Source organism: Mauremys reevesii, linkage group 3 (assembly GCF_016161935.1).
Source record: "Mauremys reevesii isolate NIE-2019 linkage group 3, ASM1616193v1, whole genome shotgun sequence".
NCBI classification, from domain to species: domain Eukaryota; kingdom Metazoa; phylum Chordata; order Testudines; family Geoemydidae; genus Mauremys; species Mauremys reevesii.
Window position 1 is genome coordinate 52,438,788 of NC_052625.1, and position 67,653 is coordinate 52,506,440.

The window sequence follows — 67,653 nt, forward strand, 5'->3', positions numbered from 1 at the left end:
GTGACATTGTGGAAATCCTGGGGTCTCATTTCTCCCCAAAACCACTGGTAATTGCTGAAAGATATAGGTTCCACAAAAGAGACCAAAAGGAAGATGAAACAGTTGTACAATTTGTAGCCATTTTACAAAAGCTAGCAGAACACTGTGAATTTAAAGAGATGTTAAATGATGCCCTGCGTGACAGGTTAGTGTGTGGCCTCTGCAGTGAAGCTATACGGAAGCGCCTACTGACAGAGGCTCAGCTTACATTACAGAAGGCTGTTGATATTGCTGTCTCCATGGAACTGGCTACAAGGGAGGCACAATACATTGGTGCATCCCCTAGGGTGCAAAAAGTGTCACAAGAACTGACCCACAAAACGGTGCAGAGTCAAGAATGTTACCGCTGTGGTAAGCTGGGTCACCAGGCATCAGAATGCTGGTGTAAGGACCTGGTGTGTCGACACTGTGGCAAAAAGGGACACATTGAGTATGCCTGTAAACAAAAGAAAAAGAGGCCTGTGGTCTGGCCGACAAAAAGAGGAACCTTGCATACCCTAGAGCAGACCCAGGATGATCAAGGTGACACCTCCTCACAAGAGGAAGTGCCACTGCATGTTTTGTCTTTGGCAGCAGGCTCACATGAATACTGGGTAACCCCCTTATTGGAGGGCAAACCTATACGCATGGAACTAGACACCGGTGCAGCTGTCTCGCTGGTTCCGGAGACTGTGTATAAGGAAAAGCTACAGCATCTTCCGCTTAAGGCAACAAAAACTGTTCTGAAGATGTATACAGGTGAAGCTGTGCCCATGTTGGGCACTATTGATGTTAAGGTGGAGCTCAATGGACAGGCGGCTAAATTGCCACTGTTTGTGGTGAGAGGTGACTACCCAGCCTTAATGGGTAGGTCTTGGCTTGGGAAGATTCAGCTGAACTGGGCAGAAGTGCACCGGATGACTAAAGAAGAAACCAGTCTAACCCCTATACTAAGGAAACATGCTGCTGTTTTTGGAGATGATTTGGGAAGTATGAAGGGAATCACTGTGACATTGAACATTAAACCTGGCAGTCCACCAAAATATCTGAAAGCCCGAACTGTGCCATATGCCATCAGGCCAAAAGTTGAAGCAGACCTGGAGCGCCTGGTCACCAATGGAGTCCTAATACCAGTTACCCATAGCTCATGGGCCACTCCTATCATTCCAATAGTGAAGAAAGATGGCTCTCTCCGGATTTGCGGTGATTTTAAAGTCACTGTCAACCCAGTGTTGTGTGCAGAGCAATACCCGCTTCCCCGCATCGATGACCTCTTCGCAGGCCTGGCTGGGGGACAAAAGTTCAGTAAGATTGATCTGAGTCAAGCATATTTACAGATGCACGTCGATGAAAAGTCCCAAGAGGTGTTGACTATTGTGACTCATAAGGGGCTTTATCCATACTGTCGCCTACCCTTCGGAATCACATCGGCTCCCGTCCTGTTCCAGAGGGCTATGGACCAGATCTTGTGTGGCTTGTCAGGAGTTCAGTGCTATCTGGATGATATCCTGGTCACTGGAAGAAATGAAGAGGATCACTTAAAGAATTTAGAGGCTACCCTACAAAGACTGGAAGAGTATGGCCTACGAGTTCGCAAAGACAAGTGTGAATTCTTCAAGCCCTCTGTTGAATATTTGGGACACATCATCGATTCTGCAGGTCTTCATAAGGCCCCTGCAAAAGTTAAAGCTATTGTGGAGGCTCCCCCACCTCGAAATGTAAGCCAGCTACGCTCATTTCTAGGACTACTGAACTATTATGGAAAGTTCATCTCACAGTTAGCCACACTGCTAAAACCACTTCATGAGCTCCTTGGGCAGAACAAGGCCTGGAAGTGGACTGAAGCCTGTGATGTTGCATTTAACAAAGCTAAGGATGCATTGTTAAATTCTGAAGTTCTAACGCACTTTGATCCATCCTTACCCCTGCAATTGGCCTGCGATGCTTCCCCTTATGGAGTGGGAGCAGTCGTGTCACACATTATGCCTTCGGGAGAAGAAAGACCTATTGCTTTTGCTTCACGCACTCTAAGCAAAGCAGAAACTAACTACGCCCAAATCGAACGTGAGGCATTAGGAATTGTTTTTGGAATTAGGAAGTTTCATCAGTACCTGTTTGGGCGAAAGTTTACTCTTCTTACAGACCATCGACCTCTGACATCAATTTTTGGACCCTACACAGGCATTCCCCCATTAGCTGCTAGTCGTATGCAACGTTGGGCATTGATACTTTCTGCACACACATATGAAATCAGATATCGGAAATCCACTCTGCACGGCAATGCAGATGGCCTCTCAAGGTTGCCTTTACCAGTCAAACATCAAGATAGTGCCCAAAAGGAAATCTTCTACTTTGAACAGGTAGAGAATACACCCATCACTGCTGCTCAGATAAAGAAGGCACCCCGCGTTGACCCAGTATTATCCCAAGTTATGGACCTGGTGATGCATGGAAAATCTCGACAAACCTCTCCGGTCTCACCCGACCTTGTTCCCTACATGTCTAGGCGGACGGAGTTATCGGTCCAATCTGGTTGTTTGTTGTGGGGGAGGCGTGTCATTATTCCACCACCCCTGAGATCACAGATGTTAGAACAGCTACATTCCGGTCACTGTGGAATAGTGCGCATGAAGGAAATTGCACGAAGCTATTTTTGGTGGCCTAGATTGGACAGTGCTATTGAAGAGAAGGCAAAAGCTTGTATGTCATGTCAGGGTGTAAGAAATGCACCCCAGTGGGCACCCCTACACCCATGGGACTGGCCTGAAAACCCGTGGCAACGTATTCACGTTGACTTTGCTGGCCCCCTTGAAGGAAGCATGTTCTTGGTGGCAGTAGATGCCCATTCTAAATGGCCAGAAGTCTCTATAATGCAGTCCACTACTGCAGAGAGTACTATCCAAAAACTACGAGGACTCTTTAGTCGTTTTGGTCTGCCAGAACAACTTGTGAGCGACAACGGACCGCAGTTCGTCTCTCAGGAGTTTCAAAATTTTATGCAGGCAAATGGGATACACCACATCACGTCAGCACCATATCATCCGTCCACCAACGGATTAGCTGAAAGATTTGTGCAGACAATGAAAAACGCTTTGAAATCAGCAAAGGGACAACACTCCATTCAAAAGCGTCTGGATACCTTCTTACTTTCCTATAGAAACACACCTCATGCTACGACCCAGGCTTCCCCAGCTTTCTAATGATGGGACGACAGCTGCGCACTTGCTTTGATCTGCTGAAACCTTCTGAACCCAGACAAACTGTGCAACATCAGCAGCAATATCAAGTCATCAGATGGGCACCCAGAGCAAAAGACCGAACCTTTAGCCCAGGGCAGCCAGTTTTGGCTCGGAATTATACTTCCAGAGCTAAATGGGTCCCGGCCACAGTCATCACTCAAACAGGACCTGTTTCCTATACAGTCCGGACTGCAGAGAATCTTACCTGGCGGCGACATGTGGATCAGCTGTTGCCAGGTCATGCCAGTCTTCAGGACCCATCTGCAGTTGAGGGGTCTGACTTCACCCCTCCTGGTGAGACACCGAATCATGAGTCACCTGTTCCTGACTGTTCTCCTCCATTACTGCCGGCAGCTGAGATACCCCTTTGCCCAGCACGAACTGATACCACCTCCTCACCTATTCGTGCTGCGGACCCTGAGCCCCTAGTACTTTCGGGTGCAACAACACCAGAAGTTCGCCGTAATCCACCTAGAGACAGAAGGCCTCCTCATCGGCTGGATCTTTAGTTAGGGCGAACCCACGGTTATGGGGCAAAATAATCCCCAGGGTTTAGCCGGGAATGGAGGCAGTCTACCCTCCTTCTCTAGTTTAGTGTGTGTTTTATTTAGGGGATGTTCTTATTAGGGGGGGAGGAATATGTTGTGTATTTGGTTGTCATGGGTTTTGTTACTATGGCAACTGAGTTAGACTATTAAGGGATAGCTCAGCCGGTTTCAACCGGCTGAGTGAGCTCTCTGTCTCTGTAAATAAAATGGAGGTTTTGGTTAGCTGTCTGCTCTCTGGCCTCAAGTGATTGCTTCCTACACCGGCTGCCCCAAGGATACAACACTTCACATGACACCTTGTTTATAAAAAGTCTCATCAGTGATACTTCCCCACAGTAGGCAGAATAATTATCTACCTCAGAAGTATGAAGAGCTGAGTCAACCCTTCTGGAATCTGAGCCTGTAATTTAAAGTCCAAGAATTGCAAACCTGGGGCCATGTTACTCCCCCAAGATACATCCACTAGAAGGGATAGCATGCCCTCTGTCCCCAGTCTTCTGGAGGGCTCACTAGGGACACATGCATGTGGAAGGTATGGAAAGAACGGGGCCAGAGGACATGCATCATCATCTCTCTCCCTTAAGTAAACATCTCTTTAAGGAATTCAGGGTAGTCCCATTGGCTATGGAAGTCTTGGCAGGAGCTGGAGACAGCAGCAAAGAGACCAGGAACTGGTGTGAAGGCAGACGGCTACCTCATGGCTGGCCCCATGCCACCAGGGGATCTTGAGATCCACATATAGATCTTGTGGAGTCTTCATGTTATAGGGAACGGCCCACTGCTTCTCCCGCTAGGTGGGGAGAGGGCAAACAGAAGAGTTTGAAGGAAACTTCATGAAAAAGAGCCTCTGCCCTCAGCCCCCTTCATGGCAGTTTCCATCGGAGAGTAATTAGGCCCTTGATGTTTAAGGCACTCACCCATTTCCTTCCTCTCCTTATCTGAGACAATACATTGAAAGTGTTGCAATTATATCCTCCTGAGGTTAGGGAATAAACTGTGAAATTCAGAACTTGGAACAAAACTGTGGGAAAAGACTAAAAAGAAAGTTCTCTGTGGGTCTCTCTCTAAACTCAGTTAAATGGAAAATGAACATTCTTTATTCTGCTAGCAATACACTTTCTGTATTTGTTACCTGCACTACATGTTGCCATCACAGATAAGAGCCTGGGGGTGGGGAAAAAGAAGAAAAATGGAAAACTGAGAAGTAGAATGACAAAGTCACTTCATTTACATATATCTGCCTCTGAAGTTCCATCAGCCCATGGGAAAGTGAATGTGCTGTGCACACGAAAAAACCCAGAGGGCTCGTTCCCGAGACCTGTTGTGGAACTTTTGAGCGAATCCTGTGATACCAAGAGGGAATATAGCTTAAACAGCCAGTTGGGGATTCTTACGAGTGTAGAGGGAATAGAGCCAAAATAGCCAGCTCGCTTCTGCAGAAGGAGTGCGTAGGGCAAAGGTTCTCAACTTTTTTCTTTCTGAGGCCACTCCAACATACTATAAAAACTCCATGGCCCACTTGTGCCACAATTGTTCTTCTGCATATAAAAGCCAGGGCCAGCGTTAGTGGGTAGCAAGCAGGGCAACTGCCCAGGACCCTACACCACAGGGGGCCCTGGGAAGCTAAGTTTTCCAGGCTTCAGCTTCAGCCCTGTGTGGCAGGGCTTGGGGCCATGGGCTTCAGCACCAGGTGGTGGGGCTTCAGCTTTTTGCTCTGGGCCCCCAAAAGTCTATTGCCAGCCCTGCTTGGCCGACCCCCTTAAACCTTCTCGTGGCCCCCAGGGGCTCCTGGACCCCTGGTTGAGAACCACTGATGTAGGGGAAGGAGAATTGTGATTGGAGTGCACTGTATTCTAGCAGTCCTTGACTTGCAGATTGCAATGGATCAAAAAGTCAGCCAAGGTGTAGTTTGGAGCAACCCAGAGGCTCTGCTAAATTATGCCATAGGTCACACCTGTCCCTGGCTGAGCCCAGGATTGTGAAATTATAATTGGTTCCCACACAGGCGCTGAACCCAACAGACAACTGGATCTGTACACAATGCAAGACATTCAATGTACAAGTTCTCAGTATATTACTAGTACTTTGAATTTAGACAGCACCCTTCAACCAAAGAGCCACAAAGTACTTTACAAATACTGAGTGCAAAAGCCTGCTCCCCAGTACCACACCTGTGTAGCAGAGGAAGTCAGAAAATTTCTTCAGTCACAAAAAATCATCGTCATCATCTGTGGCCTGAATGACTAACTCACAACCTTGATAAAATCCCAAGAGTTCTAGAGTAGAACAGAGCAAAATTTCTCATTTGGAGGTTATTGATGAAAAATGGCTTTTTTGTCAAAACAGACATTTTGACAGGATATATCAACTTTCTAAGATACTTTTCACGTTTTTGTCAAAAATCCAAAAACCAAACACTTTTTTTTGGCGTTCAGCAACTGAAAGCCAAAAATAAAAAAATAGGGTGAACATTTGGTTTTCAGATTAAAGTATTTGGTTTTCTGGTTTTGGGTGTTCAGTTTTTTGACAAAATCCAAAAAACAGCTGACAAAAAAAATAAAAAACAAAACCAAAAATATTTGCCATTTTTACATCATGTAAATTTGTAGGAACAAAAGACATTTCCCACCTACCTCTGTTCTGAGGTCATTGCAGGATCCTTCCACCTCCACTCCAGGAGGCAGGTGAAGTGGGAGGTCTACAAAGAAGACCAATCAATGCTGCCTTCCCTCTCTGAGACTGCCAGTAGCTGCTGAATAGGGACATGAAGCTAAGTTCCATACTGAGTAGGGCAAATGCACATCCTGCTCAGATCCTGCTGGAAGCGAATGAGTTCTGTTGCATCAGGAGCTTTCTGATGCCACACATTAGGTGGCAGGATTTGAGACCAATAAGAGACCAATTTCTGCAACATTGCAGTTAACAGGCTCTAAGCCTCACAATATCCCAGTAAAATGCTATAGGTAATTGTAATTATTACAGCCATTTCACTGAAGATTGGAATAGATTTTGACCCTCGCTCCAATTGTTGTCCTCTGCTAGTAAAGGAGTGAGAGCAGCCCACAGGGAATTTCCCCACTGCAGGAGGAGCAAAGATCCACCATATGTGACTCTACTGCTCCCATCCTCCCCCTTGCAGTCCTCTGCAGTAGGGGTATTCACGGGTGGGAGCAAGGGGCAACGGCCAGAGCACTCTGTGCTCCAGCAGCATAGGCAGCTGTGCAAGGCTGATGTCAATTTGAGAAACCCCATGGGGCTGCTCTAATTTACATTGTTGGCTACGCTGGCCCCAGAGCAGCCCAGAATCTGTGAGGAACAGAGGAAAGAGATGGCTTAAAGCTTGTCCTAGCTTTACAAGAGGGTCCCATCATTAACTTCCATGCTATTACACTTGATTTACACTGGTGTAACTATGAGCATACTCCAGCCCATTAAGCATCATTAACGGATCTAAGCTTGAACTGTTCATCCAAATTTTTCAGTGCAATCACTGAGACAGGAGCTTTTCCCATAGTGGCTGAAAAAATGCAACTTTACTCTTATTCTTTAAAAAGATTAGCACTGAGCATCAACTCCTGATAGCATAAGCACCCAGTGCAATAGCTTGCATAAACAAAATTGCTGTTTACTAAAAATGCGTGTCATCAACTAACAGAGTTGGGTGTGGGGAGTAGGGAGCAAAGGGAGAAAAGCAATTGCCCAACTTTTGTATACCAAAAGATTGTACGGAGATGACTGAGGGAATCTGTACACAAATGATTGACAAGGGAGTTTAATTTCACTACCACTTCCATGGTAATAGTGGTGTATTTTTTTCATATAGGGAGGGAAAGAAAGTCACTAAGAAAGGACAGTCACTAGAGCACCTGGAAAGTTTTAAGTGGAGATGATCTCCAAAATCTATTGGAATCCAAATCAAATGAGAGAGTATTTTTTCTCTTCAAACCTCCTGTCTCCCTTGGACGTGGTGCTACTTGTAAATGACTGTGGGAATACAAAGGCAAAACAGCTGTCACTATTTTTTTTCTTTGCCAGGAGGCACAATTGTTTAGTGGTTAGAGCATTGAAATGGATGTTAATATATGAAGGTATTATTGTTGTATTGTGGTAGCACCTTGACCTTCAACTGAGATCATGCTTCCATTGTGCCATGCACTGTTCATATACATAGGGTATATCTACACTGCAGTTAAACACCCGCAGCTGACCCGTGTCAGCTGACTTGGGCTTGCAGGGCTTGGTCTATGGGGCTATTTAATTGTAGTGTAGACATTCGGGTTTGGGCTGGAGCCCAGGCTCTGGGTTCCCCGGGAACATCCCAGAGCCCTGACTCTAGCCTGATCCAGAACATCTACACTGCAATTAAAGTGTCCCTGAAAGTCTGTCTGAAATGACTGTAGACTGTAATTGTAACTGTTCCCTAGCTCCCTGTCCTTAACTTTAGCATCAGACAACCTCCCTGTGGTCAGTGTAGAGCATTACATGGGAAGATTGATGAACTTGGTGATGCCTATAGTGGACCATGAGCCAGCATCCTTTGGTCTGGCCAGCACTCTGACACACTGTGTGGAGATGGGCCTGTAATAATCTTTTCATTGAAGGTGGATTTTAGAATCCATTCAGCAACAAGCATACTTATTCTATGAACAAAATGACCTGCTGGCATTTGAGCCTATATTTTTTGGAATATTATTTATGGACATCTGCTTGGAAAAGAAAGTCGGACTGCATAAACTAGCAGACCTTGAGCGGGGAGTTATCTGGCATATAACACATACATGTGACAGGCAGATACAAAAGCTAGAGAGAAAGGAAAGATGATCCAGCCTGGGCTTCAGGAGACCTTGGTCTGATTCCTACCTGTGTCACAGAATTCACAGAAGTCACAGATGTGTGACTTCATCTCTCCATGCTTCAGTTCCCCCATCTGTGAAATGTGGATAATGCCCTGCCTCAGAGAGGAGTTATGAGGCTGAAGCATTAGAGACTGTAAAAAGCTCAGATATTACAGTAATGGAGGCCTAATAGACAGATAGAACTACTGTCCCAAAAGCAGACAGAAACCCCTGTGTCTCCTAATAACTACTGTACAAACAAAATAATACCCTGGTTTGGTTTGGTTTGGGTTTTTTGCCAGGCAGAAATGTTACAAATATGGCAAGGAAGTTGTTATATTTTTAGCCTAATTAATCAAAACTAATGAGCCCCTAGTACCTTATGTTTCTCTCAATCAGAGTATTATCATCAGTGACACAACACTAGCCCTTTTCTATCAAAGAGCAGCCCAGGGACCTCAGATGTAACTCCAGAGCGATTGCCTTGGAGTGTCTCCGTACCATAAAGTAAAGCTTGCCTAAATTTGCAGAACAGATGGCTTAACTGTGAGACAATCCATCAGATGGCTCTGAAGAGTTTAATACAATTAAGGATATGCAATCTGGAAATGCCCCAGGCTCAGACAATTTGTCCAGTGATTTCTGTAAAGCTTTCAAAAACAAATCTGCGCAGCCCCCTTTTTGCATAAGCTTAGTGATTTCTTGCCAACAGCAAGAGATTCAACCATTAAGGGAAGCAAACAAAGCCCCTTAACTCCTTCACTACTCTGTGGTGTGCAGGGAATGGAGACGAGAGAACAGTAACTGTTTTAATAAATATTAATGAAATATGAACAATTATTATTAATAAATACTTTGCAGTTATAGTACCTTTTATCTAAGGAACTCAAACATTAATTCTCGCAACACCCCAGAAAGGGCTACAATTACACCCAATTTGCAGAGGGGGAAACTGAGGCACAAAGTGGTTAACTAACTTTTTCCAGGTCACACAGTGGGTTAGCAGCAGACCTGAGAACAGAACCCAGTAGTCCTGCCTTCCTAGCTCTTGCTCTAACCACTAAACACCCTCCCTTTCTTTCCCAACTGCCATCAATCAGCTCGTCCACTCAGTTGAGCTGGCAGCTCCAGAGTGACCGGGGCGGCTCCAGGCATCAGTGCAGCGAGCGCGTACCTGGGGTGGCAAGCCGGGGGGGCAGCCTGCCGGTCCCTGTGAGGGCGGCAGTCAGGCAGCTTTCTGCTGCATTTCTGCGGGAGGTCTGCCGGTCCCGTGGTTTTGGCAGCAATTCAGCGGCGAGTACGCTGAAGGCGCGGGACCGGCAGATCACCCGCAGAACCACCGCCAAATCCGTGTGACCGGGGTGGACCTCCCGCAGAAACGCCGCCGAAGGCTGCCTGCCTGTCGTACTTGGGGCGGCAAAAAACATAGAGCCGCCCCTGCTCATACACAAACTCTGCTCACAGGACCTTTCATTCACGCACCTCTGCAGGGCCTCTCTCAACATGTTACATGCACCAGTCCCATGGAAACACCTGTTTGAGGCAGCTGGTTCAACAAAATTCCTGTCTGTGATCAACAGCCTATATTCACAGAAGAAAGATGTATCTATTAGGCGGGATAACTGGGTCATTCTGAGTCAGTGTCCCCTGGTACACTTCCATAACATTTTCTTACTGTTATTCCACAGAACTACTGATAAAAGTCAGTGGGTGATGAAGATAGATAGTAAAAAGCAAACAGAATGTATTCAGGCATTCTACCACAGACTTACTTACAAAGACGTACAGCATCCTGCCAAATGCAGAGCTTCACACTGCATGTGCCCCAGAGGATTAGTGGCACCATATATTAGCAGCTACCTTGCCCTGGCTGGAATGTCAGAGAAAGACTGGAGGGATTATACAAGGAGAAGACATATATGCCCCCACTGAATAGTATGGGGGTCGACAAATCACTTCATCCTCTAAATCTCTGAGGTGTGACATTTTGGCTGACAGAGATATCTCCCTTATTTTCCTTTTGATGGCAATTTTGGACGAATTACAGTATGTGCAGTTTTATGTATTCTGACTCCGACAGCTTTGGATGATGCCTTTCCCTGCACAACAGTGACATTTTCAACTTCAGTGCATTATTCAAATCTTATCATTTCATTGAACAATTGCAAATCACAACTCTGAAAAGGTCTCGCTTCTTTTGCTCTTTTTTTTATTTTTAAACCTGCCCTGGAGGCAAAAATGAAAATCTGGGGGAGTAGTTGATGGAGGTTTTACTGATGTAATCGGTTACAGCTCTTCCTGTAGTTTTGCTTGCATCATTTAGACTGAGACTTAAAAGAATTATTTTTAGTAAATGGCATCCCACATGTTAAATGATTTTTTTTTGTCTGCAACAACCATCACAGAGAGAAATGGAAAGGATATCAGATACAAGCAGCCCAGTTCCTATACATGGGAACCTTAACAGGATGTCCAAATCCTGAATTACATGCCAAATTGTCACTCAAAAACGGAGGTCCAGATCCTCAGTTGGTGTAAATTAGAGTAGCTCAGCTGAAGTCAGGATCTGGTCCATAAGGAGCAAATATGGTCTGGCAACTAGATCAGGGGCCTGGCAGTAAGAAATTCTAGGTTCTCTTCCCTAGTTTACCACTGACTTGCTGTGTGACCTTGGATAAGTCACTCAACCTCTCTGTGGCAATTCTTCCATTTGTAAAAGAAGGATAGTAATTATTTTACAGCCCTTAATATACAGGCTGGTTCTGAGATTTAATTTATTATAGTTGTAAAGAGTTTTGAGATTCTTGGGCAAAAGTGCACAGTATACTATTTTTATTTAATTAAATAGAACTAGATAAATTCATGGAGGATAGGTCTATTAATGGCTATTAGCTAGAATGGGCAGGGATGGTGTCCCTAGCCTCTGTTTGCCAGAAGCTGGGAATGGGCGACAGGGGATGGATCACTTGATGGTTACCTGTTCTGTTCATTCCCTCTGGGGCACCTGGCATTGGCCCCTGTCAGAAGACAGGATACTGGGCTAGATGGACCTTTAGTCTGACCCAGTATGGCCATTTTTATGTTGCAGGTTTACATACCTATTTACTACTTTATGTGTCCAAATTTAGGATTTGCATGTCCGGAATTGGGATTTGTATATCTATTAAAGTTCCTGGGGCAGACGCTGAATTGGTAAATTGTCATAACATAATTGAAAGGATTTATTTGTCTTAGCATCACTGAAAGCATTAAGTTACACCAGCTGAACATCTGACCCTAGTTTGAACATTTGGCCCACGTTACCTCAGGAAGAGTTTTTTCCAGCTTCCAAAGCAATATAGATTCCCTGGCTACCTCTAATCTCGCTGCCATCACAAGGAGGAGAGGGGCAATGGTTTAGGGACCCAGCCATGGTACATGGGTGGGACCATGGGGGAGCCATGTTAGTGTGCATAGGCCCCTAAATTGCCTTAATCTGGCCCTGAAAAATCACAGAGGCTCTATGGCCCCAAATTTCATAGAACACATTCCAGTAGAGGGCTTCAAAACAGGAGCAGTAAGAGCAAGGTGATCTACCATAGTTCATTTCTGACAAGCACATCAAAGGACATCGTCTGGGGCACTTTCAGAAATATCCATAGTAAGGATGCAATTTTGTAACCTGTACTTGTGTCAGTGAGTAGTCCATTGAAGTTGTTGCAACTGCTTGCATGAATGAGGGCTCACCAGCATGAGTAAAGCTTGTACATATACAGCTAAAAAGGATTACAGCAGCTCATGTAACATTTTGACCTAAAGTCACCATTGAGGATAAATGCAGAAGTTCCCCAGCAAGACAGCAGTATGGCAGTTCTGCAAATCAATCTTATCTGAATAAAATCAAGGTCACAAGGTGTGACGACTGATAGACCTAACTGCAGGAGGAATACTGCTACTTTCCCAAAGAGCATTTAAATAAAATAAGAGTTTTAAGTCTCCTTTTGTTGCTGTGCAAGAGATAAATGTTAAAAAGGGAGTTGGGAGAATGAGAATGGAGAAGGCTTTTAAAGGAATAACTCAAAAATTGGAGGAAAGTGAATAAAGGTTTTTTTGGTTCTGCCAATTCATCAAAATAAGACTGTGACCAAGGCCAAAGACACTGAGATTTTCATCTACACAATCTTCACATTTATTGGGTTGGCAAGTTTTCAGGTATTTATTGTGGCAAAAATACATTTTTGCAAGGAAGAATAGCTTGGCTATTGAGGAAAAAATAAACCCTCTTCCCCCAAAAACCCATACAAATGCAGAGGACTCCATCCACTTGACCAGCCAACTGATGTTAGTTTAATGAACCCAAGAGAAAACATCAAGTAGAGTGTGTTTCTCTGGGGATGCTTTACGTGAAACTTCATTGATCAACTCTTGCAGAAACTGTGAGTTTTCTTAAATGCTCTTGTAAGCAAGTAATTAACAAATTCTTAATAGATTTGATTTAATTTATGTATTTTAGTTGTGGCATCTGTATTAGCTATATCAGACTGAAGCAAACACGCTTGCCTCTGGTACACTATTCAACAAAGGGTGGATAATCAACTATGGTATATTCTCTTTTTCTCTCTCCACAATTTTCTTTCCTCTCTCTCCACCCCAATGACTCTATATGACAGGGCATTAGTAGAAAATGACCAGCATTCGTAGAAAATGTGCATAAATCAGCAGGGTACAAGAGGAATCACTTCAGAGTGTTGAGTTCAGCTCTTAAGAACAAGCAAGCATAAGTAAAATGAGTATGGGAGAAATAGCGGGGGGGCCTCTTACAATCCCGTAAAGGTTTGTGTCACATGAGCATTGTTGTAAATTAAAGGGTTTAGAGCAGACTACAATCTGCTTGTTCTTCTCACAAAGCCACCCCATGTGATTTGGGACAACTGATCATCAATCCAATAAACTAAAAAAATTATTCTTTAACATTTTTCACTGCTCACTGTTTTGTTTTGTTTTTGTTTTTTAAAGAAAAGCTCAGATGAAAATCACACTGGAAAGTCTAATGAAGAAAGCAGAGAAATCTGAGACTTTCAGCAGACATTAAGAAAATAAAATATAGCCTCTTCCTACAGACAAAAGGAGAAAAGATCAGGAAGGATCTTTGAAAGTCTGTAATGGATTGATTTATCTTCCAATGAACATTGTTATGCATTGAATTACCTACCTTCTGTATTAAATGCTCTGCCTATTATTATCTGTTTCCAAGAGTGCCTACAATGTGCTAGACCTTACACAAATATAAAAGAAAGAAGCAACCCTGCCCCCAAAGAGCTTACAATCTAAGGCCCCAAATCTGCAAATGTTGACACGTGAATAACTTTATGCTTGACAGTAGTTTGAGATGACTCATGTGCATAGTAATGCCATTGTTTGCAGGGCTGGGGCCCATATTGGTGTTTCTGCAGCACTCTTTCTATCCTGTAAAGAATTTTAAAAGCATTTATATTTATTCAGGGAAGAATTCAAGGAAGTTTGAGTCACGTGTCCTACAAAAGACAATAGTTTGTTGATTATTTAAAAGCATTTGGGGCTCCTTAAAATTGGGTGTTTTATCAAATACATATTTATTTAGCATATGTACAAAACTAAATTTAGTTTACTTAAGAGTGTTACAACTATTTTGCTTAACTGCCTGGACGAGAAGCCTTCTGACCTGTGTATTTTAGTAACCACATGTGATGGGGGGAGGGATAACTCAGTAGCTTGTGCAGTAGTCTGCTAAATCTAGAGTTGTGAGTTCAATCCTTGAGGGGGCCATTTAGGTGCTGGTGCAAAATAAGTACTTGGTCCTGCTAGTAAAGGCAAGGGGCTGGACTCAATGACCTTCCAGTTCTATGAGATTAGGTATATCTCCATATATAATATTAGATGGATGGATAATATTGACTTCAGTTTCCAATCTTGCTTAAGAAGGACTACTTGAAAAGCTCATTAACATCATTTACAGAAAAGCCAACACAGTCAGATTATCATCCTCATCTAAAGAAGCAGCCAGTTCAGATAATATAAGTAATCTTCTGTGTAAAATGGATTCATTGGGATTGCACTAGTGCAAATGAGAGCAGAGTTTGGCCTTTTACATATTAAACACACATTTCTCTCGCACCATGTCCCTGGAACATCAGTAATACAGAATTGTCCCACTGGGTCAGGGAGGTATGGTTAGGAAGTTAAAAAAAAGAGTGCCTCACATGCATACCAGGTATAGAATATACCTGGATTGGTCAGAGTAACTTAGTTATAGAACTAAGATGTACAAGCATATAATAAATACACCACTGTTATACCCCTCTTTGCAAATATATTTAAGATATGCTCCCTATCCCGAAGAGCTTACAGTCTGAACAAGACAAGACAAACATAAGATAAGACATAGGATAACATGGAATAAAATTATATGAAACTTATATTTTAATTGTATTGTATATAATTAGTGTATGTCCTATACATTGGACTTATATGAGCTAGTATATGATCTCACATGAACTAATATGAGTGGTCCAGATCATATATTACACTCCATACTTGTATGGAACATATAAACATATAAGATATATGGAATGTAAATGACATGTCCTTTCCACATGGGGCCACTATTCAGGAGAAGGAGAGAGGGTGTGAGGATTACTAATGATGAGAAAAAGAAGAAGGGATAGCTTGAAGAGGTAGGTCTGGAAAGATGGAAGAGATGAAAAAGATGAAATCTGTCAGATGAGTACAGAAAGATTGTTCCAGCCATAGGGGCGACATAGGAGATATCATGAAGATTAATGTGAGGAAAGGCATGAAGGACCTGATTCAGCAGAGCACATAAGTACATGCTTGATCCCCACTGAATTCAATGGAACTTAAGCATGTGCTTAAAGGTAAACGTCTGCTTTGCTGAACTGAGACCTAAAAGTTCAGGCCATTCTAGTCTGGTAAATGGGTCTCCACAATAAAATCTGACTTGTACATTTATTTAAACACCACATTTATTTGACAAGTGTTCTGATGCATTCTGACCCTGATTCAACTCCCAGTGAAATTTATGGGAGCCTTTCTATTGACTCCAGTGGCAGTCAGATCAGGTCTACTTCATACTGTGGAAGTCATGACTTTATATATTCATTGCCTCTGACACAATCCTGAATGAAGATTCTGAATGAGTCACTTCTAAATTTGTTTATATAATTTACATTGAAATTAGCATTTATCAGTACAGTAAGTGAAGTGTTAATTCATCCGTTACTCAAACATTAAGATATTCTTGTGTTTATTCATCAGATATCTCTCTGACATGTCCTATGGCAGATCAAGTCTTCCTTTAAATAGATTTCTTTTCATTTTAGGAGGGGAATTTATATGCATGTATAAACTTTAAAAAAGATCTGTCATGTATGAAGAGCAACTGCTAATATTTATGCCCTACAGAGTCTCACACAGAGTCTAATTACACTAGTTTAATGTTCTGATTTATGGATTAGACTCAAGAACAATTTATCCCCACATGCAAATGTAAGGCAGCCTCATCATTCTCTTTTGACATTCTCTGTGGTGCTTTTAAAGCTTTTGGCACATTTGATCCCAGCATTAGCTCAACAATTCTGCTTCAGGGTATTTGTTAAAGCTATCAAAGTTCAGACTTAAAACCAGTGTTTGAACTATGATATCACCTGTCTGATCTCCCTACCTTGATTATGCATCTGAGATCAAGATATTATATCTTCACTAGTAATGGGTGAGCCAATTTGAATGAAATAAGCACCAACCTGAAACTTTCCACAAAATGTAATCCAAATCTTCCCTGAGAGTCAAAAAGATTTGGCTAGCTCTTTTCCCATTATTCTTTCAGTTCTGAATGACTGGTTCCATTTAGGACTGCCAGGAGAAGTGGAAAATACTATGAGCAAGCCTATTCTTGGAGTATTTTCAGCCCAATCAGAAATAAGAGGAATTGTATACTAGATGTGGGCCCCGGAGACAAAGCCCAAACTTCCTCAAAGAGTGGGGTGTTCAGATGTGTGGTGTTGGTTTAGACTTTTACAGACAAAGGGCCAGATTTTGAAAACAGTGCAGTATCCAGTGTTTTGGAAATCTATCCATAAATGTCTCAATAGCAGCTTATGATTGCTGAGCATTTTTGAAAATGTGGCCCTTACTAAAGTCCTTAAATGAGAGCTGAGCTCTTTTGAAAATCTGCCCCCCAAAAGTGGCACTTGAAAACTGGCCCTCAACTCTTTCAAAAATCTGGCCATAAAGACCAGCCACTCAAACATCTCCAATGTCACTGCAGAGCCATTGGCCGTTATCTTTGAAAACTCATGGCGATCTGGGGAGGTTCCAGATGACAGAAAAAAGGCTAATGTAGTGCCCATCTTTAAAAAGGGAAGAAGGAGGATCCAGGGAACTACAGGCCAGTCAGCTTCACCTCAATCCCTGGAAAAATCATGGAGCAGGTCCTCAAGGAATCAATTTTGAAGTACTTTGAGGAGAGGGGAGTGATCAGGAACAGTCAGCATGGATTCACCAAGGGCAAGTCATTCCTGACTAACCTAATTGCCTTCTATGATGAGATAACTGCTCTGTGGATGAGGGTAAAGCAGTGGACGTGTTATTCCTTGACTTTAGCAAAGCTTTAGATATGGTCTACCACAGTATTCTTGCCAGCAAGTTAAAGAAGTATGGGCTGGATGAATGGACTATAAGGTGGATAGAAAGCTGGCTAGATAGTTGGGCTCAATGGGTAGTGATCAATGGCTCCATGTCTAGTTGGCAGCCAGTATCAAGCGGAGTGCCCCAAGGGTCGGTCCTGGGGCCAATTTTGTTCAATATCTTCATTAATGATCTGGAGGATGGTGTGGATTGCACCCTCAGCAAGTTTGCAGATGACACTAAACTGGGAGGAGTGGTAGATACGCTGGAGAGTAGGGATAGGATACAGAGGGACCTAGACAAATTAGAGGATTGGGCCAAAAGAAACCTGATGAGGTTCAACAAGGACAAGAGCAGAGTCCTGCACTTAGGACGGAAGAATCCCATTCACTGTTACAGACAAGGACCGAATGGCTAGGAAGCAGTTCTGCAGAAAAGGACCTAGGGGTTACAGTGGACGAAAAGCTGGATATGAGTCAACAGTGTGCCCTTGTTGCCAAGAAGACTAACAGCATTTTGGGCTGTATAAGTAGGAACATTGCCAGCAGATCAAGGGAAGTGATTATTCCCCTCTATTCAGTACTGGTGAGGCCTCATCTGGAGTACTGTGTCCAGTTTTGGGCCCCACACTACAAGAAGGATGTGGAAAAATTGGAAAGAGATCAGTGGAGGGCAACAAAAGTGATTAGGGGGCTGGAGCACATGACTTATGAGGAGAGGCTGAGGGAACTGGGATTGTTTAGTCTGCAGAAGAGAAGAATGAGTGGGGATTTGATAGCTGCTTTCAACTACCTGAAACGGGGTTCCAAAGAGGATGGATCTAGGCTATTCTCAGTGTAGCAGATAACAGAACAAGGAGTAATGGTCTCAAGTTGCAGTGGGGGAGGTTTAGGTTAGATATTAGGAAAAAACTTTTTCACTAATAGGGTGGTGAAGCACTGGAATGGGTTACCTAGGAAGGTGGTGGAATCTCCTTCCTTAGAGGTTTTTAAGGTCAGGCTTAACAAAGCCCTGGCTGGGGTGATTTAGTTGGGGACTGGTCCTGCTTTGAGCAGGGGGTTGGACCAGATGACCTCCTGAGGTCCCTTCCAACCCTGATATTCTACAATTCTATGATTCTATGAAAGTTCAGGGAAGTTTGAAACTAGCGTGTGTTGGTTTTCTTTGTTTGTTTGTTTTTTCTGTCTACTGTTAACATAAAGCTCAGATCAGGATCTCAATTTCGCGCTATTCAGGGGCGTTCATATCTTGGGCTCTGATTCTGATCCAGCTCAACTAGAAACCAGAGCTATGGGAAGGAAACTCAACAGGTCCCAACAACAACTTAACTAGTCAGCATTGCACCTATGTATTATTTTCTATTCCCAATCACCTGGTTAAACATATAATTAAATATTATTTTTTGTTATAAAGTGTGTGTAGCACTCCTGCCATATTGGCAGCTCCCAGCATGCTCCACAGATAAAGAACAGAATAGATGCAGAGGCTGGTAAAATGAAACTGCCTGCCTAACCTGTATTTGAGACTGAGACCAGGAGTGGGAGCTGGTGGACTGTCATGGGAGCTGAGGACTAGACTGCGACCTAAGAAACACCAAACTCCATGTGTTTAAACAGAGAACTAGAAAGTGACCCCACAGGACAGGGAGAGGAGCCAGCCCTTCCTTCCAAGCAATCACCCAGCAGGAAGAGCTGAGAGCCAGCATGTAGACACAGGGAAGAGGAGAGGAGCTTTCAGATTCCATTGTTCAGAAGAGGACTATCTGCCAGCCTCACTCTCTATTGCCAACCCTTAGCCTTCAAAAGTCATCTGTCAGGCCTCAAAAATCATGAGATAGACTTAAAAATCATGAGATTTTAAAAAAACAATACATTTTAGGTAGTTTCATTTTGCTTTCTGGTTGCTGACCTGTCAGGGTTCACTTGGGTCACGCTTCTCCATTTATCTCTGCAACGATGGGGACGATTTACTTACTTTTTTAAAAGATGAAAACTGAGATTCTCACTTGACTCCTGGAGCTGGGACTTTTAGAAAAACAGCAAATATTATGAAGCTCCAAATAAAGATCACAAGAGTTGGCAATGCTGCTCGATGGTTAGGCCTCCCTTGCATCAGAAGCCCAGGGAAGGCCAGTTTGTTCCATTCCACAGGGTGGTCTGTGTGCCTCCCTGTAAAATGATATCACAGCAGTGAGTACTGATTATACCCTGTACTTAGCTCTCTCTGGAGTCACTCCCTAACTAGCAAAGACTTGGTCCCAGGGGCTCAGTTAAGTGGGGTGAATGCTCTCAGAGTTGAAAGGGTATGTCAGTACCTCTCTGCATCCAAGCAACAGGTAGGCCTGCAGTGTTTGAGATTATTTATCATTGCAAATGTACCTTTCCTTGGTGTATCCTATACCAACCACAAGGAAGAGTGTGCACACTGATCATCTAAAACCTGCAGATTACCTGTGAGTTTTCACCCACTTTACTTTTATATTGTTTGGGGATTCTGATTCAGTTTACTTGTTAGAGGGAATGTGATTGTCTGAAAGAGGGCATATGGATATTGTTGTAGGGCTAATGTATTCACTGGTACATCTCTTCTGCATGACTTCCCCTCCCTTTTCATTGACATAGTGGACGGCATATGGATATTGTTGTAGGGCTAATGTATTCACTGGTACATCTCTTCTGCATGACTTCCCCTCCCTTTTCATTGACATAGTGGACAAAGCACTGCATAGAGGCTCAGGAGACCTGGATACTATTTCCAGCTCTGCCCATAGCCTGCTGGGCGACCTTGAGCAAATCTCTGCACCTGAGTTGTCCCCCCCTATAAAATTGGGATAATGGCAGTGGCCTCTTTTATAAACCACTCGGAGATCTTGTAATGAAAAGCTTTAGAGCAGAGTATATACACATAGATACAGCTGTTCTTGGTAGTAAAGTCCACTGACTCCTCCCTCCTAAAAGACTTGGGGCATGATTTAGGACCAATGTATATGATTTTTCATACAAATAGTATGTGCAATATGGCTGAGTTAACATTGCTTCCGCAACCATAATTTTGGCATCTTATTTTTTATTAACTGAGAAATAGTATGGGATAAGTGTCAATAAAACTGTATCATGCTCATAGACTTTAAGGTCAGAAGGGACCATTATGATCATCTAGTCTGACCTCCTGCACAACGCAGGCCACAGAACCTCACTCACCCACTCCTGTATTAAACCTGTGTCTGATCCATTGAAATCCTCAAATCATGGTTTAAAGACTTCAAGGTGAAAAGAATCTTCCAGCAAGTGACCCGTGCCCCATGCTGCAGAGAAAGGCCAAAAAAAAACCCAGGGCCTCTACCAGTCTGCCCTGGAGGAAAATTCCTTCCTGACCCCAGATATGGCGATCAGCTAAACCCTGAACATGTGGGCAAGACTCACGAGCCAGACACCCAGACAAAGAATTCTCTGTAGTAACTCAGATCCCGCCCCATCTAACATCCCATCACAAGCCACTGGGCATATTTACCGCTAATAGTCAAAGACCAATCTCATTATACCATCCCCTCCATAAGCTTATCAAGCTTAGTCTTGAAGCCAGATAGGTCTTTTGCCCCCACTACTCCCCTTGGAAGGCTGTTCCAGAACTTCACTCCTCTGATGGTTAGAAATCTTGGTCTAATTTCAAGTCTAAACTTCCTGATGGCCAGTTTATATCCATTTTTTCTTGTGTTCACATTGGTACTTAGCTTAAATAATTCCTCTCCCTCCCTGGTATTTATTCCTCTGATATATTTGTAGAGAGCAATCATATCTCCCCTCAGCCTTCTTTCGGTTAAGCTAAACAAGCCAAGCTCTTTGAGTCTCCTTTCATAAGACAGGTTTTCCATTCCTCAGATCATCCTAGTTGCCCTTCTCTGTACCTGTTCCAGTTTGAATTCATCCGTCTTAAACATGGGAGACCAGAACTGCACACAGTATTCCAGATGAGGTCTCACCAGTGCCTTGTATAACGGTACTAACACCTCCTTATCTCTACTGGAAATACCTCACCTGATGCATCCCAAGACCGCATTAGCTTTTTTCACGGCCATATCACATTGGTGGCTCACAGTCATCCTGTGATCAACCAATACTCTGAGGTCCTTCTCCTCCTCTGTTACTTCCAACTGATGCGTCCACAGCTTATAACAATAATTCTTGTTATTAATCCCTAAATGCATGACCTTGCACTTTTCACTATTAAATTTCATCCTATTACTATTACTCCAGTTTACAAGGTCATCCAGATCTTCCTGTATGATATCCCGGTCCTTCTCTATATTGGCAATACCTTCCAGCTTTGTGTCATCCACAAACTTTATTAGCACATTCCCACTTTTTGTGCCAAGGTCAGTAATAAAAAGATTAAATAAGATTGGTCCCAAAAACAGTCCCTGAGGAACTCCACTAGTAACCTCCCTCCAGCCTGACAGTTCACCTTTCAGTACAACTCATTGTAGTCTCCCCTTTAACCAGTTTCTTATCCACCTTTCAGTTTTCGTATTGATCCCCATCTTTTCCAATTTAGCTAATAATTCCCCATGTGGGACCGTATCGAATGCCTTACTGAAATCGAGGTAAATTAGATCCACTGTGTTTCCTTTGTCTAAAAAATCTATTACCTTCTCAAAGAAGGAGATCAGATTGGCTTGGCACGATCTACCTTTTGTAAAACCATGTTGTAATTTGTCCCAATTATAGTTGACCTCAATGTCCTTAACTACTTTCTCCTTCAAACATTTTTCCAAGACCTTGCATACTACAGATGTCAAACTAACAGGCCTGTAGATCACTTTTTCCCCTTTCTTAAAGATAGGAACTATGTTAGCAATTCTCCAGTCATACGGTACAACCCCTGAGTATATATGTGCAGATAAGAGCAGAGTTAAGGGTCCGTGTCAAAACTTAACTTTTTCTGAGATTTAAATGCTTATCTGTGCAAACCTAACATGGGGGTATTTTTCTCCCCCCAAAACTCAGTGTGACTGAAAACTCTTGAACCAACATTTGTGCCTTTGTTTGTGGATCCTCATCCTCTGGTGACCAGGATATTCACAGGTCATAACTGGGCATGACAGAGAGAAGGTAGCCTAGCAAAGTTAGGGACCCGTGTCTCATTGAAACTCAGTGGGAGCTGGGTGCCAATGTTCTTTAGTCTCTTTTCAAATTTTCAGCCTAAATGGTTTACAGTAGAACAAAGATCCTGGATTCTATTTAGAGGTTTTGTCAGAAATCAGGTCACAGTTCTGAAAACAGCAGCAGAAAAAAACCAAACCTGCCCCATGATCAGAAATGCAGAGGCTGGAAAGGTTCATGTCATGATGTTGGTGTAAGACTTTTATTTGATTACAGCCCACTTGAAATCCTCTGAGCCAGTTTTTACAATATAGTACTGAACATTCATAGAGCATGCAACAAATAAACTCATTTTGCCATGCTGCTGTGAGATAAGTAGGGAAGTGTTGGACAGGTGGGAAACTGGGGCAGAGGGATTAAGTACCACACAACAAGTCAGGATTAGAACCGAGGCCCTCGTCATTCCCAAGTGTTGTGCCCATTCCTGCAGGCCCTGCTGCCTCTTCACAAAGATTTTGCAAAACCTGCCTTGAAAGTTGAGCCTATCCATTTTTAATGTTATAAACCAATTGAACTGCAAAAGCTGAAATCCTTTCCTTGTAAGACCAAGTAACACTGTGGCAGCTGCTCTCTCGGCCTCACGTTCAGAGTTTTGCTGTCTTCAGGCCAGACTGCCAAATTTAGTCTGATCTACACTCCAGACTTAGGACAACGCAAGGCAGCTTATGTCAACCTGACTATGGAAGTGTCTACACTTACATTTCACTCCTGTTGATGTAACTGCCCCGCTACACCAATTTAATAACTCCACCTCCATGAGCGGCATAGAGTCAAAGTTGATGCCGTGTCAGTGTAGACACTGTGTTGCTTTCGTTGACTGTTACTGGCTTTCCGGAGTCATCTCACAATGCCCCATTCTGACAGTACAATTGATACAAGCGCTCCTGGTGAGGACGTGCATTGCCGACACAAAGAACAAAGTGTAGACACTCACAAGTGATGTAATTACTGTGGCAGCTGTATGCCGACGTAAGTTAGCTCAACTTAATTTTATAGTGTAGACATGGCCTCATACACAGCCCAGACTGAGGGGGAGTGTGGAGCCACATCAGCCTACAGGGAGCTCTGGATGGGAGTGTACTAGTTCCAGAGACCATGAACTGCAACCTTTAGGATGCTGCAGCTTTTGTATAGAGAGGAACGTGGACATTATATCACCCTCCCCCATGCCCACTTTTTGAGGTGGTTTGCACTTGTAGAGACACCAGCCATGAGCAATCCTCATGTTCTCCCTACCAGTGTCCTACAAAGACCAGCCACAATCTAGCTGCCTCTGTGCTTTGCAGACTATTGTGTCCTTCAGCTAGGAATTAGGCCCTCTCAATGTATAAAACAGAGAGGAGAATTTTTTTGCTGTAATATAAAGAGACACAGAATGTTTTCCACCCAAGGCATGAAGGAAGAAATGTTCCAGCCTTTTTAAAGCTGTGTAGCTGACATAAAAACATCTTTTCCTTGCAGCCAACTCAGCCTGGTTCCTGCAGCATCCTCATTATCATCAGGCCACACTCTATTACAATTAAAGACTCTTATGAATGACAAAACCTAATCCAACCTGTGTCAAAGTGGAATCTCTGAAGTGAGTAAAATTAAATTAGCCCTTTCGAATCTTAGGGAAAATTGAGTTATGTAACCACACCAAGAGACTCTCTAAGCAACTTGGATCCTCCAAATTAACCATAGTACATAAGATTTAGGTTAGCCCCCCAATAAAAAATACTACAATATTCCACAATAATGGTCCAGAATAAGGCAGCAATACTGTTGTAAATGATAGCCTTTTGTAGCATTACGCTAACATACTGCTGCATTTCTCTAGAGAACAGTTTTGATGCTCAGATACAATAATGACAGGCCCATTAGAAATACCTATTTAGATTAAATATATAGCTGGCCCATTCACAGACAGAGACCTATGAGATAGTAATGAATATAGCTGGTTTCCTTTTAGATGAGACTTTTATTGGTAATTATTTCCCCAAACTTCTGCTTCACTCCCACTTCTATTACTTAAACCTAAAGATTGTGGACTTTTGTCCTTCTATATCCTAAATTTTAAGTCCGTCAAAGGCGGCAGAATGAAATCCCAAAACAGCAAATCTATAGTGCAGGCTTTTTCATACTCCTCTTACCAATGTGTTGTAACCCAATTGTAGAGAGTCCCTCTTTTCTGGAGGAAGAGAGGAGTTTAGTCTTCATAACTCATTAAATTCCTGGTCTCACTCCAGAGACAGCCAACAAGGTTGCCTATTGTGGTGGTACTACTTTTGTGTGTGAGATGAGGACATTTGTCCATTAGGAACTGGATTGAGACCACCAAAGTCATTTCACAAAGGCCTCCAGACCAACCTTCAGATGCTTACAACTTTCACCCATTGCCAACCTGGGCTAGATTGGACCCAGGTCTGCAAACCTGGACCCACTGAAGTAAACAGCAAGACTACCATTGACTTCAGTGGGGCCAGGATTGTTTCCCAGCACGCTATAGGTGAAAGACTTCATAACCAGTCCACCATGCCAGATGGCGCATGATAATGAAAAACAATTGTAATTTGTTTTTGTTGACACTTATCTGGCTGTATCTTACACCTTGTTTTGTCCTTCTGTGTATAATGGCCAAATGGATCATGTCTGTAACTGAAAGAACAATACTTTAAAAAAAAAAAGGTGCACATCTGAAAACGGCACCTCACTTCACCAACTCCCTCTGAAGTCAATGGCAGCGTGGCCTGAGGAAATTGAGTAAGGACCTCACGATTTGGCCAGATGAGAATATAAACCCTCATACCTCAGGCAGAAATTAGAACAAAAGCCATAACTTCAGTAGGTGTGGAGGACACTCAGCACCTGGCCTACCAGCCTCAAGGGCCTGATCCAAGCCCCACTGAAGTCAATGGAAAGAGTTCCACTGATTTCGATGGATTTTGAAACAGGGTCTGTGTTTGTATAGGACCAAGTACCCCATTAGTCCTCACTCAACCACTGATAATTAATAAGTGAAACTCACTGACATTTTGGTTGTGAATTATTAGGTTACTACAGAGTTTTAGGGGTTGGGAAGGGTGCTCATTTGTTTTTTAGTCAACAATACTAGATCCTTCAAACAAAAAAACAGTGGGACTGTGAAAAGATAGCTGTTGTGCATAGTCCTTTCACATATAGGCTGCAAAGGAAAAGCAAGTGGGCCTGTTTTGCGGATCTGTATTTATGCTGAGCTCATCACTAGTGCATAAGGTTGTCCTGCGGCACAATGATGTGTACATGAAGAGGACAAAGCTAGACGAGGCACGACAACCTGTTATGAGGCATGCCACATTTGTAAAGGGAGGCGTCACTGGTATTTATTTCAGATTACTGCCATCCAAAGCAGGTAGTTGGATTTGTGTGACCAGGGGGTGATCTTACAAAACAACAAAATTTGACAAGTAGCAGGATAATTAGTCTTGCAAAGACGTTTGGAAAGCTTTTAACATGTAATAGATATTTCAGGGATAGTTTAAAGCCTAGTTACTTGAAGAGACATTTCAGCGGTTTACTTCTCATGCTAGCATTTGAATTCAGAGCAATGCAGAAAGATCATATGGAATGTGAATTCTAAGAGCCAGACTCTGATCTCAGTTAGACTGTGGTAAATTCAGAGTAACTCCAGATTGAATCACAAGTTTTGCCCTTAGTGGGGAGAAGGACATTTGGGGAATGCAGTGGTTAACCAGGATGAATTAACACATTTAAACAGCCTTTGTCCACACTAAGGGCTTGTCTACACTGGCATTTTACGGCGCTGCAACTTTCTCGCTCAGGGGTGTGAAAAAACACCCCTGAGCGCTGCAAGTTTCAGCACTGTAAAGTGCCAGTGTAGACCATGGTAGCTATTCCCCTGGTGGAGGTGGGGTTTTTTAGTTCGCTGGGAGTGCTCTCTCCCAGTGCTATGCCGCGACTACACAAGCCATGTTAAAGTGCTGCCAGTGCTGCCATGGCAGCGCTTTAACCTTGCCAGTGAAGACATGCCCTAATTGTGTTTGACTATGTATTAGTTAACACATTTTCTAGCTCGATGCTTTGTCTGAAGATTTGATCCTCAAATCTTGCCGTCCGCTGTGACTCTCTCCAGGAAGAGGAAGCAGACTCATGATGCAGCACATAGAAAAGAATAACACCCTTCTGCTCACAGTTTCATGTCCCTCTCCAAATGCCACCACAAAACCTTCATTATATTTCTTTATCTTGCAACAGACTCTCTTGTAAAAGGGTTTTGTGAACTGACCCTCTACATGAAGAATTATACCATATATATTAAATGTGTATTGTGCTGGCAGAGTTACATAAGGGACCTTTGAACTGGGCCTGTCTCTAGCCAGGTGCTATTAATCCCTCACTTTTATCAGCACTATCTCACTGAACACCTGAAAAGAAATAATGCTGAAGGGGGGTTAGTACATAAAACATGTTTAATCCTCCAGTAAGTCAACAGAGATTTTATATAGTATCTAGAGTTTGGTCTTTTCTTGCCTGGCTAATAGATTTTAAAAACTAAATTGTTATCCTGATTTTTTTTAAATGTATGAAATTCACCCTCTTTAGCCTTTTGAATCTGCTAATGCTGCTTCTCCCCTCTCCTCCACCCCCCTTACTTTACCTTTCTTTAATACAGTATTTAGGTTCCACCTAGTGGCTTCCAGTAACATCTATATCACACCAAGGGCATGTAAACCCATGCTAAAGGGCAACTGTATGCATAGATGTTAGAGGCACTTCAGCCTGACTCTGTTAGCACCCAGGCAGATTGGCATGTGCCAAAAATGGAATAGGAAAGGGGTGCCTGGGATGGTCTGAAAATATCACAAACATCTGTGTCCAATAGATGATTGCTTTTGTTATACATATACACACAGTTTAGACAGAAGATAGCCCAGTTTCTTTTTATCTCCTAAAAAGCATTCTCTGGGCCTATTCGTGATGTATCCTGGTGCTATGGCTTTACAAATAATGTAGATGCTAGGGCAGGTGTCGGCAACCTTTCAGAAGTGTTGTGCTGAGTCTTCATTTATTCATTCTAATTTAAGATTTTGTGTGCCAGGAATACATGTTAACGTTTTTAGAAGGTCTCTGTCTATAAGTCTATAATATATAACTATATTGTTGTATTGTTGTATGTAAAGTAAATAAGGTTTTTAAAATGTTTAAGAAGCTTCATATAAAATTAAATTAAAATGCAGAGCCCCCCGGACCAGTGGCCAGGACCCGGGCAGTGTGAGGGTATGTCTACACTACGGGATTATTCCGATTTTACATAAACTGGTTTTTTAAAACAGATTGTATAAACTTGAGTGCACGCGGCCACACTAAAGCACATTATTTCGGCGGTGTGCGTCCATGTACCGAGGCTAGCGTTGATTTCTGGAGCGTTGCACTGTGGGTAACTATCCCGTAGCTATCCCATAGTTCCCGCAGTCTCCCCCACCCATTGGAATTCTGGGTTGAGATCCCAATGCAAAAACAGTGTCGCGGGTGATTCTGGGTAAATGTCGTCACTCAATCCTTCCTCCGTGAAAGCAACGGCAGACAATCATTTTGCGCCCTTTTTCCCTGGATTGCCCTGGCAGACGCCTAGCATGGCAACCATGCAGCTCATTTAGCCTTTTGACACTGTCACCGTGTGTGTACTGGATGCTGCTGACAGATGCGGTACTGCAGTGCTACACAGCAGCATTCATTTGCCTAGAATATGGGGCAAGTGTACTAGAGAATCAGAGAGCACAGCCACTCCGGGTCAGAGCCCCAGAGATCCCGCAGAAATGATGATGCCATTCTAGGGGGTGCCCCTGCAACAACCCCACCCGTTGCTTCCCTCCTTCCCCAACCCTCCTGGGCTACCGTGGCATTTGTCCCCCGCATTTGTGTGATGAAGTAATAAAGAATGCAGGAATAAGAAACACTGACTTTTTAGTGAGATAAAATGAGGGGGAGGCAGCCTCCCGCTGCTATGATAATCCAGGCAGTACAGAATCTTCATTAGACATGAAAGGGGGGGGGGCTGATGGAGCTCAGCCCCCAGTTGCTATGATGAGGATGGTTTTCAATCCTTTTGCACCATCTGCCGGGAATGACCAGGAGTCATTCCCATTGTTGCCCAGGCGCCCCTGGCCAACCTCACCGAGGCCAGCCAGGAGCACTCACGGGATGATGAGGACAGTTTTCCACCATTTTGCACCGTCTGCCATCAGGAAAGGAAGAGGAGGGGATGCTGCTGTTCAGCGCCGCAGCACCGCGTCTACCAGCAGCATGTAGTAGACATACGGTGACATTGAAAAAAGGCGAGAAACAATTTTTTTTCCCTTTTCTTTCACGGGGGGGCTGACGACATATACCCTGAACAACCCAGGACAATGTTTTTGACCCTTCAGGCATTGGGAGCTCAGCCAAGAATGCAAATGCTTTTCGGAGACTGTGGGGACTGTGGGATAGCTGGAGTCCTCAGTGCTCCCTCCCTCCATGAGTGTCCATTTGATTCTTTGGCTTTCCATTATGCTTGTCACGCAGCACTGTGCTGAGTCCCTGCTGTGGACTCTGTATCATAGCCTGGAGATTTTTTCAAATGCTTTGGCATTTCGTCTTCTGTAACAGAGCTCTGATAGAACAGATTTGTCTCCCCATACAGCGATCAGATCCACTATCTCCCGTACAGTCCATGCTGGAGCTCTTTTTGGATTTGGGACTGCATCGCCACCCGTGCTGATCAGACCTCCACGCTGGGCAAACAGGAAATGAAATTCTAAAGTTCGCGGGGCTTTTCCTGTCTACCTGGCCAGTGCATCCGAGTTCAGATTGCTTTCCAGAGTGGTCACAATGGTGCACTGTGGGATACCGCCCGGCGGCCAATACCGTCGAATTGCAGCCACACTAACCCTAATCCGACATGGCAATACCGATTTCAGCGCTACTCCCCTCATCGGGGAGGAGTACAGAAATCGATTTTAAGAGCCCTTTGTATCGATATAAAGGGCTTCGTTGTGTGGACCGGTGCAGGGTTAATTCGGTTTAACGCTGCTAAATTCGGTTTAAATGCATAGTGTAGACCAGGCCTGAGTGCCACTGAAAATCAGCTCGCGTGCCGCCTTCAGCACACATGCCATAGGTTGCCTACCCCTGTGCTAGGGGCTTGTCTGTGAGGAGAAGTTTTACCAGTCATATTGATATAGTCCCTGGGTCTACATTGAGGGTATAAGAGTAACTTTCTGCTGTTTATCTTAGCCCTTTTCACAAGCTATATAACTGAACAGTGCCTTTATTAAGACCATGATTTTTAATAGCTTATTACTGAAATCTGTAACCCACTAGCTCCCTTTTCTTGCCGTATGACTGCCGACATGTTAACAGGCCACTTCACCTTGAATGGTGCCTTAGAATATGTGCTAACCACTTATGGGGAATAATCTGTTCCACCTTGTATTTAGCTGTAACAGGTACCTTCCCCAGACCTGAAGAAGTGCCCTGTGCAGCTCAAAAGCTTGAACCAACAGATGTTGATCCAATAAGAAATATTACCTCAGCCACCCTAATATCCTGGGACCAATACTGCTAGAACAACACTGCAAACTCTGGGTAGCCCATTTTGGTGATGCCTTTTAAATATTGTTTTTTGCTATATTTCTATTTCCAGTCTTATTTCTGTAGGGATGGCGCTGTCTCACAGAAATGGTCACTGAGTTAGTGTTTGGTGGATTTGCTCATCTACTGAAAATAATGCATTAGCACACTTTTTACCTATGTCAGCTGCAGGAAAATCCTAATTAGAAGTGTCCATTATACTGTCTGGTGTGTACTGTATATACCACACTTGATGATCATGTGCTCTGATTACATACTTGGAAGAGGCTGAGCCTGAGATAAACATATTGAGTGTAATGTAAATATGTAGATACTTGTACACTTACCTTAATTTTTATTCAGTTACTATCAATGGTCATATTATTGCTGATATTTAAATTAGTCTATTTATTGCAACAAAAGTTGGCTCCAGGTTCTCCCCACATCAAAGTTTGGGAAGGTTAGGACCTGGGGAATTTTTAACTCAGCTCTGACAACAAAGAGTTTTCATTTTTTTTTTTTAAGTCTATGATTTAAAAAAAAAGTAAATACTTGTTACTGAATCAGAGGAGTGTCCAGATGCAGTAAAAAATAGGTTAATTCAGATTAAAGAGTGTCCTGGAATACAGTAATAGTTAATTAAATTGCATTAGAGATGGAGACAGAGTACATTACCAAGCATTTAGATCAACAGAAATGATAGGTGGCTCCATAGCTCAGTGGTTAGAGCACTGGTCTTGTAAACCAGGGGTCGCGAGTTCGATCCTCGCTGGGGCCTCAACGTTATTTTGTTTGCGAGAACGTGCTAAATAAAATCATTTTAGGTCAGCAAGGGGAGGGGGCGGCTCCAGGGGCTCTGCTCTGCTGCACGCGCCCAGCGTGGGGGCTGCGGCTCCCCGCCCCGGGGCTGGCTCAGACCCGGAGACCAAAGCAGCGCCGGCGCGCGAGGCAAAGCCGGAGCAGGGAGCCCGGCGGGGCTCTGCCCGCGGCAGCCTTGCAGGGCGCGGTCAGCACTGGCCCGTTTGCTTCCCCGGCAGCACCGCGCCGGGCGGGGACCGGGACCGGGACCGGGACCCCGCGCCCGCCGGGCTGGCGGAGTGTCGGGGGAGCGGGATGCTGCAGGACAGAGCCGCGGCGCGCCGGTTTCACCCCGGAAACCCCCCTCGGGGCCCTCGAGCTGCTGGGAACTGGGCCCTGCGGCCCCGGCCCTTGGCAGGTGTGTGTGGGGGGCCGGGCGCAGCGCCCCCGACTTGCCTCCTGGGGCCCGTCCCGGGGCCCCGCGCGGAGCAGTGCCCGGAGCGGGGCTGGGCAGAGGGGAGAGCAAAGCGGGGGGGGGGGGGAAGCGCCCCGAGTTCCCGCAGCCTCGACTTTGCTGGCAGAGAGCAGGGACTGCCCTGCCCTGCCCTGGCTAGGGGGGTTGGCACCTCTACCAACTTAGGTCGGTATAACTCTGCTGCGTGTGTGCGTGTGGGGCATATGCCCCAATCGTCACAGTACTGAAGAGGTGCCCCTGGCTGTTTTTTTTAATCACAGCTCAACTAGACCCCAACACCACCCAGGGCCAGTGCAAGGAAGTTTCGTGCCCTAGGTGAAACTTCCACCTTGCGCCTCCCAGCTAACCCTGTCCCCCCGCGGCAGCTAACCCAGACCCCACCCGGGGAGCCTGTCACCCCCACCCAGGGAGTCCCCCCTGCGCAGCAGCTGCCCCCCCTGCAGCTAACCCCACCCAGGGAGACGGAGCCCACCTCCATGGCAGCTAACCCCGCCCAGGGAGACAAACCCCGCACGGGGAGCCCACCTCCATAGCAGCTAACCCCGCCTGGGGAGACTCCCCCCTCCCCCACAGCAGCTAACTCCGCCCGAGGAGCCCACCCCAGCTCACCTCGGCTCTGCCTCCTCCGCTGAGCATGCCAGCGCCACTCTAATTCTCCTCCCCTCCCAGGCTTGCGGCGCTGATTGGAGGAGACTTAGAGTGGGGGCTGTGTGCTCAGCGGAGGAGGCAGAGTGGAGGTGATGTGGGGTGGGGAGCTGTTCCCCTGTGCACCCCCCTTCCCATTACTGCGGGCGGCCCTCCCCCACCCCAGCTCACCTCCACTCCACCTCCTCACCTGAGCAGGCTTTTAGGCACCCCCCAACCACTAGGCGCCCTAGGCAGCCACCTAGTTTGCCTTAATGGTTGCACCAGCCCTGCCACCACCACAGTGAAGTCAGTAACTAGCTTCGGATTACCAAACCCTGGGCCCACTTCATGAAATCAGCTAGATACTTTTGTTCATGGCGTTTTTAATGAGTCTACGTTTTTATGAGATTTTTCATGGTTCTTTCTGTTTATAGAAAACAGCTGCTGCTTCTACAGCACCCAACTTTCAATTATCTCATTGCATGACGTTTTGCATAAGGAACAATATCCAACCTCAGATTACCAGCAGTAACCAAACTATGTGCAGGGGAGATCTAGGGAACAGACTCACTGACAGTGGAGAGGGGGAATCCCTCTCACTGGCCATAGAGGAGCAGTATTGTCCCTCTGTTGTCATTACTACAGCCTCAAGGACTGCCATGAACACTTCGGCTCCTCTCACTCACAGATCAACTGGGACTGTTTCCACTGCACCCTTGGTTTACCACCTAATCCCCTTGTACACCAGAGCATGGGTCCATTATGCACAGGTGGTCCAGACCCCTGCTTTGGCTGCCTAAATCCCATGCCTTAGAACTGAACCAATTCTGCTGCATCTGTATCCTGCATCTGGTGAAAGGGGTCAGGATTTGGCCCCGTTTATGTGATTTGGGGAGTGTAAATTGCCAAAGCCACAGCTGGCCTGACTTTCAGATGTGCTGAGCAACTCCAGCCTCCCTTGAAATCAATGGGAGCTGCAGGTACTCAGCAACTTTGAAAATTAGGCACATAATAACAAATATGTCTAAGTAGACTGCTCCTCTGGTGATTTAAAACAGCTGCCTAAAATAAACACCCATTCAGATTTTCTTTTGGACTGTTTAATAGAAGGTGATTCTTTTAAAAAATATATTTTGACAGATAAGAAATTCAGTGGCAAAGGATGATAAAATACTGACCAAAAAAATTAGCCAACTTCAATGTATTTATTCCATATACTGTGATTAAAATATGAACCCCCTCATAACCAGTTAAGCCCACCGATAGATACCTGCTGCCTAATCTTGCAATACTTATTCAGGCAGCACTCCTTGAAGAAGGTTAAAAATCCAAATGCCTGAAAACCAAATCCTACCCTCATTGCACCTGTGGGACTGTCACTGAAGTCAGTGGAGGCTTTGTATAACTGCTAATGTCAGGAAATGGCCTTCAAAGCAAGATTTGCAAAGAATGTGAAACTTATGAGTCGAGGAAAACCTTGCTGCAGTTAAAGTTATAATAGGACATATAGGAAGTAGTACGCATTCACCAAGACTGAATTTTCCCCCACATAATTTTATGAACATGTTATGGGCATAAAAACTGCACACAGGTCTGATTCTTCTAATAAGGTCTGTGTTGGAAAACTCCAGTCCACAATGCAAACTGGTCGTCTTTTTCTCAATCGCTTGCTTTCTTTTTGGCCCATTGGGAGTTCTCTTGTGTTCAGAGGGAGCTCCTTGATCTGACCCCTTTTTTCTTCTGTTTTTTCTCCTTAGCTGCCGCTGTTTTCTTGGGGAGAAGTTTCTTCTTGGCTCTGGTTAGCTGGGAACCTTTCCTGTCTGGCAAAGATGTCACACGTGATGCTTTGGATACCTTTGGAGCCTTTGTCTTCTCGTCTGCTGGACCCAGTTTAGTCTTGGATCCTTTGGCCTGCCTCTTCTTGCCAGAAACAGTTGGCTTCACTGCTGACAGCTTGGTGGAGCTTTTTGGGAAAGCTGGCTTCTTGGCTTTTTTGGAAGAAGTTGTTGGGGTGGCTCCTGTGGAGATGGAAGATGTGTTGGGAGGCTTGGTTGTTGGGGGTTCATTAAGCAATTCAAGGACAGTCTCTGTGAAAAATAATTAAAATGCTTCAGCATTCCTGGTTTAAGGCAAAAGACTAACTCAGACATATCCCTGAAAAAGAGCTTTAACAGACTGACAAGCAGGCAGGCAGACAAGAAACATATTTGCCTTTCAAAAGAGATTAAAAACTGTGATGCTTGAACACAGCCTCACTTTTCTCATTTTGAATCCGCTTCTCCCATTAAATATGAACCCTGGCTGCTTCTTGTAGGGTTGCTAAGAATAAGTTTGTTTTCTCTTAGAATAAAAAATGATGATGGAACATTTGTTTAGAAAAAGGCCAAAATGCATAAAGTGTAAGATGGAATTTGCAAGCAGATTTTAAAGAAAGAGTAGATAAAGTTTCTCTTTGGCAGCTCCAGTTTGTTGACGTTATTATCATTAGTATTAATTATTTATATTACAGTAGCATCTACAAGCCCCAGTGGGGCGTCATGGTGCTGGGTACTGTTCAACCTAGATAATGGGAGGCAATCCCTGAGTCATAGACATCACAATCTAAATATGCACGACAGGGGAACTGGAGTATTATTATCCCAGTTTTACAGATGGGGAAACTGAAGTGCAGAGAGATTAAGGTTTAGAGTCACAAAGAGAGTTAGGTGTTGTGAATGCATAAGTTTTAGCCCAGTGAGTGCATATGTTTTAGCCCAGTGGTTAGGGTAATTGTCTGGGCTGTGGGAGACCCCCAGTTCAAGTCCCCCACTCCACATGAGGTGGAAAAGGAGTTCCGCAGTGGAAAAGCTTCAACAGGAGAGACTGAGGGAGTGGTTAGGCCACTCACATGAGAAGTGAACCAGGCGTCTCACACATTAAAGGTCAGTGCACTAACCAGTGGGCTAAAAATTATGAGGGAAGTGGACCTCCTCCTCTCCCCGTCCCTGGGTGTTTTGTGTGGAATTAGGTGGCCCATGAGCATGTCTACCAGATTAGGAACCTGAAGCAATTTAGGGTTAGGAGCGCCTGTCTTCTCCAGCTCATGAATCACTCGGGGGCCTAGGTGGGACATAGACATTTGAATGCCTAGAGGGAGTCAGCAGTGTGCATGCTCAGAGACAGAAACTGAGGCGCTCAGGAAACTTTTACAACAAAAACCTAGCCACCGAGTGAGTTTAGGCACCTACTGGGTTTGGCAGCAGCCAAGCAGGAGTCTTGTGAATCACAGTGGTGCCAAAAAACTGGACGTAGGTACCTAAGTCCCCTGGGGGGTAAGCGCCTAAATAGCTTTGTGAATGTAGTCCACAGTGACTTTGGCTACATGGGGAGTCTGTGACAGAGCCCAAAATTGCACTCAGGTCCCCAGATAGACCCAGTCTAGTGCCTTAACCACAACACCATCTGTCCTCACATGTTTTCTACTCACTCTGTTGCTGTTGTGAAGACAAAACACTAACTTTCGCCACTTCCAAAGTCCTCTGAGGAGACTAAGTAGAAGCAGGATATAGGCAAGTCGCATCTTAGGCGCGTTTAACATGCACGAATTCAGCTTTGCGCGGTCGGCAAAAACAGGGAAATAAAAATAACAATATAAAAACTGCATCTATAGTGCGGGCGATTCCGCCTGCCATTCAACTCCATGAGTGTTTCATTATACGCGGTTTTCGCTTTACGCGCTAACCGCGGAACGGAACCCCCGCGTAAGATGAGACTTGCCTGTATTTAATATGTAACAGAAACATGAGTTAACATACTTATTGTACGACATTAACAGTTGTTGCATAGTACTTTGGCTTTAACGAATGCTTAAATGTCAACCTTTGAGATTGTATACAGTTGTGCCACACAATAAAATGAAAACCTAAGTACTTACTTGCTAGAGGAGCAAATGGGATACGCTTACTCTTTGTTTTCACTGGAATAGGCTTGTGTTTACATTTCCCAGGTGGAGCTCTCCTGGAAACCAGATTTAAAAGATAACAAGGCACGTGACTATCTAGGAAATGATCAGGAAGTTTACTTTTTCAGACAGACAGAGATCACACATCAATCCACCCTGTTAGGTCATGTGCCCTCAGGAGAAACCAGACCATTTGCAATCAGAGAGGGTCAAAAATTAGGAATGCTTTCACAAAAAAGTGTGCCTTTTCTCACTGAAAAATACCCAAGTTTTATTATTGTGGAGGAATATTTTGGTGATACGATTATGAAAGGTGCTACATAAAATTCTCTGTTATTTGCTAGCTACCTCGCTCTATAATATCACCAATGTGCCAAGCTCCTCACCTCTGGCCACCTTCAACAGAGAAAAGTAGAATAAAACAAAACTCCGTTAAATTGCAATGAAAGAAAAATCAGGATGGAAGAGCTGTGATTGTGACACAACTGAGAGAGCTAGACTGCTACCCAACTCACTCGCTGTTGAGATGCCAGAGTGTGTGAAGCCCTAAGGCCCTGATTTTCTGAGGTGCTGAGCAATCTCAGCTTTCACTGGAATTGTGGATTCTGAGCACTCCTGAAAAGCAGGCCCTTACTAAAGTTAGATGCTTAATCAAACAGACAAGACCAAAGCTGAACAGATGAGCAATGAGACCTAGTTATCAGGGAACCCAGATGAGGTGCAGAAAATAAAAAAAAATCTCTAAAGGACCATGGGCGATGGGTATCATAGGCTAGGAGAGGCTGTGCCTCCCCAAACAGCCAGGCGTGGCCCTGCCCACCAGGGGCGGCTCTAAACATTTCGCCACCCCAAGCACGGCGGCATGCCGCGGGGGGCGCTCTACCGGTCGTTGGTCCCGCGGCTCCGGTGGACCTCCTGCAGGCGTGCTTGCGGAGGGTCCACTGGTCCCACGGCTTCGGTGGACCTCCCGCAGGCGTGCTTGCGGAGGGTCCACTGGTCCCACGGCTTCGGTGGACCTCCCGCAGGCATGCTTGCGGAGGGTCCACTGGTCCCACGGCTTCGGTGGACCTCCCGCAGGCGTGCTTGCGGAGGGTCCACTGGTCCCACGGCTTCGGTGGACCTCCCGCAGGCATGCTTGCAGAGGGTCCACTGGTCCCATGGCTTCGGTGGACCTCCCGCAGGCGTGCCTGCGGAGAGTCCACTGGTCCCACGGCTTCGGTGGACCTCCCGCAGGCGTGCCTGCGGAGAGTCCACTGGTCCCGTGGCTCCACTGAAGCCGCGGGACCAGCGGACCCTCCGCGGGCACGCCTGCGGGAGGTCCATCGGAGCCGCCTGCCGCCCTCCCGGCGACTGGTAGAACGCCCCCCCGCGGCATGCCACCCCAAGCACATGCTTGGCGTGCTGGGGCCTGGAGCCACCCCTGCTGCCCACTCTGCCCCCAGGCTCCCCTCCCCCTGCTTCCCACTAGCCGCAGCTCGTGTCTCCCTGTGGGGTGGCCCCAACTCAGGCCGTGCCACCTGCCCTCCTGGGGCTGGGGCCACGCCGCCCACCGTCCCGGTGCTCTGGAGCTGGGGAGGCTGGGCCCACGCCACCCCCCGCCCTCCCAGCGCTCTGGGGAGCTAGCCTCAGGCTTGGGGCCATCAGCTGCAGTGGGGGGAGGCCTCTGGGCTCCAGCAGGATGTATGTGCAGAAGGGGTGGGGCCTCAGGTGGAAGGAGCAGGGCTGAGGGCTAGCCTCCCCCAGCCAGCGGTTCACCACCCATGCAAAGGACCAAGGGAAAGATTATACATACAGTCATGCTCTAGAAGGCAGGTGATGGGGTGAGGGGAGAAGCTTCTGAAACTCAAAGAAAATTGGTTCATTTCAAGAAAACTTGCAGAGCAAGCCCTCCTGTGGAGTAATGCTGTTCATTAGTGAGCTGCCTCCTTGACCGCTTGCAGGAAGCTGGCTACTTGGAAACTCTCTTAAGGCTTCTGGAAAATGTAAAGCTGGGTTTCTCCATTCATACAGTAGAACCTCAGAGTTACGAACACCTCAGAACACATGCAGTGGAGTCCTGTAAGCCAGCTTTCCTTGTGTGCAAATCCAGAAGAAATCCCTACAGAACATTTGCCAAGTCATAGATGGCAACAATTCAGGAAAGTGCCAGCATATCACTGCTTTTGAACAGCCTCCTAAGATTATCAAAATGTAGCCTAATAGACCTACCCTGGAGAACTGATTCATAGCTGACCCTGCTAAACCCTATTAACCTCAGTTCATAATACTGGAATTCATGGGAGAACAGAGATTACAAAGCATTTTTAATCTGTTTTCAATTTAAATTAGTTTAATTGTTTTTTTTCACCTTTCTCTGCAGTATGGGGCATGATTTGCCTGGACATAGTTCACCTCATCAGTCAGGCATTGGTGGCACCTGGGTCTCTCCTGTTCTCTGCCTGTGGCACACAACAGTTCAGTCTCCTCATGACTAACATGCTTTAACTGAAGTACTTGGGCTCAACATAGGGGAATTTGGGTGAAATTTAATGGCCTGTGATATGTAGGGGGTCAGACTAGATTAGTATTTCTCAAACTGAGGGTCCCAACCCAAAAGGAGGTCGCAAGGCTATTGCAGGGGGGTTGCGGCCAGAGAGCCCTGCTCTGAAGGCAGCGCCACTGCCAGCAGCAGCGCAGAAGAAAGAGTGCTATGCTATGAGGCGCGGGTCGTCACTTTTTTGAGAGGGGGTCGTTACAGCCTGAAATATTTTCAAACGGGAGCCCAGCAAAAAGAGTTGGAGCACCTCTGGACTAGATGATCTAAATGGTCCCTTCTTGCCTTCAATTCCAGGACATGGGCGGCGGGTATAATAGGCTTAGCCTTCCCTGGTACTGCCACTGATCTGCCACCAGACACCTGAGCTGCGGTGGCCCCGCCCCTTCCCCGAGACCCCCCCCCACCTCCTCCACTCTGCCCCCAGGTCGCTGCTACTTGCTGCATCCCTCCTCCTCAGGGCGGGGCGAGCCAGCGGCCAGCAGAGTGAGGAGGCTCAGCCGGGCGCTCTGGGACTGGCGGGGCTTTCAGGGGCAGGGAGGGGCTGGAGCCTGGGGAGCCAGCGGCTCAGCACTAGCAGCCAGCAGCTCGTCCTGGGGAGGGCCGTCAGGGTGGGAGGGGCTGGTGCTCAAGGGGGCCAACCCAGCACTGGGTCAGCCTGGTGCTCAGGGGGCCAACGGCCTGGCGCTGGTGGTTGGGGCCAGCAGCTGAGGCAGGGGAGGGCCTTCAGGGGTGGGGGCTAGCAGTTCGGCCCAGTGCTGGGGCTGGCCCAGGACTTGTGGGCTCCAGGTTGTGGGGGGCAGGGCCTTGGGCAGAAGGGGCAGGGCTAGCCTCCCCAAAGCAGGCGTTTACCCACCACCCGGGCTCCAGGACACTATGAAATAGTGAACAATGTTGGCAAGACAATGCTAAACACTCAAATCCTTTAGGCACAGAACTGATGCAGCAGGAGGCGTGGCGATGCAAGCTCCCCACACAATATGCCTCAGCTGTATTCTGGAAAGACCACCTTGCATGGTGAAAGGGCATTTTTGTGTGCATGGCCCATTCAGTTCTTGGCCTGTTTGCTGAGGCTGACAGACAACAAAGGGGCCAGTCTGCATCAGCTGTGATGTGAACAAAAACTAGGGCCCTGAGGAATTTCTTGAAGAACACTAATTAATTTCACATAAGCCACTTGTGAGACAGTAACTCCATGAGTAGCCTTATGCAGGTTGGATTTGAAGTAGTGGCCTAGAGGTAAAAGCACTGTAACCCATTACCAATCCCCATCTAATCCCCCTCATGTCATGTATCACCAGCCATTTACCAGGTTTTAATACTTCATAGGTCACTAACCCCTTTGTAGGGGTAACTTTTACATCACTAACCTGGGGATTGTGATGAGAAGAACATGGCAGCCGGGTTAAAGTTATGTTGAGTAAGAAAGAAAAATTTTGGTGAACGGCCTTTTTGGCATTACAAAATTAATGTTGTCTATTTTACAGGGTCCTTGGCTGACATATAGACGGTAAAAGGCTGTCTCTGTCGTGAACCTCAAGGGTACTGATTATTACTTTGTACTATTAAAGCAAGTTTGTGTTGTATCTTTGACTTGTAAAAAAGTGAACAGTTTTTAACCTTATTGTCCCCAAACTTTTAACAGATTTTGGGCCTGATTCTATTCTCAGTTGTATCAGCCTAAGTCTGAAGTAATATAAATGAATACAAATGTCAGTCTAATTCTAGAATTAACTTCACTCAAGCCAGTGGAGTTGCTCAAGATTTACAATAGGGTAACTGAGATCAAAATGTAGATGGGTAGATTATTGATATACATTCCACATCTATTGAGCCAACTAGATAATTTGTGTTGATTATAAAGCAGCATGCAAGAGAAAACCAGATCTTAATGCTAACCTTGCAGGATCAACAAATTTGTAGATAGATCCATGGGGTGCATAGGCACTGGGATAAGAAGTAGCCATAAAATAAAGCTCCCCTAAACAAACAGAGAGAGAGAGAGAAAAAGAAAATAAGCTGTTTCAGATGCAAATGCAGAGAATTATTGCAGATTTGGTGCACTGCCATTTCCCCCTTCCCTTGCCCCTCCATTATATCACATAATTGGAAAGGAAGACACAATCCTATTTGTTTCATTCAAAATCCTTCTTCACAGCTTGGGCCATGGTCTCACAGCGTGATCCATGTGGGCAGATTGCAATGCCCATACACAGACCCACTGATTTCAGTGGGGCTTCATGCAGGCATAGCAGTCCTGTGCCAATCACAATGCAGCATCGGGGCTATTGTGTCCCCCTGTGGAGGACACTCCAAAAAATTATTTTATTGGGTATATCTTATGAGTGTACTTTCTAAAAGGCTTGTTTTTATCCAGGGCAGCCTGCAATTATAAATAGAGGAAACACACACACAAAAACAAAATATTTAGCTGACTTATAAACTACCAAAAAAAAAATCAAACAGGCTCTAGAATGGCTAATCATTTAGTACAAAAGTCTCTTGATACTGGGCTGCTCAGGTTCATATTTGGAGAAATTACTACCATCCCTAGAATACATCTCTTTTCATTAGCCATCAGTATAATATCTAGGGAGGTTATTGTAGTTTGAGCAAATACCAGGAGAAACTATTGTTGTAGGTTCAAATTACATTACAGCACTGACAATTTTTAGAGGACGAGTTGATACCGGAGTTTAACATTCATCCCTGCCACTTATTACTAGAACAGAGGCTAAAGCCTGCCAGTGTTTTACACTAAAGCAACATTTCTGTATTCCCTAGGTCTCTCTGTGTCTTCTGCCTTATTTTTCATTTTCTAGAAATGGTAGCCAAATGCGTAAGAAACTACTATTCCCCGGTCTGAGATCATCCAGGATCTTTTCCATTACAAGCACAGGATGATATCCATATTCTGCTGAACCATAAGATATTATCAGAGGGCTTCCTCTTCTTCCAAACTCTGCCAGAGTACAGCTGGCTGCTATCCAAAGCTTTGAGATCAATTTTGCATTATGCATTGGAGAGCTCTTTGTACTCAGGAAGCCCCAAAGGCATGACCTGGATCTGTTAGTAATTTCACTTTTGTTATAGCCATGATGACATTTTAAATCCTTGACCAAGCTTTGAGACATTCCTACCAGATACAGAAAAAGGAATTGTTTTTGCTCTCTCTCTTCAAACCAAGGTCTCCTAGTGTTGCCATTGTGAATGAGAATGGTGCCTTGATGGGGTAGAGATTCAGCTGACTGCAAGAACTGGGGTGAAGAGGATCCCATTGCAGTGACCCATACTTCTACATTTTTAAATTTAAACAAGTGAACAGTATATGGGCATGAATCAAAACATGAATCCAATCACCCCACCCAACTTTGAGTGAGTTCAGATCCAGATTCAAATTTCAAGTGGGTAGTGAGCTCTATCATGAGCTGTCTTGAGTTCTGCATCACGTGTGTCCGGGGTAGGTGGGAAAAATTCACAAGGTCTCATGACTGGGCATATTTCTGAACTGTCTGAACCATCTGCCAACCCCAGCTGCAATGCTGAGATATTTCATCAGCCCTGCGCAGTCAGTCAATCTTCACTAACATTTCCCAAGGGCAGCCGAACCCCATATATTCGCCCTGAAACACAGAACCTAGTTTCCTATACAAATGTGGTTAGGGAGATGCATTACCTGCCTCGTCTTCAGCAAAGGAGATGATGAATTTGCTGTAAGAGCTGATCAGCCCAGGGAAAGCACAGGCTTTAGTGCTACCAATACAAATATCTTGTTTCTTCCATTTATTTTCCCTCTCATCTTCCTGCAAAGCCATAAGGCGACTGGATGAAAAATAAAACCTTATGTTGTAGGATTCCATTTTTCCATTCTCAGGGTTAATTCCTGCAAAAATCATGCATCACTGGAAGTAAAAGGTTAGTTGGACCCTGATCCTTAAACTGGGTTTAATTTTCTTTTGTGTAAGATGGGCCTGAATAAAGACCCCAATCCTGAAAGCTCTAACTTGGGTGAAGTTCAGATCCAGATCAGAATTGTACAGGTGCTGTCTCCGTAATGGACCAAACCAAACCATTGATCTAAATACGCTGAATGTCTGGGACTTTCACTGACTGTCTAGGACTTTCACTGACTGTGGGCCAGAGGGTTTCAGAATGCTCAGATATGGAAGCCGTATAAATATAAAAGAAATAGAAAAGAATGGAAACTGTTGTCTCCCTCACCCAGTCATGAAATCACCAAAAATGTAGAGGCCATTCAGGTTTGGGGATTCACATCCCCGGTACACGTATCCTCCAGTGACTGACTTCCCCACACTGTGGCCATAGGCAAATATCGGAAGAATGTCATCTGTTAAACACACACACAAAAACAGAATAACTTTCACGGACTCGCTGATCAAAGAGCAACTGGGCAACAATATTGATGTATGCAATGGAGGCCAAAAGGGCTAGTGCACATGGGAGTAGGTTGGTTCATTTCAATGGGGTGTCATCCATTTACACCAGCAGAGAATTTGGCCCTGAGGCTTTAAAGAGCTTCCTATGTGGCTTAACAAGACTCAGCCAGTGAACTACATTATCATGCTGGACCAATATTCTTTACATCAGGTAAATGCTGCAGAGAGAGTTCATGAAACGTTACATGTGGCCAAGTGTAGCAAGCATTTAACAAAGATTAACATTAAAAATTCTGTTGTTTTCTACTGAAAAGACAAAATATGGAAGCAGGATGTTGCAGCTCAGCTCAACAGATTTATACATTGCAACTGCTCCCAGTACAGTAAATGCTAACCATGGACGGCAACTGAATATCATTCTGCTGGATCACAAATATTACCAGAAATGTAAGTTACTGCCACCCTTTCTGCCTGGCACCATGAAAGGTGGTTCCAGCCCTTTTGGGGAGGGGCTGACATTCTGCTCCTGAAAACATTCAGTCCTGTCCTCACTTTTTCAATATGACTGAGGTTTTCTTTGTATGCTGAACAGCACAGATAGAAAAATGTAATGAGTTAAAATCTAAAGCCTAGCAGCCAAGCCTAACACAGGCACATGGTAAACTTTCTGGTCCTTAGGCCACAGTGCTGGACCTTGTTAAAAACTACTGGCATATTCAGCAGTAAAGGCACCATATGGCAATCACCAGCACATATTATTTTATTATCTTAAGAGTAGTGTTTGTCAACAAAATCCTTAAGGAACATAATTACACCCAGCTCTTATATTGTGCTTTTCATCAGTTGATATCAAAGCATTTTACAAAGATGAGTGGTATCATTAGCCCCATTTTACAGATGGGGAAACTGATGCAGAGAAAGGTGAAATGACTTATCAAAGACAAAGTCAGCCAGGAGTAAAACCCAGGTCTTCTGAGGCCCACTCCAGTGCTCTATCCAGTAGGCAACACTGCCTCCCACATAGGATTTGCTACAAGATCATGTCACCAAGCCTGGCCACTACCTGATGTTTCAGAGGAAGGCAACTATTCCCGATAATGCACTTAGGCCCCAATCCAGTGCCCACTGGACTCCATAGAAGACTTCTGTTGACTGAAATGGGCACTGGCACTGGTCCTTTGCCATTTGTGCAGTGCAGTGCACAACAGGGAATTCTTGCGATGCTGGGATGTTTTGTATTTTGATGCCTCTGGATTGGAAAGCTGGGGGGCTGTATGTTTTCTTATCAGACCGGAACATATTCCCCATCCTCCCGTACATGACTTCAGATTACAGAGGTTCACTGGAAAAGCAGCAGTATAGTCGTTAACTAAGTACATACTGCATGGTGTGTGCTCTTTCAAGCAAAGCTCCCACAAGAAGCTATTGGCTTACCTAAAGAGGAATTATAGCAAAGCTTTATGTCATAACATTCAAATCCCTCCTTAGCTCTCCAGCCGTAGTTCCCTCCTTTAACAATGATGTCAACTTCTTCAAACCTGTTCTGTCCAACATCACCACAGAATATTCTCCCTCGTCCCTTGTGAGTGACTGGGTCCCCTCTGTCAACAGCACAGCGCCACATATTCCTGACCCCGTAGGCATAGACCTCAGGGAGAGCCTTGGGGTCCGAGACAAAGGGGTTATCTGGTGGGATGCGATATGGCTTTCCATCTGGGCTTTTTCTATTCACATCTATCCGTAAAACTTTTCCTAGTAACGTACTCCTAAAAGTAAGGCAAGGCATAAGCAATAGGTTAATGAGACTGCCAGGTAAATCAAAGCTCATAAATGTTAATCTCAGAGTTGGTGGGAAAATAGGACATTGTGAAAATTTTCATGAAAAATTTCCCCTTTTTTCATCAAAAAATATTTAAAATTAAAAAAAATTTCAACCAGCTCTCAGAAATACTGTAATGAACTGGATTGGGTGGGTGGGGGAGGTGGAGGGAGTACACAGGCACCACTGCCTTCTCCTGAAGGGAATCAGAACTGCTTGGCTGTGTGCGATAGGCCCTCTGCTGCACACAGCTAATGGAGTTTCTCCTTTAGCTCACATAGGATCTGTGTTTTTCTGGAGAAGGGAGATATCAGGTCTCTCTCTCTGCTTTCCCCGTGAAGTTCCACATGGCCACAGTGCGACAGCCATTAAGCCCCATTACAATATTCTTCAGTCAACACAAAAACTACCGTCACAAATGATTCTCATTGGCACCCTTGTCTCAGTAGAGGGGCAAAAGAATGGATGGACCATGGTAGCAAAAACAGCCCTTAAAGGTGGTTCCACCAGGTCAGAGCTGAGTCATGGGGCAGTGAGGGGGAAGCCTGCACTGCTGCTCCATGGGCTATACTGGTTCTAGGTGTGTGCAGAAAACTTCATTCTCAGGAAACATCAATCTGTACCATGGGCACTAACTTCACTTTCAAGTTTTTGTCAGAAGCAATGTGTTATTTATATAGGTATATTCAGCTGCAAAAATAGCTTACATTAAAACTGGATTCACAGAGTGTCCCTTGTAAGGACAGAAGGACTGGACTAATATAGACATCCAGTGTAAATGACTCACTCATGCTGTTTGGCATGGAAAACAAGATGCTGTCTGCAGTCGCTGAATAGGAAACAACATAAATTTAACTGATTTTCAACCGTCATGTAAAATTGCTCTTCATTTCCCTTGTAGCCAGTACTAGTATGCAGTTCTTCCAAGATATTAAGACTAAGATCTTCAAAACCACTTAGGGGATTCGGATTTCAATTAGCAACAGGATTTGGACATCTGAATCTCCTAGGCTTTTGTATTTTCAGGCTTTGAAAATCTCATCCTAAAAGTACACTGATGATACTGCCTGATGTACTGTAAATTGGGGGTAATCCTGGTTTGCAATGACTAGTCAAGTAGCATTTTTGTTGTATCAGTCCATTCTCTTGTTTTGCTAAAAGTCCAAATTCTGTCTCATCATGCACTAAGCCAATGCATTGCACTAACATGAGAGATGGATAAACCTGTCCTCCAGCTTACTTGTTCTGAGCATTCCCAAATTTTCCAAAAGGGTCTCCAGCTTTCCCTCCATCCCCAATGAACAGATACAGACAGCCATCCAGGCCAAAGAGGAGCTGCCCCCCATTATGATTTGCAGCTGGTTCTTCAAGCTCCAAAAGACTCCTAAAAAGAAAGGAAAGAGAAATAACCATGGATGTAGCCCCTGGACAAGATTCAGTGTCTTGTTGGGTTAGAGAAATGTGTTACTATTCAGTCCACACAATAAGCGGAACCTCTTATCTGCATAACATATCTTTCCAAGATATCTTACTGTTTCCAGGCTAAGCAAGGACCTTTCATGTCCTTTGCTAATCACATCCCTCCATTTATGGGTATGTCTACGTTTGAGCTGGGAGGTGTGATTCCCACCTTGCGTGGACGTACAAGTAGCATTGTCTCCGTGGCAGCACAGTTGGCCTCTCGGGCTAGCCATCTTGAGTACAATCCTGCCTGACCTGGGTATGTGGCTAACCCAAGCTACTGCCTGTGCTGCTGGGGACACATTGCTATTTTTGCAGGGCCGGCTCCAGAGTTTTTGCCGCCCCAAGCAGAAAAAAAAAAAAAACCGTGATCGCGATCTGCAGCTCTACCGCCGCCGCTTCAGTCTTTGGTGGAAATTCCACGGCTGGTCCTTCACTCCGAGAGGGACCAAGGGACCCGCGGCCGAATTGCCACCAAAGACCCAGACATGCCACCCCTCACCGTTGGTCGCCCCAAGCACCTGCTTGCTGGGCTGGTGCCTGGAGCCGGCCCTGATTTTTAGACGCTAGCTTGAGCGGAGCTAATGCAGGTACATCTACATGAGCTGGAAATTACACCTCCCAGCTCAAATGTAGAGACATACTCTAGGTCTGCAAGGCACATGGCAGCCTGGTAATGATAAGTGCATAACTAGCAGGTGGGCACTGATTGTTCCCATTAATTTCATCTTGCCCTTTCAGCAAATGGTAAAATCAAATAGCTTAGTGGATCTTGTTCTTTTCTTACTGTAAAGGCAGAGCTCCCAGAAAGTTTGACAGTCCAGCGGCACTTTTCAGCCATAATAAACTGTGAAATGTGTTCAACACGTATCTATCTATATTTCCAATTGGATTTTTAAAATCTAATTTTGTTGAGTGCATTTTCTAGCAGTTGATGATGAAGGTGTCAGGGGTGTGTTAGTGCTCAGGGAAATGGGCCAGATATCAAGGCCTTGGGGCTGAAGTTCTCTGTTGAGCCACAGAACATGTACAGCATGACTGTGACCGTGCAAGCCCCACCCACGCTCCCCCACCATTGTACTTTCATCTTAACAGAGAAGAGCCACCTCTAGAAGTGAAAGGACACTTCAGTCCCCAATGTCCATTCAGTCCTTGACTGCTCTGCTCAGACTACCAACAAGGATACTAACGAGTGCTTCAGTTTTCCCATCTGTAAAATGTGGACAATAGTACTTCCTTCAGAGGGTTCTTCAGAAGCGTATTTCCTTTGGAAATCACTTTAGATTCCCTCTAGGAAAGGCATTACAGAAATGCAAAAACGTCATTAGTATTATTTATTAGTAGCAGAGTGCTCATCATGCTGGGGGTTTCTGTAATACGGACACTTGTCACTGGGAATAAGAATGAGACCCATCAGCTTTATTTCTCTTGGGCTGCTCTGCAGCTATCAGCCACTACCCATTTCATCCATTACCAGATGGAATGGTTTCAGTCAGGTGACCTACCACCATTAGCCTTTTTTAACCTGTTACTGGTTGGGGCTTAAAAATGTGATGTCATCTGTGCCCCTTGTGGCACAGAATCCATCACCAACTGGGGCACAACCAGAATTTTCCTAAGGAGGGAGCCTAGTGCTTTCCCTCCCCTGCACTCAGCCCAAGCTCTCTGCCCCACACTTTCCCCTTGTACCCAGTCCAACCCATCCACACTGCCTCTGCACCCAGCTCTGAGCTCCCCACCCCAAACTCAGCTTCATGGTCTCCACACCCTACACTCAGTCCCGAGTTCTTACCCAGAGAGGTGATCAAGCTGAAGAGTAACATCCCCAACAGGGCACAGGCTAATCCCCTCCTCCTGCATCTCTGGTTCCCCAAGAAGCACCAAAAAAAAGCCCAGATCCAGTCCTCCCACCCTCTTGGGCACTGGGGGTTCCCAGTCTCCCTGCTCTACTTCCCCTTAGGAGCTGAAGAACTGCAGAGGTGGGGGGCCCAAGCAGGCACAACGCTACTCAGATTTGGTCCGGCCATCCCAAAGTGGCTGGGCCAAATTTCCAGCTCTGGTCAGGCCCTGGGTCCCCCCAGCTCTCCCTTAATTGCACCCCTGACCACCAACCATCGGCACAGAAATAAAATACCAGTGCTCATTCAAAAACATGAATCTTCCAACACATTTCAAAGTTTATTCTGGGTGAAAACTGTTTCTTGCCTTTTAAACGTTCACTATGAGAAATGGGCACTGGGTTTTTGTTTTAAATACGTCTTTCAGCATGACTGTGACGCTCACAAGGAACAAAATTATTACTAAATCCTTTTCTATGAGTGAAAGGGACAGAATCAGCCTCCCCAGAAAAGATGTTCTCGTTCTGAGCAGTTTAACTTTTATTAGAGGTGAGACCAAGCTGGTGCCACTAAGAACTTCTGTAGTGCCTTTAGCCCTATGATGTGTGTGTGATTTTTATATTATCATTGCAGTAAAATACCTTTGCAGTGAGCAATAAAAACACAGAGCCTATTTAACATTATTGTCTATAAAGCAATTTCAGAGCAGGAGTTAATTCTCTAGAGGGTTCACAGTTTGAAAAGTTGGTGTGTTTGAGGCTGCCACTGTACTGCTACATTTCACAGGGCAGGGACAGGAGGCAGTGTGTCTAATGGTTAGAGAAGGAGAATTTGGTGCTATTTTCCATTCTACTTTGGGCTCACCCTGTGACCTTGAATGAGCACTCACATCTCTTTTTGTCTCTGTTTAGCAATCTCTTTAATGGGCCCATCCAAACACCTGGATGTGCACAACTTAGAATGGTCATGAGCTCAGCATTCAGATCCAGATGTTGCAGTTGGGCAGGTTCCTATGTGGTCATATGAGAAATTGATACATTCAAAATGGCTCTGAATAAGCTTTACCTTTCTGAGCGTGGATCAGCCTTGTTGACATCAGATGTTAAAACTTTGAATTCACTGATGCGGATCTTCTCCGCTTTGTTCTTGTCCATGTATGAATAATAGATGTAAAATTTTCTGTTGTGTTTGTGCTTGGGGTGAAAGGCCATCCCTAGGAAACCCCTCTCATCCCCTATCCATGGGCTAGCCAGCACTATTTTCTTAATATCTAGAAAGGGCTCCTCCAATCGGCTCCCATCAGGCAAGTAGACCCAGATGATCCCCACCTGTTCAGCTACGAACATGCGGTGGGTGTTGTCATTAGCATGGAGCATCAGTACCGGATTCCTCAGCCCATTAGCAACCTCTGTCAGGCACAGCTGAAGGCAGCCCTTGGGGTCCTCCACTACTGACCCCAGGTTGCGATTGAGATCTGTGTTTTTCAGCACATTAGGGTAGCAATAGTCTTGGTCCTGTATGTTAAGGAGGTTACAGAAGCGGGTTTTGTTCCTCTCACAGCATTCTTGAATGTGTTTATCATTAGTCAGCAGTGTAATAGCAGAGCGGCAATTGAAATGGAACTCAGAGCAGTAGTCAAAGCAAAGTCCTGGGAGGTTCCTAAGAGGTGTCTGGGGGTTTTCTGCATCGTAGAGATGTGCAGCATATGGGGAACACTCCTATGAAAATAAATACAAACTAATTACATGTCTGTGTATACAGATCCCTGATGCACTGAGTAGCCTTCATCCAATCAAATTGGTCAGTAACATGCAAGTAATTAGGAAGACTAATAGTCCCAATTAAACAATCTTGGAATAACATTGCCATTGATATATTTAAGGTCTTGATTCAACAAAGCATTTAAGCACATACCTAGCTTTAAGCATGTGTGCAGTCCCATTGAAGTCAATGCATAACCTTGAATTATGATCAAACTTAGCTTGGACTGAGATTTAAAACTCTTGGGTTGTATTCCTGGATCCCCCACTGACTCTCTGTGTGATCTTGGACAAATCGCTGAGGTCAACATTTTCACACTTGTGTGCCTAAAGTTCTGCACCTTAATCAAATTTTTAGATGTGCAAGATTTAGGTTAAGTACCTAACATTAGGCACCCAAGTTTGAAGATTTAGGTGCTCACAGCTCTGTGCCTCAGTTTCCCCATCTGTATAATGAGGGTATTAACACTTACCTACCCAATTTCGCACAATTCCACTAGCCTTTCACCCAGCTGGGTTTCTGTCTTGGACCCATCAGAAAATTAATGTTTCTATTAATACTTGACCTGTATATTTGTTGGTGCAAGCTCTATAGAAACAAAAACACAATCAGTTAAATCCTGATGCTCCTCTCACCCTGGTTTTGCACTGGTGTCATTCCATTAACTTCAGGAGTTCTTTCTGCTGTACCTGTGTGAAGTATTCAGGAGGCTAATAACTATGGCAACTGGTACAGTATCCAAATGTGCTTGCATGTGAGGGAGATATACATTTCTCATTGGAGCAAGAAGCCACCTCAGCACCTCTAACCTTAATGAACTCCCTGCAGCCTCTACTCCTTATCACTGTGGTGCTAGGTCTTCTACAGTTTAAGGTATTGAACAAAGCGTACCCTCTAAGCAGGGGACATTCTTTCCCAGCCATTCACTAAGGGTATGGCTACACTTACAAGTTGCAGCGCTGGGAGTTACAGCGCTGGGTCATGTGCAGCTAGCTGTGGGCCATCGGCCATGTGTGACCACACTGAGCTACCAGCGCTGCAGTGTGGCCACACTAGCTTTTTCAGCGCACGCTGTAGAGGTGCATTGCAGCAGCTATCAGCATCCACACCCCACCTCGTCTTTGGCTGTTTTGGCTTTTTGGGAAGGGGAAGGAAGGTGGAGTGGGTGTGTGTCTCCTTCCGTCCCCATTCCAATGGGTGCCGTGGTGCATCCCAGCATTCTCTCTTTCCTCTTTTGCGTTTGCGGCGCCATTGTTTGTGGTTTTTTTCTGTTTTTCTGTGCTGCGAGCTGAGGAGCTGCTGAGGAGAGTGCTGCGCTGAGTCAAACACGCCAGCACAACCGCAGCTTTCCTTCCAGCTCCAAAGTGAGGCGATGTCGAGGAGAGGATGACCGAGATCGATTCTCCATATCAAATGCACGCAAGTGTGGCCAAAGTGCTCAATGCTCACCCAGCTCAGCACACAGCTTCGCCAGGCAAGGGCGGAGCAAGGGGGTGGGATCGTCAACAATGGAAGGGATGGAGGAAGTCTGGGATGGAAAGTGGCTGCAAGAGAAAAAGGTGCTTTCATGGGACTGTGTGCTGAGCTCACGACTCTGCGCTGCTGCTGCACGCCCCACACAGCTGGTGCAAGGACACAAGGTTGAAGGAAATGGGCGAAGCTGGCAAATCAGCTGGAAAAGCAAGGTCTGGGCTGGGGGTGGGTGGGAACCAGTTTGGAGTGAGAAAATGTTGCCATTGGAATCATTGCTGCAAGGCAATTAACCTGCTAAGAGTGACGCAAACTGCTCTGGTGACGTGACTGACATGGGAGATGGCTTTGGGTGGCTGGGCTTCTAATGGTGGATGGGGAGATGGAGGGTGGGATTCTATTCCCCCCCTACATTCCCCCCACGTTAATCGAAGAATCTCAATGGTTCTATTCTCTCTGGTGGATCATCCGCTGGGCGCTGGTTCATTATTCTGGCGGCATGGCTTGTTACAGTGGCAGATGTTTCGCAACAGTGGAACAGTCGCCTGGCCTGGAAGAGGAACAGTTCAGCTTTTTCGAAGACAGGAAGGGGCCAATGATCGAAGACAGGGGAAAGGCCACGTGTAACCCTTCAGGCCCACGTTACCTGTTGGGGCCCTTGACTGCCCTTGACAGCAGAGCTTTGAAGGACCACCGACAGCGGAGAGCCTGGAGGAGCTGGGCCTTGGAGCTTGGCTGGAGCCGGCTGCGCTGCTGTGTGGCTGGTTGGGGTTGCTGAGGGCTTGGAAGGGCCGCTTTTGGTTGGGAAAGCAGCTTATGGGAAGCTCCCATTGCTGCTGAAGGCATCCAAATTCAGAATAAAATGCCACCACCTTGAAACATTCAGTGAGGAGAGGACCGAGGGAGAAGGCAGACAGCTGGAGAGCAGGGCAGAGAGAGGCCAGGCAGGAACAGGCAAGAGCAGGGAGCCAGAGAGCAGGGCTTTGAGGGAGGGGATTGGGGATTAAGGATTGCTTGAATTTGAATTGCTGGCATTTTGCTTTGCACTGTTTGCTTACTTGCATTATTCTGTTATTCTATTATCCCTAAAATGATTTTTCTTTGCTCTTTCTTTACTGGGCTAATAATCTTGAATGTTAAAATTGTAAAGTTTTTTTTGTAAAAAAAAAAAATTTGTTTTCAAAAGAAAAAAAACATTTATTGTAAAGAAAAAAAGACAACATGGGGTTGGTGACACAAAGGTAACATCTGTTGGTTGGATGTGTCAATACAGTCACAAGTTTGCATTGTTTGCATCTGGAGTGCTGTACTGCATGATTATGGGGTGGGTGGGCAGTTGCAGTAAGGGTGGTGGGTATGAGGCAGGAGGAGGTTGGTGGTGGTAAGATGGCAGGGGGTGTGTTAAGAAGGTGGTGCTGGGGAAAGGCGGGGAGGTAAGAGATTGGGGCAGCGGGAAAGTGGGGAAAGCTGCTGGGGGGGGGGGGCAAGGGGCTGCCTGCCTGGGCTGTGCTGCCTTGCTTGAAGATTGCCTTGAGCTCGCTGGCTTGCTCAGACAGAGAGTTTGCAGCTGCTTTGTGCTTTTCTTCTTTTGCTACAGCGTTTCTACGCTTTGCTGTCTCTTTCTCATGCTTTCTTCTCTTCTCTTCTCTCAGTCAGTCTCTCTCTCTCTCTTCAGTCTCTTTTCCTTCCTCAGTCTCTTCTCAGTCTTCTTTCTCTTTAGTTTCTTCTTCAGCTTTGGTCCTCAAATCTGCTCCAGGAGTCTCTTCAGACAGTGGAGTCATGGTCATGTATCAGGTGCAGCATCAATCCAATTGTATCAAGATTTAGTGTATCCAGACATGATAGTTCACACAACCACACGCACTTTAACACACTTTTCCATTACGCACTCACAGACAGATGGTGAGTGAGGGGTGAGGGGGGAGGGAGAAGTGGGGAAGGATTGATTAAGGGGGGGAGGGGCTGTGCTGCTCTGTTGCTGGGGGGTGGGAGTTGGGAGGGATGCTGCAGCTGCAGGGGTGATCTTCTCTTTATCATGCATATCTCACTCTTTCATCTCCCAACCTTCACTAGGAGTCAATCCTGCAGAGAATCTCAGCACTGCGGTGCAAGGGGCCCGGGAGGCTCTCGGCTGCTTTGGTGTGGCCACCGGCGGGACCCTCCCGGTGTCACCTGTGCGGCCAGGGCAGCTTCCCGCTGAACAAAAGCAAGCGGACCGTGCTAGCCAGACAAACAGGTGACACAGCGGCTCTCCCTGGCGGCTCTGAAGCGCAGGCATATTGCTGCATGCTGCTCTGAGCCTACTGATCAAAAGAACATTGAACATCTGAGATACACGCGCATGAACATCCACCAACATCTACTCCACATCATGATGGCTGCATAAATGCCTTCTCCACAAACTTCCTCACTCTTCAAATCAGCCAGAAACCCTGCAAGCTGCTCCTTGCGTTGTCCTTTCCTCCTGCTGGCTGCCTGCCTGTGCTGGCTGCACTCCTGCTGGTGCCCTCCTCCTGGCCAGTTGCCTGCCTGCTGGTTTCCTCCCTCCGCCTCCTCTCCTCTCACCCTCCTCCTTCCCCGCCTCCGCCTCCGCCGCCTCCGCCTCCTCCCTCCTCTCCCCCTCCTCCTCCTGTCCCCCCTCGTCAGTCTCCTCATCCAGGTGGGGTGTCCATCAGTATCCTCGCCCATCTCCCTCCAGGTCGCGGCCAATCGTGGGGCGTAATCCAGCTCCGCGGCGGGCAACTTGGCACGCTCCATTGCAGTCCTCCGACCTATCTTCTGCATTGCAATATCCACTCACCGGCTCCCCCATCCCGCCCCCTTCATGGCCTGACCGCTATATCTGCGCCCATCTCCCAAACCCCCCGATCGCTGCTGTGCCTGCACTTCCCCACTGCCTGCACTGATGGCTGCCATGCGCCATTGCTCCATGCATGGTGGGTGCTACTTGTGACACACAACTGCATGCCAAACTGGAATTTGCCACCCACAAAACCTTGCATGAACAGGAGGGAGATTTTGGAGGGCCACCTAGCCAGATGGCTGCAGCAGGCATGGTTAAGTGAGCAGAGTGCAACCAGGGAGCAGAATTCCAGAGGCTGCAGTAAGGAGGAAGGAGATAGCTCAAATTCCTGGAGGGCAGGCTGAGACAGGTGTGACTGTGGTGCTGCTGGCACCTGGTGGCTGCACCAGCTGCCTGCAAGCAGGGGAACCTGCTGCTACCAGCTGGCCTTAGTAGCCTTTGCTGTTTCTAAACTATTCACATTTCCAACTCATTGTCTGTGTTGCAAGGAATGCAGACAACCACCATTGTTTTGGCTAAATGTCTGAGGTGATGGCATTCCTTAGGGTCTATGTAAAACCACCAGGATTAAGCAATTTCACACTAATCGCTGGTCATTTCCCTCCTCTATGGAGAAAGGGGACAGTGTGGGATGAGGAAAAGGAATGGATTATTATTTCTACTAATGAATAGGACTGAAGAAATAAGAAGATCTCAGATCCAGATGTCACTTGTCTGTCATCTTCAAGACAAATGACCGATTTCTCACTAAGTGTAACAAATTGCAGTTGTGAGCATAACTCAGTGAAATTAATTGTGACAAATCTGGGGCCTTTTAGCATGTCACAGTTGTCTCACTCATGTCACACAGACCTTCCTGGAGACAGTGGGGATAGAACTCTAACGCTTCAGCTCCAAAAAGCAGAGGCTAAAGGAGTATCTCCATTAACTATTAACATACAGGCCCCTGTGACACTCAGTTCTCATTCACAGTATTTGCTAACCCCACTCGTTCCGAAATCATGAGTCAGCCCCCACCCCAATCATGATACTGGCTGAAGGGTTGGGGAGGGTGGTTACAAAAATAATAAATATTGTGTCCTTTTTATTTGTATTCTGGTTTTTGAGCCTTTAGGATTCTCCCTAGCACATGCCAAGTTACAAGCAGTGTGCCTGATCGATACCAGAGTCTTAAAACATGCCAATCGCGACGTTAGCTAGCACATGCTAATATCACACCTTTCAATCCTAGTCTAAACAAGGTTTTATTCACCTTCCCCTGCACCAGCCAGCTGAACAGGGAAACCTTACATTACATCCTCACAAAGGCTGGTGAAGCTGCCATTCTAGTGTGTGCTACCAGGGATTGCCTCCTGGGGCATCAGCAGCCATGAGTGCTCTTTCTTAAGTACATCAAGGGCAGGTCTTGACCAGGGCTTCACCTGGACTGTATGGACCAGATCCTCAACTGGCATATCTCAGACTAGCTACCCTTTTACAGCCTCTGAGGATCTGGCCTTTCTAGCCCTAAATGTTTTCAATCAGTCAATCGAATAATTAGCAAATATGGCCTGGACTATGTAAACCAGAGCAGCTCCACTGATGTCAATGGAGTCATGTCACTTTACGCAAGCTGATGAGTTGATCTTTTGCTTTCACTTCAATTATAAAAAAAAAAAAAATGCAGGGCTGCTACAGAGTGACAGCTGTTAAAAAAAAAAAAAAAAAAACCACTGACCAGAAGTACTCTCTGTCTGTATATATGTAAATAGATATCGACAAGGTGCCAGGATCTGGCACTCAGGAATGTGTAGCATGTCCCCTGGGTTTGGTTTTGTAATAATAAAAGTTGTTTGTTGCTGCAAAAGAGGAAGCTTTTTTTTTTGCATTATAGCTCTTAACACCACACCTACCACACACCATACAGATAAAGAAGCAGGCCTGTTTTGTTGCCTATTTCTAGCATTCTAGCAGAGAATGCATGCATTGCCACATGCTTCCACTGCGTCTCTGCCTGAAGCTATACTACTATATAGATACAGTGGGTGTGTGTAGCTAGCAATAGCTATAAGTGTGCAGCCCTGGTCCCCACCCCCACCAGCAGCAGCCATCCCAGCAGCCCCAGCAGCAGTGGGCAGCACCAACCGGACCTCAGCCGGGGGCAGGACGGGCAGCCAGCACACACACCAGCCTGGCCCAGGCTTTCCTACTATACCCTGTTTGACCCCTAGAAGTTTGACCCTAGTTTAGCACTGCATATGTGATGCAAATGTTTTTTCTATCGCTGTAGAAACTTCACCTTGGGGAGCAGAAGCCTCTTCCCATGTGTTTGTGTGTTGGATGATTGGATTTGTTTGTATTGTTGTCGTCATAGTCTGTTTTGTATGATGTGAAGCACTCATCACATGTGTCAACATTTAACAATCATTACTAATTATTAATATGTCCTTGATTTGGTGTAATGATGATCTGTCCTCACTACTTATTGGATCAAAGAGCTCTACGACTTCACTTGAAAAAAAAAATGCAGTAGAACCTTGCTGCTGATGACTGAAGTAACCTAGCCTGTTCCCAGTGTGTTGATATTAACATCAATAGGAAAAGAAGCAAGTCATTAAAAACTAGCAGTCACTACCCACTTCTCATCAAAGAGTTAATAGATGAGTCATTATTATAGAATCTCAGGTTACTAAAACAATTATTTTTAAAAATATACACCAGTATTTTTATAATATGCTATGAAATATGATTACAATGAATTCAAGCTAAGCTACACGTATCAGGACTTATAATCAAAGTATAAAGATGCAACAGTCTTAATTGTTATTATTAATGTATGTGCTTATTTTCTAGCCGTCAAATATAGGAAATCCTTCATAGGCTGCTCAATCATTAAACATTAGTGTGAATTATATTCTGCCATGGCCATATTAATTTTTTTCTTAGTTTATTGGCTGTAAGTGACTGATAAAATGTTGATGTTGTTTTTCTGAAAGTTGGTTTCTCCAAGGTGACTCCAGACTCCTACCAATGAGACTATAAAAGTGGAAGTATTTCATAAACATGAATAATATTTGAGAGCTAAGAAGGATTAGCTGGAAGAATTTTATACCTATCTGATAAGCAAAAATATGGTTTTTGGCTGCTTTGTGTTGGCATACAGTAAATCATGACCAGCATAATTAGCATACAGTACCTGTTAAAAAGTCAGGTCCTTTCTGCCCACAAATCATTGTGCAGGCAGGAACCCAAGAAGAGCTTTTACTACTGAACTGTCTGCTTCCATGAACCAGATGGGCAATGGGAAGAAAGCACAGGGGAATGCAACAGCTGAAGCTTCAGGATCGTTCAGCTGCATGAATCTTCTGGCTGCTTCTTAATGTTGTTCTACTTTAATAACCACAGCGTTTGCAGTGTACTAGGCAGGAGCACAATCTAAACACATTCGTCATGAGATCTGGTAATGCAAACACTGTGCTTCATGTCCTGTATAATCCGCCATCCAAGTCACCCTGTATTTATGAGCAGAATGAAAAATAAATATCGATCTTTTTAATCCTCCCTTAGTTTCAAAGGGCGAGTATTGTCCCCCTCCTAACAGCAGGATACACTCCTTCATTTCATCAGCACTTACAGCTATCAAAAAATAGTAATTCATTATTAACTATTGTTACTGATGCTGTTACATGCATTTATAGGACATCTATCCCTGTGATACCTGGCCACACTTTGATTCCAATGCAAACTGCTATAACCATTATCCAGTAGCATTACCCTCACTGTCCCCTCTCCCCCAAATCCGCACATCCCGACAGCATCACAAATGTAAAAAGGTATGACAGGGAGAAATCACCTTTTAATGAAACCTATAGCACATGAGCGTGCACACAAACAAATGCACATAGTGTAAACTACAGGTTGAAACCCTCTGCCCTACCTGACACAGGATATCCTTGATATACCCTCCACACAGCTCGTGGCCCTGGAGATCAATGTAATCCATGATCTCCCAGTATTTAGCTGCAATGCTGTTGTCCTTATCCTGGTCACAGCAGCCAAAGGTTTCATAGGCAGAGCAGAACTCCAGGTGGAAAGGGGGCTGGAAAGGGGGCCCGTAGTCCAGGCACTGGGGGTGCCCCCAGAGCATACCTGCTTGGCACAGCAAGGCGACAGAGAGGCAAAAGGAAAAGTTTGGGGACAAGTTGGTAACTCCAAACCTGCTGCTGTGTGGCCAAACATTAACCTGCTTCCCTGGAGGTTTCCTGAGGTCAGATGTATAGGAATCCTGGCCATCTTTAAGATAAGGCCCATTCATCCTCTGAGCTTTACAAATTGCCAGCTGCAGAACTCAATGTTTGCTCAGGTTTGCTTGCTCGCTGGCGCTCTCCCGAGCTCTCTCTCTCCCTCTCCCTCTGAAGTTTACTATTTGTGGGCTGGGGAGAAACCCTGCAGGCTGCTTCTTTGGTATTTCACACGTCACATTGCAAGAAGCCTCCCTCTCCCCTCTGCACATTTCTCATGCCCCCAAGAGCACTCACAGATCTAGTCCCTACAACTTACTTTAAACAGGTTCCAAAATCATTCATTGAATATGTATAATAGGTAAACAGTACAATGCGTAATCCAACTATATCCAACCTGATCTGCTCTCCCTATTTACAATGCAAAGCATGCTGCAGCTGTGAAAATACCAGAGAAGGAAAATGAATTAATCACTTTCAGTCAGTACCTACCCTCTATTTCATTTTCAAGATCTGGGTCGAACTTGGATCAGATTCTACAGGGATGGAAGTAGGGGGTCTTCCACCCTGTTTAAGATTCACTTAATAATCCCATCTTAAATAAATGTTGAGTGTATGTGAGGATAAAAATCTTTACAGGGATGCTATCGCCAAACGAGGTATTCTACAAATTCAGAGCTAGAGTTAAACTTAAAAGAAATCCAAACATGTGAAGGTAGGAAATGTAAATTAAAGCACACAAACAACTTTAACTCTACCCTGTAACGATGCCATGCAACAACCCACACTTTTAGGACTAATGGGTGAGCTCAGACTAATTTAAATTGTTTTTTAAAGACCCATTAGATTTTTGCATTTCTCCTTCCCAGTGTGCACGGCTAGACAGTGGCCTTTTGAGACTCTGCTTCTTAGCAAACTAGTTCTCATAGCCACTGAGGATGTGCTAGGTTCTGTGTGTGCTGTGCTCACTGCTGATGACTCAAGTCATTTGTCCCAGACTCCAATGCATGAGCAAACATGGCAAGCAGATCAAGGCTACCTCAACCACACTCCAGCTTTGTCACAGCTTCTCCTGCAAAGTTTTCCTTGCTCATTTGCTGCCAATCAGAAAATGGTACAGTAATATTCATGCAGTGCATCTGGTTTCTAACACTAACAAATCCATGGCCACTCAGAACTTGACAATTGCCATTATGCTACATGCCACAGGCCACTCAGAACATCAGACCAACACCATGCAAACTTGCTGTTTCAAACTACAGGCCCCTATCACTTGAGGTAAAGGAGAATCTCTGTTAACCTATTAGCAGTGTAGGGCCAATGACACAGGGCTGAGTAGTTCTGATTCCACGCCAGACAGCAGTGTGCACATGTATGTTCACATCCACCCACCAGTTCATTACAATGCAAAGCTGGTTGAAAAAAATAAACATTTGTGGAAAATGTTTAAAGTTGTTTCCATATCCTATCACATAACAGGGGGAAGTGTTAGTAGGGAGCAAGAGAGTCCCCCTATCTCAGCCTGGGACAGTTTTTTTAGAGATGACACCAGCTGAAATGAGATCTCCCTTCCAAAGAGTCCATTGAAATTGGTAAAGCACTTTGAGCTTCTTGGGTAGAAGATGCTGATGAAGGACAGAGTATCATCACCAGAGCAGGTCGAAATTTTTGTCATCAGAATTTTTTTTTTAATGAAAAATGGCTTTTAAAATGCTAATGTCCTGTAGAAGATTTTCATATAGTTTAAGATGCTTTGATTTTTCTTCAAAATTAAAAATTTAATTTCAAATTGAAATGAAAATTGAACTGATTCTTTGGGTAAACCCTCACATATCTATATCCCAGAACAAATGTTTGGGAAATGTCCAGATTAGCTTTTACAAAGGGGTTAACTCCCTCAAGTCCATTGGCAACCAACCAACTCAAGTGAAAATCTCTTGTAGTCAGAATTCATGGTCCCAGTTGGTCTTCTACATAGAAAAACTTGTGCAGGGGACAGAAAACTCCACATAACATAACATAACAACGGCCATACCGGGTCAGACCAAAGGTCCATCTAGCCCAGTATCTGTCTACCGACAGTGGCCAATGCCAGGTGCCCCAGAGGGAGTGAACCTAACAGGCAATGATCAAGTGATCTCTCTCTTGCCATCCATCTCCACCCTCTGACAAACAGAGGCTAGGGACACCATTCTTTACCTGTCCTGGCTAATAGCCATTTATGGACTTCACCACCATGAATTTATCCAGTTTTCTTTTAAAAACTGTTATAGTCCTAGCCTTCACAACCTCCTCAGGAGTTCCACAAGTTGATTGTGCGCTGCGTGAAGAAGAACTTCCTTTTATTTGTTTTAAACCTGCTGCCTATTAATTTCATTTGGTGACCCCTAGTTCTTGTATTATGGGAATAAGTAAATAACTTTTCCTTATCCACTTTCTCAACATCACTCATGATTTTATATATCTCTATCATATCCCCCCTTAGTCTCCTCTTTTCCAAGCTGAAGAGTCCTAGCCTCTTTAATCTTTCCTCATATGGGACCCTCTCCAAACCCCTAATCATTTTAGTTGCCCTTTTCTGAACCTTTTCTAGTGCTAGAATATCTTTTTTGAGGTGAGGAGACCACATCTGTACACAGTATTCGAGATGTGGGTGTACCATGGATTTATATAAGGGCAATAATATATTCTCAGTCTTATTCTCTATCCCTTTTTTAATGATTCCTAACATCCTGTTTGCTTTTTTGATGGCCTCTGCACACTGCGTGGACATCTTCAGAGAACTATCCACGATGACTCCAAGATCTTTTTCCTGACTCGTTGTAGCTAAATTAGCCCCCATAATATTGTATGTATAGTTGGGGTTATTTTTTCCAATGTGCATTACTTTACATTTATCCACATTAAATTTCATTTGCCATTTTGTTGCCCAATCACTTAGTTTTGTGAGATCTTTTTGAAGTTCTTCACAATTTGCTTTGGTCTTAACTATCTTGAGCAGTTTAGTATCATCTGCAAACTTTGCCACCTCACTGTTTACCCCTTTCTCCAGATCATTTATGAATAAATTGAATAGGATTGGTCCTAGGACTGATCCTTGGGGAACACCACTAGTTACCCCTCTCCATTCTGAGAATTTACCATTAATTCCTACCCTTTGTTCCCTGTCTTTTAACCAGTTCTCAATCCATGAAAGTACCTTCCCTTTTATCCCATGACAAAGTTCCCCTGAGAAGTGTATTTCCGACAGATCATTTTTTGGGAGGCAATTTATGCCCTGCAGAATAGGCAGGAGTTCAGACCCCCACAGATCTTGAGGAATCCACCACAGCTTCTGTGTTAAGGTTTTTGGTTCTGTGCTGCCTCGACCCACTGAAGCTCTCCCACAATTTGCTGTGACTCACCCTGAGCCCCAACTGATCTCTGCCTCTCTATGAAGGAAGAGTTCTTGGTCCCTGCCCTTGGGATATCTTCAACCTCCTCCCTTTAGAAAACCCCATTTACTATCTGCTTCCACAATCTATTTTTGTGTGTCTCACTCTGAGAATATTGAAACTCTGACCCTACAGCCAAAGTTCATTGTCTGCACAGTACCTCTGCAAAATGACAAATTTTAAGTACCAGATGAAACAATGCACAGCTGCACTATGATGGTCACTGATACCATAATCTGTACTAGGAAATTATTCACCCCAGAGATGTTAAATAGTGACAAACTTTTGTTGCTGCCACAGCTTGGAGAGTTTTGACTGCGTCAACCGACTGCTCAGTACCCACAATCTACCAGCTTTGGTTAGCCTGCCAACACATTGCAAATACAGCACAACCAGAAGATACAATGCTAGCATGGACTAAAGTACCTTGAATAGATTTAAATACTCAGGGCCCAGTTTTCAGCCAGGCCTCACCCTGGCCTGCCTTCACTAACATATTGATTATCTTTGCATAGCACCAGTCACTGCAACATCTCGTTGTTGCTTTTGCATCTACAGATAATTGCACCCTCATTTTTGCATCCACAATGAACTGCAGGTATAAATATTAATAGACACCTAATTACTCAATTTGCAGGTGCAAACACAGGCTGTCTCTGAAAATCAGGCCCTACAAGGGGTTTTCTGTGGCTTTTGTTCTTTTAGTGCTACTGGGTTCTTCTATGTGTGATATCCTTCCTGCTGACGCACTCTCCTTTTTCTAAGTGGCAAGAGCATTTCAATTCAAGCCCATCTCTGCCCTTGTGCAAGAAGTGCTGCCTCCAGCCTCACAAATTCAAATGCTACAGATTTAGCCGTGTAGAAAATTGCAACTACTGAGTTACTTGATATCTCTATTTGTTGACAAGAGCCTTCCCTGTCTCTCCTTTGAGCAGGGAAAAGCTAGTGTGCCTTTATGTAAGTTTGGGCTGAGAGAATGAGAATGTTGGGTGCTCAGAGACTGCATAATACACCACAGAGAATACTGCCACCAAAGACTTTTTAAACAAGGCTTTTTTTCTTAACCAAAAAAAAAGCAAACGTTGTCTGAAGGCAACAAAACAGGACCAAAAGTAAATGCACCAACTGTTTATATTATAAAAATGAGGCTCTAGTAATGAAAAGCATTAAAAGGAAAATAGCAACTGTGGAATCAGATCAGAAGTACTTAGCTGGGATCTCTTCAGATTTATTGTGTATCATTATTTGTTTAGTGCTCACAATGTGCTGAGGGCTGCAGCAGATGTCAAAAATAAAGACAAGCTCTGCCTCCGACCGTTTACAATGTGAAAGACAGACACTCAGGCCTGGTCTACGAGTTTATATCGAATTTAGCAACGTTAAATCGCATTAACCCTGCACCCGTCCACACAACGAAGCCCTTTATATCGATATAAAGGCTCTTAATACCAATATTAAGGGGGGAGTGGAGTAGCACTGAAATCGGTATTGCCATTTCGGATTAGGGTTAGTGTGGCCGCAATTCGACGGTATTGGCCTCCGGGCGCTATCCCACAGTGCACCATTGTGGCCGCTCTGGACAGCAATCTGAACTCGGATGCACTTGCCAGGTAGACAGGAAAAGCCCCGCAAACTTCTGAATTTCATTTCCTGTTTGCCCAGCATGGAGCGCCGATCAGCACAGGTGACCATGCAGTCCCAGAATCAAAGAAAAGCTCCAGCATGGACCGTACAGGAGATACCGAAGCTAATCTCTGTATGGGGAGATGAATCTCTTCTATCAGAACTCCGTTCCAAAAGATGAAATGCCAAAGCATTTGAAAAAATCTCCAAGGCTATGACAGACAGAGGCCACAATAGGACTCAACCCAGTGCTGCGTGAAGGAGCTGCTGGCAGACGCGGTGCTGCAGCGCTACACAGCAGCATCCCCTCCCCTTCCCTTCCTGATGGCAGATGGTGCAATATGACTGGTATCCGTCATCATCATCCCATGAGTGCTCCTGGCTGGCCTCGGTGAGGTCGGCCGGGGGCACCTGGGCAAAAATGGGAATGATTCCTGGTCATTCCCTTCTTTAAGCTTTGTCTAATGGAGATTCAGTCCTGCCTGGAATATCATAGCAGCTGGAGGCTGCCTCCCCACACCTTTTATCTCTGATTGCAGACGCAATAAAGTCAGTTTCTTATTCATGCATTCTTTATTACTTCATCACACAAATGGGGGGATAACTGCCACGGTAGCCCAGGAGGGGTGTGGGAGGAGGGAAGCAACAGGTGGGGTTGTTGCAGGGGCACCCCCTAGAATGGCATGCAGCTCATCATTTCTGCAGGATGTCTGGGGCTCTGACCCAGAGCGGCTGTTTACATCTGTGGTTCTTTAGTAGACTTGCCTGATATTCTAGGCAGGACTGACTCTACCTTTAGACAAAACTTAAAGAAGGGAATAATCTGGGAAGTCATTCCCATTTTTGTCCATGCGCCCCCAGCTGACCTCACCGAGGCCAGCCAAGAGCACCCATGACAGCAGCAGACGGTACGATATGACTGGTAACCGTCTCTGCTAACTTGCAAAGGCAAGTGAATGCTGCTGTGTAGCACTGCAGTACCGTGTCTGTCAGCAGCATCCAGTAGACATATGGTGACCGTGAAAAAAGGCTAAATGGGCTCCATGGTTGCCATGCTTTGGCGTCTGCCAGGGCAATCCAGGGAAAAGGGCGCAAAATGATTGTCTGCCGTTGCTTTCACGGAGGGAGGATTGACTGACGACATTTACCCAGAATCACCTGCGACACTGTTTTGCCCCATCATGCATTGTGATCTCAACCCAGAATTCCAATGGGCAGGGGAGACTGCGGGAACTATGGGATAGCTACCCACAGTGCAACTCTCCGGAAATCGATGCTAGCCTCAGTATATGGATGCACACCACCGAAATAATGTGCTTAGTGTGGCCGCGTGCACTCAACTTTATACAATCTGTTTCCGAATACCGGTTTCTGTAAAATCAGAATAATCCCGTAGTGTAGACATACCCTCAGAAGATGGCTACACTGAGGCCCCGTCTACACTGGCAAGTTTCTGCGCAGTAAAGCAGCTTTCTGCGCTGTAACTCCCAAGGCGTACACACTGCCAAGCCACTGAGTGCGTAGAAACTGCGCAGTTGTAGTGCTCTAAAACAACCACCCCGAGAGGTGCACAGCTTTCTGCACTGGGGCTACAGCGCTGTGGTGCCAGTATAGACACCGTGGTGACTACAGTGCTTCGATTGGCCTCCCGGAGGTGTCCCACAATGCCTGTTCTCACCTCTCTGGTCATCAGTTTGAACTCTACTGCCCTGCCCTCAGGTGACCAACCATCATCCCCACCCCGTACATTCCTTTGCAAATTTGAAAGTCCCCTTCCCGTTTGCTCGCTGCTGTGTGCAGTGGTCTCAGCACATCTTTCCAGGTGGCCATGACTGCTCCACGCACAAGGCAATCCCCTGCTTGAAGCGATACTGAGCTGCTGGACCTCATCGGCATTTGGAGAGAGGAAGCTGTGCAGTCCTAGCTGCGCTCCAGCCTTAGGAATTATACCACCTACGGACAGATTTCACGATGCATGATAGAAAGGGACCATGACCAGGACACATTGCAGTACAGGGTCAAAGTGAAGGAGCTGCGGAACACCTACCACAGGGTGCAAGGGGCAAACTGCCACTCCAGTGCTGCGCCCACGAGCTGCCGGTTCTACAAAGAGCCGGATGCGATACTCAGTGGCGACCCCACCTCCCCTGCGAAGGCCTCTGTGGATACTTTGTTGGTACACATGCCAGTCAAGAGTGGACCGAGCCAGGAGGAGGAAATCTTGGACAAAGAGGGGGAGGTGGACCCAGGGGCAGAGGACAACTCGGAGGTCAGAGATGCATATAGTCAGAAGCTCTTTTCTGCCCCGGAGGAGCCTCGCCAGTCACAGCAGTCAGATCTTGATGAAGCACAAACAGGAGAGGAGGCCCCTGGTAAGTGGATCTGATTGTGGGAATTGCTGAAGTGATTTGTTGGGGGCAGGAGGGTTGCAGAAAGCAGGTTTGTCTCCCACCGCATGCCTATTCTGAGTGGATGTTGATAGACTCCCTCACTTCTCGGGAATCTCCCTCAGAGATCTCCAGGAAACTCTCGTGGAGATACTGGGCAATCTGCTGTCACAGGTTCCTCGGCAGAGCTGGTTTTTTTCTTGCCCCATTAACAGTAACTTTCACGTGTCACTGTGCTGTCGGGAGGAGAAGGAGGACCATTGCTGCACACAGGCATGCCGCACAGGGGCCAGGGCAGAAGCTGCAGGCTTGGAGAAGACCCTCCCTTGATTTCCTGCTCACCCTCAGCAGCGATATCTCTTCCATAATGATATCACATCCTGTGGAAAGTGTGGGGACAGGAATAATTATCAGCACCCTACAGTGCTGGCTCTCCACAAGAGCCACGTGCCCAGTGTACAGCAGGGTCCAGGAACAGTGATTTACCCTGCCCCTGCGGCTAGTCATCATTTTGGGGGTCTTGTGGCTCATGTGTGCTTGTCTGGGGTCAGCCAGTTAGTGACAGGTGTGTGAGTACTGGCTGTGTTTTAAAGCACTGAATCAGTGTTGTCTGTGTTGCAAACAATACTGCTTCTGTAAAACGTTGCATTTAAACTTCACAGAGATGACCTTGGGAGCCCAGCCTCCCTTATTGGTGGCAGAATGGCTGAGCAGAATTAGAAAGTGTCCAAGAAGAACTAAGGAGGACTTTATGCGTGAGGTTATGATGCACTCTGCCACCGAGAAACAGGAATTGAAGAAGTGGCGAGACTGCAACAAGAGGAACTGAAAGGAGAATGCGGCACGCCAAAATAAAGCCACAGAGCGGCTCTTAAACATTATGGAGCGCCAAGTGGACACACTCCAGGTGATACTAGCTCTTCAAACCGAGCGGCTTCACACCTGCCCTTCCCTGCAGCCACTGTCACAAAACTCTTGCCCATGCGCCCCTGCACACACACACACACCACCAACACACTCTTATCAACCTCCTGGCTCCAGTTTCTACCCGCAGCATTCCACTCCTCCCTCCTTACAGTCCAGCCCTGTGGACTCCCACTACCCACTGCACTCAACACCCATCCCTCTGCAGTTTGGCCCTGCTGAAGTACATCACCCACTGCATTGTACCCCAAAGGAGAAGGTTGGATATGGTCCCTGGACATACACAAATCTGTAGCCATCCTGGGACCCCTCCTTCTCTGGAGACCTTCCCTTTCCCCATCCCCCTCCCTGCTAATGTGTTTTTGTCATTTGACTCTCTCCTCCGGTTGTTGTCTTTTAATAAAAGAATTGTGTTGGTTTGAAAGCAATCTATTAAGTGAAAGCAAAAAGAGCACGGTAAAGCAACATACAATTATGTTAAGGCCCCTTCTTGCATCGTGTGAACCAATCACCTCCTAGCATTACAAGCACTGCAATCTGGAGCATAGCAACAAATATTCATGGCTTTCAGCCTCAAATTGCTGCCTCAAGGCATCCCTGATCCTTATGGCCCCGCGCTGTGCCCCTCTAATAGCCCTGGTCTCTGGCTGTTCAAACTCGGCCTCCAGGCACTGAGCCTCTGTGGTCTAGCCCTGAGTGAAGCTTTCACCCTTCCTTTCACAAATATTATGGCGCGTACAGCACGCGGCTATAAGCATAGGAATATTGTCATCAGCCATGTCCAGCTTCCCATACAGGCATCGTCAGCGGGCTTTTAAAAGGCCAAATACACACTCAACAGTCATTCTGCACTTGCTCAGCCTGTTGTTGAACCATTCTTTGCTGTTGTCAAGTTGTCCCGTGTATGGATTCATAAGCCACGGCATTAAAGGGTAGGTGGGGTCTCCCAGGATCACAATGGGCATTTTGACTTCCCCTACAGTGATCTTCTGGTCCGGGAAGAAAGTCCCTGCTCGCAGCTTCTTGAAGAGGCCAGTGTTCTGAAAGATGCGTGCATCATGCACCTTTCCGGACCAGCCTGCGTTAATGTCTGTGA

At 45.5% G+C, this 67,653-nt stretch overlaps 1 protein-coding gene, 1 long non-coding RNA gene and 1 other non-coding gene across 3 annotated transcripts; 2 read left to right on the plus strand and 1 right to left on the minus strand.

The window, feature by feature from the left end:
- Positions 1–30,752: 30,752 nt before the first annotated feature.
- On the plus strand, positions 30,753–30,825 carry TRNAT-UGU. Its single transcript has one exon. It is a non-coding gene; the product is annotated as a tRNA-Thr (tRNA).
- A 1,384-nt stretch (positions 30,826–32,209) lies between these two features.
- LOC120400168 lies at positions 32,210–36,146 on the plus strand. Its single transcript, XR_005595575.1, has 2 exons — positions 32,210–32,253; positions 33,705–36,146. It is a non-coding gene; the product is annotated as an uncharacterized LOC120400168 (long non-coding RNA).
- Positions 33,140–58,263, minus strand: HHIPL2 (HHIP like 2). Its single transcript, XM_039528573.1, has 9 exons — positions 57,886–58,263; positions 49,001–49,653; positions 45,877–46,020; positions 44,252–44,583; positions 42,642–42,768; positions 42,097–42,242; positions 40,320–40,401; positions 35,861–35,943; positions 33,140–34,034 (listed from the first exon to the last, which is right to left on the minus strand). Exons 1-9 carry the CDS (start codon positions 58,261–58,263, stop codon positions 33,652–33,654), a joined length of 2,328 nt encoding a protein of 775 aa, XP_039384507.1. The 3' UTR covers positions 33,140–33,651.
- Between the last annotated feature and the right edge of the window lie 9,390 nt (positions 58,264–67,653).

What these genes read in the sequence shown, in the direction of transcription:
- HHIPL2 (XM_039528573.1), bottom strand. Translation starts at nt 58,263, where the DNA reads ATGAATGGGCCTTATCTTAAAGATGGCCAGGATTCCTATACATCTGAC. An exon ending in TTTGGGAATGCTCAGAACAA is followed by an intron (nt 44,584 to 45,876) that starts GTAAGCTGGAGG and finishes CCTTACTTTTAG; the next exon opens with GAGTACGTTACTAGGAAAAG. An exon ending in CCCATTTGCTCCTCTAGCAA is followed by an intron (nt 34,035 to 35,860) that starts GTAAGTACTTAG and finishes TATTTTTCACAG; the next exon opens with AGACTGTCCTTGAATTGCTT.